General features: G+C 41.5%; 1 protein-coding gene across 1 annotated transcript; it reads left to right on the top strand.

Annotated features, from left to right (window-relative positions):
• Window positions 1-9610: 9610 nt before the first annotated feature.
• pdzd8 (PDZ domain containing 8) lies at window positions 9611-48680 on the top strand. Its single transcript, XM_044015153.1, has 5 exons — window positions 9611-10687; window positions 19654-19779; window positions 24980-25082; window positions 44884-45046; window positions 45149-48680. The coding sequence occupies exons 1-5, from the start codon at window positions 9777-9779 to the stop codon at window positions 47506-47508; spliced, it is 3663 nt and encodes a 1220-aa protein (XP_043871088.1). The 5' UTR covers window positions 9611-9776; the 3' UTR covers window positions 47509-48680.
• Window positions 48681-55932: the final 7252 nt, after the last annotated feature.

Raw genomic sequence — 55932 nt, 5'->3', positions numbered from 1 at the left:
AACAAGTTAATATATGTAAGTAGACCTCCATAACTAACATATATATGTGACCATGAAAACAAGTTAATATATGTAAGTAGACCTCCATAACTAACATATATGTGACCATGAAAACAAGTTAATATATGTAAGTAGACCTCCATAACTAACATATATGTGTGACCATGAAAACAAGTTAATATATGTAAGTAGACCTCCATATAACTAACATATATGTGTGATACAAGCATTCTATGTCACCTTTAAAAAAAAACATTACGGTTTTGTATACTGTCCAACAGTACTAAAATCTGTGTGTTAATATTTGTGATCTAAATATCACAAATATTAATGATAACTAGTATTGTCCCTCCAATCATGCATGAGTGGAAAAAAATGTATGACTTTTTTATAATTCTGTTCACATCCTTAAATCATGATGTTCTTCTTGGTGAAATTAATATGTTTGTTTGTTTCATTTGTCTCTGCACGATGGAGGTTTGGAGGGACCTTGTCCTTTTATACAGTGACTGTAATTTCTCTCTGCATCAGTGTATTTGTTATAAACGATTTACACATCTAATAATGCCCACAATACACCTTTTGTATACATTTTGTTCTGAACCATCTGCACAGCTTACAAATGTAGAAGTGGTCCACATCAATGTTGGTCTGACAGTTTATTCAGTAAATTCTACATTTATTTTTTTTAAATTGCATGATGCAGAGGAGTCTAATGGAGTGGAAGTGCCAGTTGTGCCAGTGTCCCTTGATACCCGTGCAAAATATTGAGGCATAATCAAATTATTCAAAAGTCAGTCATGTTCCTCGTCTCTACAAGAATTGTATTTGTAGACCTGCAGCTCGCTTCCAAGGAAGGATAAGCATAGGCTTTGAAAACTCCAGCAGACTGTTCTAATGCTGCTGGGTTTATTCTTTTTTTGTATGTCTTCATGGGGAGGGATATGGGGGGAAGTATGTTGGTCACCTTTGAATACAAATGTCATTAGTATCTATTGTTATATGCACAACTGGTTCATACTGGCTTTATCTGTTCATCTTTTTTTATAATTATTATTGTTATCATTATTATTTGTTTATCCCATACATTAATATACCTACATGAGTGAAATAAATAGTCATGGTGGGAGGGATAAGCTACAAGTCGAGTTAATTTCATGGAATGTGAGAGGATTAAATGGACCTGTTAAGAGGGCAAAAGTGTTTCAACACCTTAAACTACTTACGGCTGACATTGTCTTCCTTCAGGAGACCCATCTTAATATAAATGATCATACAAGGTTTAGACGTCCATGGGTAGGGCAAGTATTTCATTCATTAATTGATTCAAAAGCCAGAGGGGCTACCATTTTAATTTCTAAAAAAATCCAGTTTATATCAGCGAGCATAGTACCTGATTGTGATGGGCGCTTCATCATTGTTTCAGGCAGATTATTCCACTTACCTGTTACATTAGTGTGTGTTTATGCTCCCAACTTTGACGATGCTGAATTCATGGCTAAGCTCTTATCCACTATTCCAAATATGTGTACGCATCATTCATTTTTTGAGGAGACCTACAGTACATTGTGTAATGAACACTCAGCTGGATCGCTCAAGCCCTAGAGTGACCAATCTATCAAAATTGGCAACAACACTACAGTCATTCATGGAGGATTATGGAAGCTGTGATCCTTGGAGAGTCTTATATAACGACACCAGGGCCTACTCGTTCTGCTCACATGTACATCATGCCTATTCAAGGACAGATTATTTTTGCATTGATAAAGAGTTACTACCATCTGATACAACTATTGCCGAATATTCAGTGGAGTGAATACTCCATTGAATATTATACTGAATAAAGACTTTTTGTGTTTTAACTACTCTGAAGAAATTAATTCTTCATTAATTTGGGAAGCTCTAAAAGCTACCATCAGAGAGCAAATCATTTCATATTCCTTTTATTCTAAGAAACAATACAGGAAGACTCAAATTGAATTAACTGATAAAATATCTGAAATCGATAGGCAATATGCGATAACTCCTATACCAGAGCTGCATCAGCAAAAGGTTAATCTCCAAACTGAGTTTGATCTCATCTCTACAGAGAACACCGTGCAACTTATTTACAGTGGGGAAAAAAAGGAATCACTAGTAACTCAATGATACTGTAGACGACCGAAAAGTGACAACATGGGCCTTTACGGAACAACACTCTATTGGGTTTAGAGGCCAACTCTTCATTCTGCGTCCTCTCATCTCCCTCGCCCCCCCCCAGACTGAAGGAGCTGCCTCTCTTAATGCGCTTGGGTGATGCACCCGTAGTGGACCATACCACCTTACAGGTAAGTCTAGAGTAGACATTTTACTGGGAACACAAACACCTCACCCCTCCAACTGATGCACTTCAATTAAACCCCCAAAAATACATCAAAATACATCAAATGAAACAAATTATAAAGGACATACATGCAATACTGTGGTTAATTGGGACCGATTGGCCGCTACCATTGTGCACTTGGGGTTGACGGACGCTCACTTCCGGTAATACCGGCATAAAGCTCTACAGTCAGGGTGCGCGCTTTGCTGTTTGCCCTTGCTATCAAACCGTTTGCCATTCTGCTGAGAAAAACAACACATCTGCAGGGTATTAAACGGGAAAATATTGAGCATTGTGTCTCCCTGTATGCGGATGATCTACTCATTTATATAACAGATCCTGTCAACTGTGCTAATAAACACAGTTGACTGTATTAGAGGAATTTGTTAAATATTCAGGCTACAAAATTAATTTATAAAAGACAGTGTGTTTCCCAATAAACTCTAATGCCATATCACTCACACAAGGACAAATACCTCTCACCATTTCACCAGAAAATTTCCAGTATCTAGGGATTAACATTACCGATTCATTTCGGGGGTTACTCAGCTGGTGGTATGAAGGTGAGTTGGACTGGTGTAAAATGGAGACCCTCTCCTGTCGCACCTCCTCACTTGTAGCTCTGACATGCTCTCCTTTACCACTCTCAGCCACAAATTATACCTCAAACCCTGTTATCCTGTCGACCTTGAGAATATGGACACAGTTCTCAAAGCGTGACAAGAATGATGTCTAAATTATACACGTATATCCTTCAAGTCCACTCACTTATCATTACAGAGGAAGAGTAGTTGTGACTGAAGGAGCTCAGTCAGGGTCCCTCATTTGACTTCAAGCAGCCATTTTCTAAGCCAACACTGTGGGCTCGTTTGAGGAACCATTTAAGAAGTCATGAGATTGATTGGTTGTGTGCCCGTTTACAAACTGCACTTACAAAACAAATGCATACTCTTCATTTAATGAACACAAAAGTAGAAAACATGCATGGACTTCAGATGTTGCTGCTGATGTCATATCAACATCAAATGATGATACCCCATCCTCCTGAGGAAGAGCAGCTATGTGACACCGTCAGTCTAAAACCTGGCATTATTATTTGTAAAGATGCAAGCCATCCTTCATGTGTCTGATATAGTGTCTCAGGACATAGTGGACAATTTGAAGTATTGTCCTGGTCCTAGCCAGGATAGGTCCTAGCCAGGATAGACTATTAGAGATGTCTTAGAGAATCATGGGATCGGTGCAAGTGAAAACACTCTGGATGAGGTTGTCAGTGCGACAGCTCAGGGGGAGGAGTTATCTACTGTCAAAAGAAGGAAAAATTATCCTGTGGTCATGTCTGTACTATATGTGTTCCAGCCAGGACACACCCCTGTGCGTGTTCCCCTTCTTGAGATGATCCAAAACATTTTCAAACAAAAATGGTTCATAGAGGACGTCCTCTATGACGTTACATTCTTATAGCCATCAAGATGGCTCATACTATAAGGAGAATAAATTGCTGTCGTCATCAGACGGCTCAAATTACCACTCCTTCTGTCCATTGATGACCTGGAAATAGCAAATCCACTTGGAACATCACAGAAAATCCACAAACACTTGAGTGTACTGGGTAAGTACAGATCATTTGATTCCGCTTGCAGCGTTATGTAAAGTGTCTTTGGCTTTGAAAGAGCACCTGGTCGTCTGCTGCGAGACATTTCTACCCCAGAGCAAGACGGTGTATTTATTGAGTCCACTGGTGAAGTTGTGCAGGGAACAGTTTTGTGTGTCTGAAAACCTCATAGCTCATACATGAGCAGGCTTCACAAAATGTTTCAGCACTGAGTATTCTTGCAGATTTTGCTCAGCAACTCGAGACATAATTCAGTCTTGTGGAGAATTTAGTCTTAGAACAAAAGCAAGCCATGATATTGATGCTGTAATGCATGAAGATATTAACAGTCAAAGAGGTGTTCAGGGAGTTTGAAATATTTCCACACAGTTACTGGTTTCCTGTGTATGGTGAGATGATCTGTTGCAAATACTTTACCCTGGACTATTTAAACAACAGATCCTTCCCGTACTACAGGAATACACACATACCACCATTCATTCTGTCATTGTTATTGCACAGTCGGATAGAAACTGTTTTTAAGTCTGTTTGTTCTTGATTTGATTGTCCTGTATCACCTGCCTGATGGCAACAGTTCAAACAAGAGTGACCCGGATAGAAAGGGTCTTTTACAATGGTCTGTGCTCTTTTAGCACAGCGAGCACTGTGAAGGTCATCCAGTGAGGGGAGGAGGCAACCGACTATCCTCTGTGCTGTGTTGATGATCCGTTGCAAGGCCTTTTTCTGGGCTACTGTGCAGCTGCTAAACTACACACATAGACAGTATGTTAAGATGGATTCTATGGAGCACCTGTAGAAGGACACTAGCAGTCTCTGTGTGATGTCATTCCTCCTGAAGACGCTCAGGAAGTGCAGTCTCTGTTGGGCCTTTTTAAGCACCTTCATGCTGTTTACACGCCAGGTCAGGCCTTCCTCCACCTAGGAAGTCCGACACCTGCTCCACCTGATCCCGTTGATGGTGAGTGGTGGTTCCTCCTGTAATCAATCACCAGCTTGGTCTTTGCTGTATTGAGGAAAAGGTTATTCTCCCTGATACCCACTGCTAGATGTTCAACCTCATCTCTGTAGGCAGACTCATCTGCTCCAGAGATGAGCCCCACCACCGTAGTGTCGTCCGCAAACTTCACTATGATGTTGTTGTTGTGGTGGGTGGAGGTGCAGTCGTGCGTGTAGAGAGTGTACAGCAAGGGGCTCAACACGCAGCCCTGCAGGGAGCCTGTGCTGAGGCTGAGGGTCGTAGATGTGTGATGGCCCAGTCTCACCCTCTGGGTGCGACAAGTGAGGAAGCTGTTAATCTAAATACAGGTGGGGTGTGAAATGCCGAGGTCCATCAGTTTGTGAGGAAGGACGGTGTTGAAAGCAGAGCTATAGTCCACAAAGAGGACAAAGGTGGGACATTGCAGCATGGAGGGACATAGCGACGGCGTCTTCTGTGGATCTATTTGCCCTGTATGCAAACTGGTGTGGGTCCAGGCTTTTTGGCAGGAGTGATGTGATCCTGCACCAGCTTTTCAAAGCATTTCATCACCACTGGGGTGAGAGCGACTGGCCGGTAGTCGTTGAGGCAGGAGATATGAGGTTTCTTAGGCAGGGGGACGATGATGGAGGACTTCAGGCATGATGGGACGGTGAACTTGGCCAGGGACTGGTTGAAAATCCTCATGAAGGCTCCAGCCAGCTGATCCGCACAGTTTACTTTACTTTATACTTTTACTTTATAACACGCCTGGAGACGCCATCGGGCCCAGCAGCCTTCCTCGGGTCCACGGCCCACAGTGTGCGCCTCACCTGATGTTCCGTGAAGGGGAAGTTGCTGTGGACCTTGGGATGTGGTGTTGCTGCTTTGGGTGGTTCCACCTCAAAGCAAAGAAGGTGTTCAGCTCCTCTGCCAGAGATGCCTCACCCTCAGCAGCTCCCAAGGTGGACCTGTAGTTGGTGAGCTGTTGGACTAACTGCCACACCTGCCTGCTGTTGTTACTTTCCAGGTGTGCCTCAATCCTCCGCCGATAATCCAACTTGGCCCCTTTGATGCCTCTCTTCAGGTCAGCCCGGGCCACAGAGTAAAGGGCCTGGTCACCAGACCTAAAGGCGGTGTGCCTCTCCCTCAGCAGCCGCTGGACCTCCCGGGTCATCCAGGGCTTCTGATTGGGGTAGACCCGAATCATTTTTTTTACGGTAACAGTGTCTATGCACTATCATATGTAACACAGTACACTGTCTGTGAACATCTCCAGGTCTTGATGTGAAAACACATCCCAGTTGGTCCTGTCGAAGCAGTCCTGCAGTTGGTGAGGGGCTCCATCAGGCCAGGTTGTAGTATTTGTGATAGTGGGTCTACTTTTCCTGAGGGGAGCATATGCAGGAATTAGCAGCAGAGACAAATGGTCAGACTGACCCGGGTGAGGTAGTGGTTTAGCCCTGTAGCCAAGCTTGATGTTAGAGTAGACCTTGTCCAGAGTTTTATCTCCTCTAGTTGTGCATTTAACATGTTGAATGATTGAATGAACATGATTGAAGTCCCCTGCTATGATGTGTACACCATCAGGACATTTGCTCTGCTGGCTGCTAATGGTGCTATGCAAATGACTGCTAGCTGCTTTAGCATTTGCGTCTGGTGGTATGTAAACAACGGTTGTCATGACGACAGAAAACTCTCTCGGGAGGTAAATAGGTCTGCATTTCACAGACACATACTCCACACAAGTCCGGGGAGCAGTGGCTGTTTACAGTTACTGTGTTTGTACACCAGCTGTTATTCATGTACATACACGCCCCCCTCCTCTGCTCTCACCGGAGCTCTGTGTCCTGTCCTGTCGCTGCAAGGTGTTGCCTGTTAGCTCCGTTGCCGAGTTCGGGATGAACGGATGAAGCCAGGTCTCCGTGAAAAGCAGAATGCAGCTATCCTTCACGGTGTTGTTGGTTGCAATCTGTAGCCTCAGTTCCTCCATTTTCGAGGGATCGAGCGTTTGCGAGAAACAGGCTGGGAAGCAGAGGTTTGAGTGGCTACCTCCGTAGCCTGGCTAGTGGGCCAGCCCTGCAGCCCCGTTTTTGCCTCCTCTCTCTGTGCTGCCTTCGCCTCCTCCCAGTGGGGATTGTGGATCATGGAGAGCCGGGGCGCCGTGCTATATCCTTCGGTATCTTGTGTGTCTTGAGAAACTCGGCTGTGATACTTGTTTCATAACAAACTCCAAACTTAAGGAGATCGTGCCGGCCGTAGATGTTGTTCGCCTGACAAAAAACACTCAGGACACATATAAACACAAATCTAAAAAGCCATAGATAACACCAACCGAAAGAACACCGAGCAGCAGCAACTGTGTGCACCGCCATCTTGTTCCATGAGTGAACTGCACTCTTGGATTTAAAGCACACTTATGAATGCATCCATTATTTGAGGACAAAGATACTGGATCACAGGATGTTTTTCCTGATTTCAGCCTCAGACCCAAACATCACCACACTACCCTGACCTCATACACTGTTTCGTTGATGATACACAAAACTAATTAATTAATTAATTAATTAATTAATTAATAATTTGATTCTGTGATTTTTTGATTTTTTCACTTTGGTAATCCAAACTTGTTTCCTTTTCCTTGACAATTGTTAAACTTTTAAAAGACATGGTTTTATTATTGAATAAAAAGTTCAATTGTTACCGTAATGTTGTATTCACATTTTTGAACCAATCGAAAAAGAGGTGTCTTAACCAGTTTTAAGTAGTCAATGCATTTTCATGAGTTTTTAATTAATTATTATTGTTATTATTATTATTATCAGTATTATTATTATTATTATTGCTCTATGAGGTATGGCACATAATCTGTACCCCCCAACGTACGGTAGGTGCTAGGTCACAAACCAAATTCCCTTTTCGCTTGGCTATGAGCTGCCCAGGCATCATCCTCTTGTTTGTTTAAATTAAAAACAACTATTCAGTGTAGGACAGAAGAGACATATATGGATTGTTTTTCCTTCACATTAAAACATATGTTTCATTTAAATAGCTTGTTCCTTTCATTTCCCTGCTGTGAGTAGTTGATGTACTAGAATTCAGGTTATTGTTAAAAAGTAGCACATCTGTTCCTAAAGCTACGTCACCATCTAGAGGACACACCTGCAACTGTAGTCTCTTTTTTGTTGTTTTTTTCCTGTAAAAAAAACAAATGCTGAAGTTTTGTTTTTCTTATTTGTGTGAGCATTTTTCAACACTGTCATTCAACAGTGATTTTTTTCTATGCACAAAGTATCAATAAACATAGCTATTTAACTTAATTATAAAAATATGTGTGTGTGTAGAGCCAATGGTGCGAAGCTACCATCTGTGGGATTATGACTGAACGCCTCTAAGTCAGAATCCCGCCTAGACGTAACAATACCGTGTGTCCTATCAATTCTTTTCACTAGAAAGTCCATATTCTGAGTATTGTGGCCAACACTCTCAGATATTAGTTGTGTTGAAGGACTTTGAAATGTAGTTACTGTAAGAACCATGTTGGAGAACACAATAAGAATGAAGGACTCTGTTGAACTTTGAACAGTAGAGGCAGATCATTGCACCTGTCAGCCTGCAGCATGAAGAAGAGCACAAGCAGCTCACCTTCACACTTGTATTTGTTTCATATTGTCCCCCATGTATGAGATTTTTTTATTGCAAATAATAGCAAACTAAGAGCTCATTAGTCCACACCAGTGATTTTATTTCTGATGAGTCTGTGTAGATTCACATTCATCCAGGTCACACTGGGTTGGTATCAACTGGAAAATATCAGGTCCAGTTGTAACCTGAGGAAACACTTTTTAAAGACAACCAACCATCATGACCCAATTTAAAATAGACATCATGACCATGTGTGCATTTCTTCTTACTATTTATAATAATATATAATACCAAACATTTTGTTTGTTAAACGACAACTTAATTTTATGTGTGTGTCATTCTGGGATTTACGAGGAAACATCTTATTTATGACTATACTGCATTGGGCTTTTGTCACACTTTTCTCACATTTTAAAGAAGAAATTATCAATAATATAAAAAGCAGATAATCAATTACCATTTACCTATAAATGTTGTTAGTTATGCTAACTTAGCATACGGTGTACAATGTTTTTCTTTCCTGGAGCTACTGTACAGTAGACTTCAAGTCAAAGTTGTGCCAGCTGTTGTTCTAATAGTTGTTTGAATAAGCTGTTGTTCTAATAATACTGTTTTCTTCTTTTTTTACTGTTGGTTTCTTATTATTATAATATTGCAAAATATATGGAGGGGAATCCTGGTTGTATTCTGTTTTTTCATTGATTACGATTAAATTAAAATCAATTGATGACATGAATAAATGAAAAAGACAACACTATTTTCTCTTTCCTCCAAGACGAGTAAGTAGTAAATAAAAGGGAGGGCAAAGGATTTTTTTCTTAATTCATTATAAATAGATTAAATAAAGATGTAAATAAAAAATATGGTACATTAAAAACAAATGTCCATCATCTAAAATACATTTATAAGGAGAAACAGTCGTATAGTACAGATACTCCTTGAATCCACTTTATTTTCCTCCGACACGCCTTGAACGCATCACCAGGAACGTCTTCCGGTTACGTCATCACGCACGCAGACGCACACAGACGCAGTTCGTTGGTCCAATCGGGTGAAGCGTGTGAGGCTCAGGAAAGAAGCCGATGATATGGCAGCTTCGGGGGTGACCAGGTGGAACTCGCTTTGTTCACGCGACCAAAACACGAACACGCTGTGAGTGAGCGACGGTGTCCGCGCTGCTGCTGCTGTTCCCGCTCGAAATGATTTACCTCATTCTCGTTTCCGTGTTCTCCGGAGCTGCCGTGACGTTGTTATTACAGTTCCTGCTCATTTACCGGAGGAGCCCGGAGCCTGTCGGCAGGACGGTGCAGTACGTCAAAGTAGTGCCTGAAAACACGCTGAAGGATTACTTTAACAGTCAGCATGTCGATGCTGGACAGCAGCAGCTACAGCTGGAGAGCGCAGCAGCAGCAGCAGCAAAGCCGCATGAGGCGGCCTCAGCGCGGCAGCAGCAGCAGCAGCAGGAGGCGGCGGCTGTCAGCGGCGGCAGCCCCAAACAAGCGCCGCCACCTCCTCCTCCTCCTTACAGCGACTCCAGTGATGCGACCAAACCCGAAACGTGCAATTTCCTCAACGCTATATTCCTCTTCCTGTTCAGAGAGCTGCGGGACACTCCTGTGGTCAGACACTGGCTCACCAAGAAGATAAAGGTGGAGTTTGAGGAGCTGCTGCAGACCAAGACCGCAGGTCGCCTCCTGGAGGGACTGAGCCTCCGGGACATTTCCTTGGGAAACTCTCTGCCCGTGTTCAAAAGCGCCACGCTGATGAAGCCGGTGCACGTGAACGAGGACGGCATGCCCGAGGAGCTCAACTTCGAAGTGGACATCGAGTACAATGGCGGCTTCCACCTCGCCATCGACGTGGAGCTGGTGTTCGGCAAGTCCGCTTACCTGTTCGTGAAGATGCGGCGCGTGGTGGGCAGACTAAGGCTGCAGTTCACGCGCATGCCCTTCTCCCACTGGTCCTTCTCCTTCCTGGACGACCCACTGGTGGACTTTGAGGTGAAGTCTCAGTTTGAAGGCAGACCGCTGCCACAGCTCACTTCCATTATAGTCAACCAGCTGAAGCGGGTCATCAAGAAGAAACACACCTTACCCAACTATAAGATCAGGTGAGTCAACAACAACAACAACAACAACACCTGAGCAGTCATGGTTAGAAATACAAACCATTTACTTCAAACTCATGCAGCCCTATGTTTAACTCTAGTCTTACGTACTCTTGAGTGATGAGGAAACATCCTCCTAAATCATCCTCTCATCCCTGCAGCAGTTAGGAAGAAGCCTTTGAATCAAGTGTGAATCAGTCACGCGATTCTGTGTATTTCAAGTGTGAGGAAACTGCCACTGGTATTGATTGATTGAGTGTTTTTTAGAGGCCATTAGAGCTGAATATACTGGTCAAACTCAAGGGTGGATGACTGATCCAGGCGGTCGTCTTTTAACTGGAAAGTTGTGGGTTAAATTCCTGATGTGTCCTTGGGCAAAAGTGTATGGGTACTGAAGCGTTACACATGAAAGTTGTGTGATAGAACAATGATCTTTGAGAGTAGAAAAGCTCTCTATAAAACTGTACTTTGTTTCACTGTTGGTCTGATACTTGTCGGTCTGATACTTGTCACAGTTATTATGAGAGACCGTTAAAAGGGTTGGACTCTTCGTTCCATACCAAAGCTGTTTGAACAGTTTCATCCTCATCATCTTTTACTTTCCAATTTCTTTAGTTTTATTCTTATACTAATAACACTAATAATAATTTTTTTAGGTATTTCCACATTTGTGTTCCCACTGGCCGTGTAGCACACACACCTGAGTCAGAACACTGTGGTACTGAGTCTAGTTAGCTACTGTCCAAACATGGAGTAACACTGTTACTGTGGTCTAATGGAATCAGCTGTTTGGAGGGGCCCCCTACTCAGTTTGGGGCTCTAGGTCATTGGATACTCCAACGAATGGTTATTTTCATCATGGATTCATCTGTCGATGATGGTGTTCTCAAATGTCTTGTTTTGTCCTCAAACCAAAGTGATTCGGTTTGAATGATTTCTTTGTTTTATGGAGCAAAGAAACCACAAAATATTCACATATCCACAAACACTGATTCATTGATTGTCAAAATAGTTAATATTAGTAAATATACTCCATGATTTAACACTAGCCTCAAGTACTCTTGAAGAACCTCTGCCAGAGTTAAATATGAGGAAAATGCTTCAGTGAAAGAGTGGACTCTTTCTCCTGAATCATTTCCTCATTTGACTCTGTATATTTCCAGGTTTCTGTGTAAACGTGTGAGGGAACAGTCACTGGTATTGTTTGGTGCTGAATGTACCCTGCCCGGGACACACCTGCTGTCCACGTTACACTGGCATTTTCATTTTACACGCCCTCAGAATATAGAAGTTTGAAAAGGCTGCTGTCTTTGAAACAATGACTCTTAGTTTCACCGCGTCACTGCAGAGCAGACAATCTTCTTCTTGTTGACATCAACACACGAGATCGAATGCTTAACAAATGTGAAGTTTAAGCCACAGCTGCACTAAATTAACAAAACATCATGTCAAATTAGAGTTATTTTCTAACTTGCCTGAACAGAAAAGTGCATTTTAGTGATTGATTGATTAGTGACTTCTCAGAGAAGAAGCTCAGTGACCCACTTCACATTTGGTGAATTCACTTTGTTATTTGACAAATAGAGCTGCAACTAACTAACATTATTTTCATAATCGATGAATCTGTCAATTATTTTCTCGATTAATCGTTTGGTCCTGGAAAATGATGATGTTCTCAAATGTCTTGTTTTGTCCACAAACAAAAATGATTCACTTTTAATGATTTCTTTGTTATCAGAGCAAAGAAATGAAGAAAATATTCACATTTAAGAAACTGAAATAATCAGAAATCTTTTTTTAATCATGGAAAAAGCAAAACTGATTATCAAAATAGTTGTCGATTAATTTAGTTATCGATTAATTGTTTCAGCTCTATTGACAAACAAATAACGTTCAGAAATAGCTATAAAATAAATGTCTTTTATTTAATAACATTTTTAGTTTACATTTTAGTTGTGTTGTAGTAGTAGTTATGTATGTTTAGGTTATTTATTTATTCACATTACTGTCATTATTATTATTATTATAATAATATTCCATGTGCTGATATATCTGGGGTACTTGGACTAATTACAGATCCAATTTAAATACAGTTTCCCTGTGTCCAACTGCAAAGGTTATTTAGTCTCTTCTGTAAATCAATTATACATTTTCTTCATTGCACAAAATAAATAAATATAAATAAATTGAGCAATATCATTTGATATCTATATATATCATGATTAGGGATGTCCCGATACAACTTTTTCACTTATGATACAATACCGATCCGATATGATATCAGCATGAATCATACATACTTTAATTACTTATTTTGTAGTGTACAATGTTAGAATAGGCTTGATCAAGTGATATTACTTAAACAGAAAACAATAGTATGAGAAAAAAACTGACCCATTTATTATTAACCAATGGTTACATCAATTTTAACCTTCAACATAAGAATATTGGATTTTTTGCCATGTTTCTTTCATACAGTCTCTGGTTAATTTCATCAGGAAAGTACCAAGTGCTCATGGGGGTGTTTTCAGAGCAGCCGTGTTTCACAGGTAACAGCGTGTCTTCAGAGAACACCCCCCTTGTTTTCACTATTTTGGATTAGCCCAACCCACACAGGGTGACTGACTCGTCCCGCAGGTAAACCTGGAGCCTGGGGACCGACCCCGCAGACGTACTTGGCTCTGTGTGTGGAGTTTCAGGACACATTTAAAACACACAAAGCTCTTGGTATGGCTGCTTTTTGGGATATAATTAAAAAACGGAGGCTGTTGAAAGTCGACAGGTGGCGCTGGTTTATGAAATAATGTTGTTTTAGCAGCTTGCCCCAGGATGTGCTAGCGTGGTGCTAACGGCTAGCTCACACTCGCTGTGTGGCTTCATAGCCTCTAATTTCAGAGGTTAATGGAAAATGTTTAACCTCTGAAATATCAGTAGCACACTCACACGGTCGGTCAGTGTGTGTGAGCGAGGATAAGGACCAGGCTCATGAATTATTAGCAGCTAACATAAGTGTCATGGCAGTTAAAGATGGTCAGTTTTTGGTTAGTTTAACCCTGGAGCATCTGAGGTCATCTGCGGTCGTCTGAGGTCATCTGAAGACCTCTGAGGACCTCTTGCCCAGGATGGCTGAAGATGACACAGGACATTCACATTCACTCTGAACTGAATTTTATTATTGAATATCTCTTTTTTTCTCTCAGAGTATTTATCTACATCCCACATACTCAATTGCCATGGAAATGGTCCTTTTTTGGCTTAATTGTCATGACAACTAAGCAAACCTCCTAAAGACCGTAAGATACAGATAAAAAGATCATAATATTGTGTTTATTTTAAACTCTGACAAATAAAATCCAAGAAGTATGTATACACCTGTTATAAACCATTATTAGAGTCATGTTACTCTTTAAATGGCTGTGGGTTCACTCAGTGTAAGAGGAAATTATAACATTAAGTAACTATGCAGACATGTTTTCCTCAGTGCAGTTTGATCGACAATAGTAAAGCTGTACAAATAATAATAAGAAAGGTTTCTTGAAGCTGCTCCTTTAATCTGAACACGCCACAGATCCTGCATTACTTACTCTGACGCTGCTGGAGTGAAGAATATTTGACAAATACAGATAAAGTGGTAGAAAATGGATGGAACAGCATTTTCCTTATTACACACTTCATAATTCTTGAAAACTAAATGTGGCTTGAGAAAGCAACAAGCAAATACTCTCCACATGTACTTTTTGTTGCATTTCGTAAACTTTTCATTTCCCCTTTTTGTGGTAAATGTGTTGTTTCAGCTTTATTATGGTCTGCTGGTCAACGTTTGCCAAACACTGGTGAACAAGCTCCCGACAAAAACCAAAAACAGCCTTTCACAGTTTGACTAATGGCCTCATGTCATGTAAGCTTTCTTTCTTTCTTTCTTTCTCTCGCTTTCGCTCTCTCTCTCTCTGCCTACCTACTTACACACCACCCACAGAACAGTTGAACACTATGATGTAATGATGAGGAGATTTTCAGTTTGAATGTGTTCACAGAAACTGAATATAGTCAAAGTGATATATTATTTGGTATTTGTACACAAACAACAACAACTAAATACTATGGGATGGGCATTTAGTATATAACCACTTTAAACATGCTAACCTCCAGTTAGAAAGACCCTGGGACGTTTTGGTCACTTCTGCAGAATCTACAGCATGTTTAGTTTAGAGGAGCAGCTTCAAGATGCTTTCAAGAAATCCTGTAAATTCCATCACCTCTGCAAACACACGTGTGAAGCCCACTAACTAAATGCTTGCTGCTGCTGCCTTGTGATTGTAGATGAACCATAAATTACTTCAAGTAGTTAACAGAGTAGAAATATTTGATTGTAGGTGGACATCAATCAATCAGTGGCCGACAGTCTGATGATGTGAGATGAGTTGATGTAATGACAAGAAGCCTGAGAGGATGAAAGCTGAACTGTGGGATTTGCTGAATGACACAGATGGTAGTTCTGTGGAGGGCTGGAACCTCAGCACACTGGAGGTAATCCCGGCATTAGAGTATCTTTACTTCATTCATCATTCCAGCTTCTTGTTTTCATTTTTTTCTACATCCTGATGTTGTTGGTACACCCAACGCTCGTCGTGCCCTTGCTCAGAAAAAACATTTTGACTGCAGAAGAAGTAGTCGCCATGGATAGTCATCTGAGCCTGGACCTGGCAGACCCCCTGACCCCCCTGCCCGACGGACCATTCAGCTGCTGTCTCTAGTGCAGGTGTCCACAGTCTGGCCAATGTCAAATCAGTGTTTCTCCAGTTTTTGACAAAACATGTCATGGAAAACACTATTGATTATTTGAATCTATTCATCTGTAGATAGATGTCTTGTGATCATATTTTATTGCATACAGTCAGTGGAAGTAGAGTAAAAAAAAATCACAGACCTACAAAAAGCCTGGAAAAAATGAGGTGAGGGGGGGTGCAAACTGTCACCACCATCTTGTATCTGGGCACCCACATCTCCGCAGACCACTCCTGGATTTACAACATCAAGACTCTGGTGAAGGAGTCCACAGTTGAGGACAGGAAGGCGGCTGGTTGGCTGCCCACCCTGGAACACACATCCACATCCTGCTGCCATCACAGGGGACCCTTTACACCCTGTCCACCCTCTGTTTGACCTGTTGTCTTCTGAAAGGCACTTCAGGTCAATCAAGTCCCACATCACCAGACTGACTAAAGGCCCTGGTATACTTCTGCACACATGCCATGCCGCGTGTCGCCATCCAATCCAAATCAGTTCATCAAGCTATGTGTGCGTAAGTCAATAAAGTAGCTTTTATTACACTACTGAGTGGTCAGGTAGTGCAACAATAAAATAGTGTGAAGGGAGAAGCTATCTTTTAGTGCTCACGGTTGTGCCGCGGTTTTCAATATTGACATTTTCATAATTGTGTTGATCTGGACAGAGTCATGTCTTTATTGTGCTCAGTACAAGTCCTGTACTGCGATGCAGGATAGGTGACAATGCACCACAATCAAATGGGGGAGTGCTGGTCATTGCATTTGCATTGTGCTGACAGAGCCATACATTTTGTAATAAGCGCAGGTCATTATGGGCTGGCCAGCACACATGCCTGTATTAGCACATACATTCTCTTTTAACCACACGGTTCCAACACCGTCCTTGTACTACTGGAGGGTCAGCCGTACAGGTGGCGGTACCTCCATCCATAGCATCGTTTCCTTGGCGACGACTCCTTCTGTTGTTGAAATGTCTGTTCTATTCTATTTAGATGATAAAAACATCATGCCAAACAACCCCTCTCACTGCAGTATAAATAGTAATCTTGGAGTTGGACACAGCATACTGCTTTAGACCATTTAAATAGTTAATCTGTGTTCCTGATGGTATGGCTGGAGGACGTGCATGCATGTGATTTTTTGTTTTGGTCTGACACTGGTGCTGGTGCTTAGTTTTGCAATTTGTGCCTCAAAGAAATAGAAAAGGGGATTTGTGATGAATGAGATGATAAAATGTAAAGTACAAAGTTTATATCTAAGGACAGTTAGAAATGAAATGTCCTGCTTCTGTTTCCACTGGTAAGCTTCTAGCATGTGACCTACAGTATATCTCTGAGTGTCTCCTTGTCTTCAAGAACTCTGTAAAGCCAAAGCAAAACTATTTTAGTTTCCTGCTGAGCTTATTATCCCCTTATTGATCAATATAACTTTTGTAAATCCTCGAGCCAGCAGCGAAGGCAAACCAGGATCTCTTGTGTAAAGAAAAATGGCCAATGATGACATGAACATTGAGTCTATAAAACAAGGGATACTAGTCATATGCTAGTCATGAGTCCTTTATTATCAGCAATGTATGGAGAAGTGGAAACCACACTTGAGTAGGGGATTGAGTCTGTTTTTTTGATTGTATCAGGGTTTTAGTCACACGAAAACAGCATTTTGGTAAAAATTAAACGCAGATTTTTGACAACGGTTCCAAAAGTGGGAAAATGTCAAAATGTTTTTTCACGTAGGCAATCAATTCACTACTCTGGGAAAACAGTGACATCATAATCCCGCCTCTTTTGTGCTGCCATTCACTGTCACATCTTTCTTCTTGTCGTCGTTGTATCCTCCTTGTGTTTGGTTGCTTTATGATAACTTTTATTTTCTTTACTTAGTCACCATTTTGCACCTAAGAGTACAACATTGTCCGATGTGATGACCAACAATCCATTTCCCCACTGAGCCCAGAGCCATTAACCCTCAGTGTTATCTCCACTTACACCTTACACTTGGTTTTAGTTTATCTTGATAGGAAGTCCTCCAGACCAAAAGGATGTTGAGGTCACCACCTTTCCTGCTGTTGCAACTCAATAACCTGACCTGCACATGAAATAACTCTGAACATGCAGGAAGCCATTTTTATTGATTTGACTTTAATGTTGTTTATATTCTGACAGCTGTCATTGATCTCTCTGTATCTTTATCAGAACCCTACAACACTTCATCCAACAAAGAAGCAGCCCTGTCTGTGCATGAGCCTGTATTTCATTTCCAAATGTGTTGGAGGCTTCAGCTGAAGGCTGCTGGCAACAATAACTTTCTCGTTTATTAAACAATGATTTTTGACATTTTTTGACACAAAATTTTGTTGTCAACCTGTTCAATTACAACTCCGCATCTGACAGACCACAGTTCAATAACTGCAGTACCCTACTGGATGTACTGGGGGCAGTAGGCCCATTTCTCCCATTGTGACATCAATAAAGAAGAATGAGTGGAAAAAAAGGTCACATGCATGTTATTCTGCTTATTACATGGATTAAAAATGACGGACCAGTAAATGTAACACAATCAACTATTCAACCAAGTCATGTTAACTAATGTGCTTTGAATGACCTGATTAACTAAATTCAAAAGAAATAATCATGACTAATCAGAAACGATAAGATTCTTTGATTACCAAAATCATGTTAGCTGCACCCCCACCAGCATATGGAACTCAAACCTCTCTCTAAAGATGGCATACCATCGTGACCGCAGTCAGGCCTTCGACCAGGCCTTGGATCTGGATTGGCGACTCTCCGGTCACAAGCCCAATTCCCTTCCACTTGGCCAGGGGCTTCCAAGCACAAAATTGTGGATTCTTTTGTGGACCCAAAAGAAATCTCCTGTCACCCATCTGTGGGTCCTGACCCAGTGTTTGGGAATCGCTGCACTAAACAATGGCTTACAGAACAACAGCATCACTTCAGCAAATCTCGCTAGGTCTGTCATGACAAACCGTACCTCAAGTCTGACTACCATCAAGCTTTAAAATGATACAGTGGTGTTGTTATTATTGTTGATCAGATGATGAATAACACACAGTGATGTAGACGCTCTCTCACTGAGCTGCACAGTTTGGACACAGGTACTTGTGTGAGGCTGAAAGTAGCATCAGTTCCATCAGGACAGAGGAAGACTTGCCCGAAACAATTCCACTTATTTAGAGCAACAGGAGCCTCGGGCCAACAATGGTAACATCAGCTTAAAATAGCGAAACATGGGTGTGTTACATCACAATCACACTGGCTCACAGAGCAACACACCCAACAGTAGAAGCTTTTATAATTTGGCCGGACTTCGACTTACATTCCTCACATGTGTCAGATCAGATCTTGTAAAGCTGGTGTACAGGTTTTTCCAAACCTCAGTGACTCTTAGTTTGCCACAGTTACATGTTGTGTGTTTTCTGTCACAGCTGTGCACAGGCTTCAGGAACAATCACCTTCATTAAGGTCTGGAACTTGGTCGGTGCTGATGTTTGGCTCAAATAACCTGTTTGTGGCAGAGTTCCTTCTTTTATTTTCTCGTTTATATGTTTGGTTCAGAAACTGTCCCGAACCTAAAACCTCCAAAGTGAATCATGTTTTCATGATTTTTTTGTTACATACTGAAAATAATAGCTTTAATCATGTGTCAGCCAGCATCAACATTTGTGGAGATATGAGCACGGATCAGTGCGACAATGCTGTGAAACTCCCGCTGATCACATGACGTGAACAGAGGAGGCTGTCACATCCTGAGCTCAAGAACAGGCCTCATGCAGCCTCAAACCAGGTCTTAACAGGGTCATTGTCAGTATGGACTGCTGGGTTAGACCAGGTCCTCATGCATCCTCAAACCAGGTCTTAACAGGGTCATTGTCAGCATGGACTGCTGGGTTAGACCAGGTCCTCATGCATCCTCAAACCAGGTCTTAACAGGGTCATTGTCAGCATGGACTGCTGGGTTAGACCATGGCCTCATGCATCCTCAAACCAGGTCTTAACAGGGTCATTGTCAGCATGGACTGCTGGGTTTTAGCCACTTACCAAAAGACTCACCTTTTGAAAGATTATAGTTGCTGCTCAAGTACAAACAATGTGTTGATGTTTCCTCTCTCTCTCTGTCTGTCTCTCTCTCACTCTCTCTGTCCCTCTCTCTCTCTCTCTCCAGATATAAGCCCTTCTTCCCGTTCCAAGTGCAGCCACCCCTGGGCTCGTCGTGTGACGTGGACCTGTCGGTGCAGGAGAGCAGGCTGGTGGAGGGCCAACTCAGAGTCACACTCATTGAATGTAGCAGGTGAAACATTGACAATCCTTTAATACAAGGCTTTTGAAATGTTGTTTTGTCTAGGGATGTCCTGATCTGATATCAGCAAAAAAAACGAGTATGGGATTATATCGGACTGCTTCTAAAATCTCCGATACAACAGTCGATTCTGCTCCAGCTCTTCTATCCAGCAGCGTCCGTTGTGATCACGTGGGCTCTGCGTGTTGTATATGTATGAAATACATACATATTTCAGTGGTTAAACATTTTTCTTTAACCTCTGAAATCAGAGGCTACGAAGCTGCACAGCGAGTGTGAGCTAGCCGTTAGCACCACGCATCCTGAGGCGAGCTGCTAAAACAACATTATCGGGAAAATAATCGACAGATTAATCGATTATGAAAATAATGGTTAGTTGCAGCTCTACTCTGCTGGACAACTTGTTAAAGACTTTAAAATGTTATTTTTAACTTGAACTGGTTTGAATGATCCTCTTCAAATATACTGTACAATTACTCATATTAAATCGTGTATTCATGTAAAAACCTCTGGGAAAATGTTTTATGTGAACATGAATCTCGGGGTAGATTGACCCACATTTTATATAATCTGTGACAATCTCCTTCATAAACAAGCAAAATTGGTGTGGAAATTGAAATGTTTCTGAAAGAATCGATATGGAATTCTTTGTTTAAATGGATTCAAAGTGGAAAGCAAAGAAAGAAAACGGTAATAAATCCTTTAAAGTTGTTGTGTTTAGGTTTGCACATGTATTTGAGGCTCCTCACTGTTACTGTGCTTCAAGAAGAAGAATTAAATTATGGGCCCCTGGTCATGCCGACGCCCATCTCACTTCTTCTAGAAGCAGCTGCAAACTTTCTCCAGAGCTTATGAACAACAAACAGATGATTATTAAGAGAGAGGCAGGACATGAGAATAACTGGACATCTGAGGTGAACAGACACAGGAGTTACTTCTGAGACGAACCTCTTATTAACCGTCTATCTTCTTATGCATACTGTATACACTTAAATGTATTTTATTTTATTTGATGCTATCAATATGTATCTATCTTTGATTATTCTAATTCTTAAAGTATATTACCTTTCTTGTTTTTCATTTTTATGAAATTTATATTCCTATTTCATTTGATTTTTCTCTGGGAACCCCCTGGGACCTCTTCATAGAACCCTCGGGGTCCCTAGACCTGTTATTTATAAACATTGTTCAAATGACTACAATAGTTTCTGTCCTATGGACTGATAGATATCAGGGACAGTGGAGTGAGATGAGCCTCTCACTGTTCAGTTAGGATTTAGTGGAGGAGGTGTATGATGGTGTGTGAGAGGGTCCAGACCCCTGCTGTCTGCAGTGCTGCTCACCTCAAGTCATAAACAGCTGTCTTTGAAACAATCACATGACAAACAACTCTAACGACTCTACCTTGACTAAGACGACGACGACAAAAAAAACAACTTATACATCGCACTTATGACTAGCACTTCATAGTTTGGTCTACTTGAAGCTCATACTTACTTCTAGCGCTTATTTGTACCCAAATGTTTAAATGCACTTATTGTAAGTCGCTTTGGATAAAAGCGTCTGCTAAATGACATGTAATGTAATCAAACACATTTTATCTAGCGCAATACAATTTGTATTCATTATAAGAACACAAACTCTACCTTGACCACATCATGGTGTTGGAATATTCCTTACAACCTGAAAAAAAAAGAGGAAAAAATAATCTTGCAGCTAACAGTTATTATTGTTTTCTCAGTTAGTTGTTTGGTCTACATCATGTCAGAGACTGTTGAAAAATGTTGCTTAGTGTTTCTCGAACCTTGAAATTGTGATGTTCATAAATGTCTCATTTTGTCCATAAACCTAAATAATACACTTTTTATGATTTCTTTGTTATGTGAAGAAAAGAAACCAAAACAAAAATATTCACATAATACATATATGTATATATATGTTATGTATATGTACATACAGTGGGTACGGAAAGTATTCAGACCCCTTTAAATTTTTCACTCTTTGTTTCATTGCAGCCATTTTCTAAAATCAAAAAAGTTCATTTTATTTCTCATTAATGTACACTCAGCACCACATCTTGACAGAAAAAAACAGAAATGTAGAAATTTTTGCAAATTTATTAAAAAAGAAAAACTGAAATATCACATGGTCATAAGTATTCAGAGCCTTTGCTGTGACACTCATATTTAACTCACATGCTGTCTGTCCATTTCTTCTGATTGTCCTTGAGATGGTTCTGCTCCTTCATTGGAGTCCAGCTGTGTTTAATTAAACTGATTGGACTTGATTAGGAAAGGTACACACCTGTCTATATAAGACCTTACAGCTCGCAGTGCATGTCAGAAAAAATGAGAATCATGAGGTCGAAGGAACTACACAAGGAGCTCAGAGACAGAATTGTGGCAAGACACAGATCAGGCCAAGGTTACAAAAGAATTTCTGCAGCACTCAAGGTTCCTAAGAGCACAGTGGCCTCCATAATCCTTAAATGGAAGACGTTTGGGACGACCAGAACTCTTCCTAGACCTGGCCGTCCAGCCAAACTGAGCAATCGTGGGAGAAGAGCCTTGGTGAGAGAGGTAAAGAAGAACCCAAAGATCACAGTGGCTGAGTTCCAGAGATGCAGTAGGGAGATGGGAGAAAGTTCCACAAAGTCAACTATCACTGCAGCCCTCCACCAGTCAGGGCTTTATGGCAGAGTGGCCCCACAGAAGCCTTTCCTCAGTGTAAGACATATGAAAGCCCGCATAGAGTTTGCCAAAAAACACATGAAGGACTCCCAGACTATGAGAAATAAGATTCTCTGGTCTGATGAGACCAAGATTGAACTTTTTGGCGTTAATTCTAAGCGGTATGTGTGGAGAAAACCAGGCACTGCTCATCACCTGCCCAATACAATCCCAACAGTGAAACATGGTGGTGGCAGCATCATGCTATGGGGGTGTTTTTCAGCTGCAGGGACAGGACGACTGGTTGCAATTGAAGGAAAGATGAATGTGGCCAAGTACAGAGATATCCTGGAAGAAAACCTCTTCCAGAGTGCTCAGGACCTCAGACTGGGCCGAAGGTTCACCTTCCAACAAGACAATGACCCTAAGCACACAGCTAAAATAACGAAGGCGTGGCTTCAGAACAACTCTGTGACCATTCTTGACTGGCCCAGCCAGAGCCCTGACCTAAACCCAATTGAGCATCTCTGGAGAGACCTGAAAATGTCTGTCCACCAACGTTCACCATCCAACCTGACAGAACTGGAGAGGATCTGCAAGGAAGAATGGCAGAGGATCCTCAAATCCAGGTGTGAAAAACTTGTTGCATCATTCCCAAGAAGACTCATGGCTGTACTAGCTCAAAAGGAGCTTCTACTCAATACTGAGCAAAGGCTCTGAATACTTATGACCATGTGCTATTTCACTTTTTCTTTTTTAATAAATTTTTTTTCTGTCAAGATGTGGTGCTGAGTGTACATGAGAAATAAAATGAACTTTTTTGATTTTAGCTAATGGCTGCAATGAAACAAAGAGTGAAAATTTTAAAGGGGTCTGAATACTTTCCGTACCCACTGTATATATGTGTGGGTGTGTGTGTGTATATATGTATGTATGCGTATATATATACATATATACACACACACACACACACACACACACACACACACATACAGTGGGTACGGAAAGTATTCAGACCCCTTTAAATTTTTCACTCTTTGTTTCATTGCAGCCATATGTGTGTATATGTATATATATATATATACATATGTGTATACATATATATACAATCCTAGTACTAATTGATTTGAATCACATATATACACACATATATGTGATTCAAATCAATTAGTACTAGGATTGTCCCAACAGAGAGGGCCCCTCCCTCGTTGCCATGGAGACTAGTGGTGTGTTTTGGTCCTTGCTGCTTTGATGTGTACAGAGACCACAAGACGATCAGATCAGGCTCAGCCATGAATAATTCATTTCCTGCCCATTATAATCATAGACTCGTCTTTCTCTTTGTCCTCTTTACTTTCATTTCACATCATACTGAAAAAGTGGGTGATGTGGTGTTAGTGTCATTCATTCGTTCATTCATCTGATTCTGCTCACGTCTGAGTATTTTCCCTTTTTATTTATTTGATGGTCGTTTTTATGAGTTTAATTTACCTTCAGACAAAATCTGTCAGTTATTCTGCTTGATCTGAAGTCAGAGACATTTGAACTCATTTGTTTTACTTATCATTTTGTCTCGTTTTTATTCTGCTGTTTATTTCTGTTGTGCTGTTCTCCTTCATTTCATGCAGTTTTGCCCGTTTTATTTTTATTTTGCCGGTTTTTTTTAAAATAAAAGTCATCTAATGCGTTGATGACCTCAGGACAGCAGGGGGCAGTTGGAAAATGGTGACTGGTCATGTTTGTGAGTCAAGGGTTCAAAGGTTTGATCTGATTGTGTCATCATCATCATCATCGTCATGTATCTGGCAAACTATAAATATTTAATGTGAATGACTTGAAAATGCTGTCATTTGAAAAAGTACCACAAGGAGGAGCCAGCACACCATGACTCATAGTGAGCTCATTGATAGAATCACTGTTAAGTGTTCAATGACAAATTTCAAGTGAGTTTAATGTGTTTTAGAACCATTTAAAGAATTCAACGAAAAGTGCTTCACACAGGGCTGTAACCGTTCATTGATTGTTAATCGATTACTAAATTAATTGTCAACTAATTTTATAATCGACTATTCTGTGTTTTTTAATAATTAATTATTTAATTGTATAATTTTTTATATATATATATATATATAATTATATAACAATAACAATAATTAGGCTGGTTGGGTTTCTTTGCTGAATCAGTTTGGTTTATGGACAAAAACACGACATTTGACAAACACTGATCAGTATTTTATCAACCAAACAAGTACTTTATTCATTAAGGAAATAATTGACGGATACATTGATTATGAAAATATTAAAACATCCTCACTCGGATGCATTCACACACCTTTAGAAATAAAGACGAGACCAAGTAGTTAAAAGACTGTGATCAATGATACAAAAGTAAAGAAATAAACATAATGTAGACATAAAATAAATGCAAAAATCATTAAATATATAAAAAAATAGATGAAACAATCCATAAATGAGCATTATAATAGTAACACGTGTGATTGTGATGTTTTGTTGTTGTGCAGATTGTTCATCCTCGGCTCCTACGACAGAGAAACTTGTGTTCACTGCACGCTGGAGCTGAGCAGCCACCAGTGGAAGGAGAAGACGCGCTCCTCCATCAAAAAGGTCAGACAACCTCTCTGTCTCTCTTCATCCATCCATCCATGGATCCAGTCGTGCATGTCACGTGTGTTTTTTAAAGAAATAAAATCACTTTCTTCGATTTTTCAACTTAAATGTGAATATCTGAATATCTATCTTTGCTTCATAAAACAAAGAAATCATTTTGTGTTTGTTTTGGTTTTGAATGATTTTCTGACATTTTGACCCAAACGATGACTCGATTAATGGTGAGAATAAGTGTCAGATTATTGGATTATGAAAATAATGGTTAGTTGCAGCGTGTTTACGGCGGGAACTGTCTGTATGGGAATATGTGTACAGTGAATGTGAGGAGAGGTTTCAACATCGCACAAGCTTCATGACAAAGAGACGACGAGATTTAGATTTCCTGTTTGCACTAAACATTTATATACAAAAGTCACAACTAAAGTTATTTAGTTAAGATATCAGTTTCACCTGCTTACATTTTATTTAGTTTGTTCACAAATAAGTTTGATACCTGTTTATTTTGGATGTTGTCTAAGTTGCTGCTGGTGCACAATGATTTCTTTTAATAAGGAACATGTCAGTCCATTTATATGAATGTGTTTATTTGTTACATTTTGTTTTCGAAACGTAACAAAGTAACGTTAAAGTGGAGCCTCTTCCACGTGGTGAGGTTCAGGACTGAAACAGTAGGAGTGGTTTCTAAACAATGATGAAGACAATGATCTATACATTACATCACAATATCTGTCCAACTTAAGAAAATGATTCTAAACACAGACAACGAGAACTGTTTACATTTATAAAATATCAATATTATATTGACCTCTGATGTTACTCAATATTAACTGGCTCTGATGTTTTCAATAAAAGGCCACTAAAATGAATGGTCCCTTACCTTGAATAAAATGTGAACAAAACTCATTATTATTATTATTGTTATTATTATTATTATTATTATTGTTGTTGTATTATATATTTTTTTAATTAGTGTTATCATTATCATTATTATTATTATTATTATCGTTATCATTATCATTATTATCGTTATTATTATCAGTATTATTGTTGTTATTATTATTATTATCATTAACATTATTATTGTTATTATTATTATTATCATTATTATTATTATTGTTATTATTATTATTATTATTATTATTATTATTATTATTATTATTTTATTATTATTATGAGGACCACAAATGGCGGGGGCTGAAACAGCTCCTGGCACAGATTCCTGTGAGGAACCTATAAAACAGACGCAAAGTTGAGTTCCACAGAATTTCCCCAAACTTGGTGAAAAGATGTTATCGACCAAGACGAACAAAAAAGTTGACCGTAACCATGGCCTCAACTCAACAGGAAGTCGGCCATTTTGAATGTTGTCGTCCATTTTGAATTTTGGTGTCCATTTTGGTGATTTACACCCTACGTGAATGAGTGAGACACATCAAGGACGTGTTGTCAAACGTGAGTTCAGTTAACTGCTGCACTCCCTGACTCTGTCCTGACTGCATACAGTCGTAGTTCTTCTTCTTCTTATTATTGTTGTTTTTAGACGTTTTAATGCAGAAATGTCACATATCGTTATCTTAATCAGATGAATACTTTTAAATGATGCATTATGTTATTGCATCTGTTTAATTATTCACATGATAAAACAAAATGGACATAAATGTTAACAATGAGAAATCCATCCCATCTCTGACCTTTGGTTCATGTTAATATTATAACTTCAATTTGGATCATTTTGCAGACCAGGGAATCCAATCACACACCATTACTGTCACATCTCACACTCATATTACAACAATGCTGCTCATGTGTTCATCAGTGTTAAATCTAAAGTCAAATTAGATTTAATTGGCATTTACTGTGATAATGTGAAAAAGGGTGGATACAGCCACAGACTGCATGGAATCAGATTAAATATGCATTTAAATGTAGATGGAAGCTGCTGCAACACCCACAGCTGCAGCGAGAAGTGGATTAAAATAGATGTGTGGATTAGTCGTGCCACTTAAACTTCACAAATATATTTGTTTTAATCACAGAAATGAAACTTTGTCTGCAGCTGCTCACATGAAGCTCGAAGCTTATTCTCCTCTGTCTTGCACAGATTTCCCCGTCGCTGACATTTTGAGCGGCAAAGACATTCTTCAGGCCGTCGGCAAAACCTTCTCTAATCGCTGCAATTTAAAGATATTACAGTGATCACATCAGGCTTGTTTGGAAGTGACTAATGTGCGTTTTTAGAGTGAAATGTCAGCTCTAATCACTGGCTCTCACTCTGACAGAGCCTCACCATCCTTTACGTGTATATACACACACACACACACACTCTCACACACAGACACAAACACACCGACAGACAGACGCATACACACACACACACACACACACAAATCTGAATGACATTTGCACAGTCTCACAGAATCCTGTTCAACACTCACTGTTTAATGACTGGACGAGCAGAGTCCTCCACCAGCAGGGGGCAGTGAAATATCACGTCTCAGTGACCTTTGTCCTCCAGGGTTATGTTCTGTGATGTGACACACAGACAGACAGACAGACACACACACACACACACGCAGACACACACACACAGACAGACAGACACAAACACACACGCACAGACAGACAGACATACACAAGCACACAAACACACACAGACACAAACACACACAAACACACACACAGACAGACACAAACACGCACACACACACCGACAGAAAGACACATACAGACGCAGACACACACAGACACGTGATTGCAGCATTAGTCTGTGTGTCTGCGTGTGTGTGTGTGCCCACGCTTTGGGTGCGTGTGTGTAAGCGTATATGTATATATACATATATGTGTACACATACATATATATGTATATATATATATATATATATATATATATATACATATATATGTATACACACACACATATTGTTTGAGTGTCCACATTCAGTGCTGGTATGGAATTACGTATAAAAGAAAAAGTAAAAATAAAATGTAAAAGACATATAAATATAAATACAAATACAATACTATAACCTACTATGCGATACAGTAAGAATGAAATGGATGAATGAATGTAAGAGAATATTGCACATTATTATATTGCACTGTCGTGTACTGAATTATTGCACATGTTTATTTAGCAGCATTTAGTAGAGATATTTACATTTAGTAAATTTACTAAATGTATTATATATACATATTTATATTCATATATATGTATATATATACATATATGTGTATATATACACATATGTATATGTATGTATATGTATGTATATATGTATGAGCTTTGACTGCTCTGAGTTTGTGAGGTTAATGTAATTATATTTGTGTATCCCAATTAGACAATCAACTGGATAATTAGAAGGTTTGTGTCCAGGTTTGTCCTGGACACAAGCAAGGAGGGCTTCAAGGAAAAAAGGTTGGAAAGCACTGCTTTAAAGAACCTTTTTTTGAGTGTTTCGAGATCCCTGAAAGCTATTTGTTTAAAACAGGCCCCAGAGTTTGAAAATCTCCAAACTTGTTTTCCTCTTCCTGTGTTTGGAGTATGTTTGCTTTGTTGAGCTTCATCCTCAGTCCGTCTCTGTGATGAGAGTGAGTTCGTTATTAGTTATTCACATGTCGCTGTGTGTCTGTACAGGTATGGCGTATGATTGACAGGGCTATCGTGTTGAGCAAGACATTTTCTATGTTTGTGGAAAACATTGAAAGTGATAAAGGAAAAGCTGGTTTTACTCATCATATATTCAGTAGATATTTGTTTGTGAGGCAGAATGCTCCTCCTTAAAGGTGAGACATGAATGTGTGAGCAGTGGACTCTCAGTGGAGCCATAAAGCTCATAAAAGCACAGAAGTGCAGATTGTCGGTGGCATTTGAGTGTGATTTATCAGACTTGTGCAGTGTGCATGTTCTCAGCAGGACCGTCGTCAGGATTAAAGGCTGTACCATCTGCTGAAGGTCATTTACCGTCTCCCCTGATGACTGTGAGATAGAAGTTTCCTTTATGGACACGGACACTCTCGTGCATGTGAATGGTCGAATGTGAGCTGCGTCCCTCATCAGGAAGTTTGTGTTAAGTGTGGATCAGTTGATATCAGCTGTGAATGGACCTGAGACACACTCACAGCCTTGTTGTTTGCAGTGTCAACCACCTTATTAACTGCTGTGACTTCACCTCTGTGCTTCTCATTGCTTTATCACAGAGGTGTGCAACATATATATATCATCTACGATTGTATCTTAGTTGTTGTTTTAAGCCTCATGGGACAGGCTGATGTAGCTGCTCCATCAGGAGATGATGCTGCAGCTTTATTGCTGAATTCAACAGTCACTTCGATTTGTGTCCATTGAATCGTTCAGAAATATTGTGTTTCATTGTTTGAACGTACGCTTGTTCTTGTTCCTGATTTGTTCTTTACGCCGTGGTTTTTTGTTTGTGGGCGGGCCTTAGGAAGCTGCCTGCTGATTGGCTGGAGTTTTGACAGCTCAATGGTCGCTGTCCGTCTGGAACTCGTTAGATACTTACAATTATTAACAAGTGAGGGAGCGCAAACAACAGTGAAATTGATAGTTTTCATTAATTTTTCACTTCTTAAAAAGTGTTGTTTGAAAATATTGACACAAATCTAATTCCATACTACCACAGCCACCACCCAAGAGAACACTCATGTGTTCACCACATGGTGATGGATGATGCAGTTTAGGGGGAGACAAGCTTGGCATGTTGAATTTGTATGGCGCTGATTCATAACATAAGTGATCTGAAGGCTGTAGAGTGGGCGGGGCTATGGTGTGTGAGGCAGTACATGTCACTCTGTCAGGCGTGTTTGCACATCTGTCCTGTCAATTCCATCATCTGCCCTGAGTGCTGATGCTCACTGACAGCTTGACTCTTTAGTCAAGCTGTCAGTGGGTGTGTGTGTGTGTGTGTGTGTGTGTGTGCGTGCGTGCATGTCTGTGTGTGCATGTGTGTTTGTGTCTCTGTGTGTGTGTGCGTGTCTGTCTGTGTGTGTGTGTGTGTGCGCATGTCTGTGTGCATTTTTGTTTGTGTCTCTGTGTGTGTGCGCAAATGAGTGTGTGATTAAATGAAGATTTCTGATTTTTGTGAATATTTTTCTTCATTTCTTTGCTCCATAAAAACAAAGAAGTCATTTAAAGTGAGTCATTTAGGTTTGAGAACATCATCATTTCATGGACCAAACCATTACTCCCATTTTTTATTTTTAGTGGTGAAAATAATCCACAGATGAATTGATTCTGCTGCAGCTCTGGTGTTGTCATTCACCATTATCTGTACATGGAGGTTAATTCACTGAAATGAAGGTTGTGTTCCAGGCACACGTGGTCTGACGCTCAAAGTTGGCTTGTAAATAGGTTGCCTAGCGACCATGGTCTCTTTTAAATTGCCACGTGGTGTTACGTGGTGATGGTTACACTCAGTTTTTTCCAGCTTTTTTGAGCCTCCTGAAGAACGAGGGCTGGGCGATATACCGGGAGTAAGAGTTACGTCGGTGTATTTTTGAAAGAGATATGTAGTTGAGACAATATCGTCATATCAGTATATTATTTTTATGTTGCCTTGTGAACGCTATTTAATAATGCTGACCACTTTTCTCTGAGCCTACAAGCTTAGTTCAGCTGCTCAGCCACGCCCCTTACATGAACGTACTACATAGTGTTGTCCCGCCCACCCATCACAACAGACATTTGAATGAAAACATGTCTGACATGTCTGCAGGTGAAGAGTGAGAGAAAGAATAACGGAGCTGATATTTTCCTAAATAAAATGTGTACTTTTACTCCGAGACATTTTTCTTAACCATCTTCGTAACAGCTGTTAGCCACTCAGCTGTTAGCCGCAGATTTCGGCTCCATGTGGACTTAAAACACACCAGCGGCTCGTTGTTTACTGTGTCTTCGGCCAAGTTTTTGTTCAAGAACACAAGCATGTGCACGTGTTTGACTCTGTTCTCCCTAACCCTTTATGATGTTTATTTGAACAGGCAACGTAAGAACTGGAAAGACTAAATGCAATTCACAAAGACACATGAAAATCTCACAAGCCCCGCCCCCCAACATTTCAATGCTCTATTTTTTTGTCAAGGTGAGTCTGTGTTGATTGTCTCACACACACACATATAACACTCATCATGGAATCATGAAGAGCCACATGTCTGTCTTCTGTCCTTGTTTTATATTAACGTTAATTCCCATTGAAGGTACAGTTATTTTCTGTTACCACCAGGAGGCGCTGCTCAAAATTTTTGCATAGACGTCTTTAGCCATGGTCCATCATCAACCCTAGCAAATTTGGTTGGCATGGGACCTTCTATCGCAAAGTTATAAGAGTTGTGTTGCCTGTGACATTAAAAAAACCTTTGATCAGTTTAGATCCTCAACTTGTCCACAGTGACCTCACCAAGTTTGAAGGTGTTCCCATGAAAGCTCTAGGACAAGTTCTTTCACATACCATTGGTGCAAAATCATGGTCGCACACACACACACACACTCACACGCACACACACAGATGTGCCTTCCAAGCTGTCAGAAAACAAACGTACCTCTGTAATGTCGTGCTGATGTCCTGACATCACATTAGCACGACCTGGACTCCAGACTGTGACCAAAACATGGCAGCGGTCTGAGCCAGTCCTGAACCTGTGTAGTTCCTCCCTTAGTCTATGGTTTGCTGCTGTATGGCGACCTTGTGCTGCTCAGGTCTGATAAACTGAAGCTTTTCTTCTATGAAACGTGCGAGCGGAGACGTTTCTCAGGTCATGTCCGCTCACCTGCAGGACGTCTTCGGGCGTGAGATTTTTCTCTTTTGCACTGTGAGGGCTTCTCTGTGGGCGTGTCTCACTCTGAGTGAAAGTTTACAGACAGACCGTAAATACCTCACTACATTTTATATGGTTAGAAATTGTAATTAACGTGAAGTGCTTTCAAGCATATTATGGTGTGCTTCAACACACTGGTGAGTTTGTCTGTGGCGACGTTCATGTTCAGGCCACACCCTCTCCCTGTCTGCAGGAAACACAGCTGTAGCTTCTTTGGAGCATGTTGCCACAAAGTCCTGGACAAATTCTTGTCTTGACTTCTGAGCTTTAGAAGCTCCACTCTGAGTTTAGGAGTTACCTTTGAATGAGTTTGTCTCAGACAGCAGCTTAAACACTGTTGACCCACACACATACATGGGCTTTCCCCTCGACTGCTCAGTCAAATATGGCCAAATTCACAACATTCCATGTTTAACAGTTTATTCAACATTGTTTCCATTGGTTTGACTTGTAAAGCAGTTGATGGTATGTTCTCCTCACTACATGACTGACCACACACACTCACCAGTGATTAGTGAACTCATTCTTATTACACACCAGTACTACACACTCAAGCTGAGTGGATTAGGTGACTTGCTCAGGGGAACTCCAGCCCTGGACCCGTCCTGGGATGTGGACCACACCTCTGGTTACAAGCCCAATTCCTTACTCTTGTTCACAGACCGCCCATAAAAACTATTGCAAGGAAATTCCTAAAGCCAGTTCTACCACAAACCTGCTCCTAACTGGACAACCAAGCCATGAAGTGTCCTCACAGCCGTGGACACACACACGTATGCAGCAGCAGCAGCAGCAGAACCCCCCCCAGGACCAGTCAAAACCTGGTCCTGAAAATGTTGGTGTACATACCAGCAAAGGTCTGGCACACACACACGTGGTGTTGCTGGAAGCACAGAGATAAGCCACACTGCTTCTGTCATGGAAACTTAGTATTAAGTCATCAGTTGTGTGTGTGTGTGGCTTTGAACCACTTTAAAAACATTTGTTTCTAAATACATACCAAATTCCAAAAGTGATGATGTAAACAAAGCATTGATCCTGTGTGTAGCTCTTTACAATCAAACAGAAGACGCTACAACAGCAGTGAACACAGAATCAAATGATCACCTTTGTCATTTCCTCTCACGCATACATTGACTGAGACGCAGCGACACATTCATCATCTCTTTCAGCCTCGCTGTGTCAATTAAACGGCTGCTTGTAATTCCGCCTGACGACGGCCAGCTGACTGCAGATTAAAGTCATGAGAGGTTTCTGCTACAAGCGGTTTGTTTCTAATCGCTTCTTCCACTGATCAATTCAATCAATACACAGGAAGCCATGTGCATGACGGACAGAGCCATGGACACATTACACACTTCTGCCTGTTTCATTTCAAATTTCACTTCCTATGAGCCTGGCTCTGTCATTAGAGAAGACACTCACGCACACACTCACACAATCACACACTCACACACTCAAACACTCACACACTCACACTCAAACACTCACACACGCACTCACACATTCATACACTCAAGCACTCACGCACTCACACACTCATGCACTCACGCACTCAAACACTCACGCACTCACACACGCACGCACTCAGACACTCATGCACTCACACACTCAAACACTCACAAACTCAAAACATGTAAGCGTTGCAATCTTTGGTTAAGTTCTAATATGACAGAGTTGCAATATTTCCAAAGTTGTCGTGTTATTTTCCAGCAAAGCCTGCGACAAGATGAGTAACATGGAGTATTACTTACGTCACAGATAAGGATCTATTCCTGTGATGGTCGTGAGTGTACAGCTGTCACTGGTGGCATCAAAGATATTTTAGACTTTCATTAAGATTGTGGATTCTCAGAAGTTTTATGGTCTGGCAGTAGAGCTGAAACGATTAATTGATTAATCGATTATTAATCGATTACTAAATTAATCGACAACTATTTTGATAATCGATAATCAGTTTGAAGTTTTTTAATGATTAAAACAAGATTTCTGATGGCTTAAGCTTCTTAAATGTGAGTATTTTCTTCAACTCTTTGCTCTGGGTAACAAAGAAATCATTAAAAGTGAATCATTTTGGTTTGTGGACAAAACAATACATTTGAGAACATCATCATTTCCAGGTTTGATGAACACAGATACACAGATGAACACTTTAGACCAAACGATTAATCGAGAAAATAATCGACAGATTAATCGATTATGGAAATAATCGGTAGTTGCAGCTCTATCTGGCATATTGATTGAGTCAGTACCTCATACAAGCACAAACATGATATATTCTATTTTATTAGACTCCCCTTGTAAACCTAAGTAATTATTAATTCCATATTTTCTTCATTTAAAATGTAGTCTCTGTTTATGTTAAACTGTTACAGTTTACACAAAACAAATGTGCCATATTTTCAGTTCGACCATTTATTAGACTTTGACTTTACGTTTGATGGTGTTCTTCAGTGACGTCATGTTGTCTTCTGAGACGATGCAGACTTTAAAATGATGAAATTACTGTGAATGTTCTTTCCTTCCATCTATGATAGATCTGACAGCTGACATGTCTGCTTTTCCTCTGCTTTGTCACTTATTTACACTGATGCTAACCATGGCTAACATGTTATTATATAGAATGTACTGTGCATTCAGCAGCAGCAGTGACAGCAGTAAACAGCAGCAGCAGCAGGGTTAATGAAATCAAGCCCTTATTTTCTGCTTTCTTTTTCTCAGACTCAGTAGTTGAAGGAGCAGCAGAGCTGTAGTCTGTTGTTGTGAGAGTGGAAATAAGTGAGAAAGCAGCAGAATGTGAAGTCAGTGACAAGTAAATGTGAAACGGTCAAGTGGTCAAATCAGGTTTAATTACAGAATGACACTTTGTGTATGTGTGTGCGTGCGTGTGTGGTGTTCAAAGGAGAGGGTAAACTGAAATGCCAGCTTGATAACAGGGGAGACGGTGTGTGTGCTTCTGAAGCAGTGGTAGATGATGCAACAGTCATGACAGATCATTGTTCTTCAATGGCACGAGAACTAAAGTGCTACAAAAAATAAAAAAAGGAACTTGTGGGCGGACGAACAAACCACCGCTGCAATCGCCTCGAGTGCAAATGAGGCAGAACACCTTTTTGTTTGTCCTCGTCTCCATAACGACTGCTTTGTTGTGGATGTTTTTGAAACCTGCCTTGCTCCTATGATGAAAACAGAACAGCTTGAAAATGCAGATTGAGCGGCAACACCGCGTACAAGTAGAAAGCTGAACACTGTTACTGTGCTGATGATCGATGTATGAAGAGAAACGACCACAATATCATGGCAGAACCAACAGAAGGGAGTTGAACTCTGCATCAGCATGGTCTGCTTCTGTGCTTCAGATTAACAAAGACATTATCAGATGAAGAATTCTGGTCTGAGAACCAGAATCATTGAGGTGAGGTTTGAACAACACTGGTCCACAATTTATGGACCAAACTATTACTCAGCGAATGGAGAAAACAATTGACAGATGAGTCGTTTGTTACCATGCAGATTTCATACTGAACCTGTTCAATAACAACCTGCTTAATGTGAAACTACATAAACACCCGAGCAGTCACTGGCCATGCGCACTGCCCCCCCCATCACTACTGGGGCTGCTAATTGAATGTGGCAGGAAATTGTGGAGCGCTTGCCTCGCAGCGACGTGTACCCTATAACCATACACAAATCCATCTGACATGTGGGATTAGATTAAATTACCAAGCAGTGCAGTGACAAGGAAAAGGATTTGCCCACAACCCTCACCTCTCATCTCATGCACTCCCGCTCAGACTTTGCTGCAGAGCAGATGGATGTTCAGCCGAGCAATAGGAGATGCTGCACCATCCAAACCATTACGGTGGTTCAGTGCGCCCTGCAGCGGCCTCCTCTGCCCTGCAGCGGCCTTCTCCGCCCTGCAGGCATCTGTCCACATACATGTAACCTCCCGCTGACTTCTCCAGTGGAGACTCAAATGTGCATGTATACTCGTTTGTCTGCTTCTGTGGTGAGATCTAAGAAAATCAAGCAAACACAGACCCTCTGTTTGCTTTAGGGACTGTCCTCCCATTACATTACATGTCATTTAGCAGGCGCTTTCATCCAAAGCGACTTGCATTTAAACATTTGGGTTCAAACAAGAGCTAGAAGTAAGTGCTTCAAGTAAGCCGTCATCTTAGTTGAGGTAGAGTCGAAAGAAATTTTAGTTTTTAGTCGGCGCCGGAAGATGTGGAGGCTTTCTGCTGTCCAGATGTGGATGGGGAGCTCGTTCCACCATTTGGGATCTAGGACAGCGAACGGTCTTGAGTTCTGTGAATGCCTCTGTGATCCTCTCAGTGAGTGGGCAGCAAGCCGGTTTGCTGATGCATAGTGGAGTGGGCGGGCTGGGGTGTAGATTTTGATCATGTCCTGGATGTAGGCTGGACTGGATCCGTTTGTAGCATGGAACGCAAGCACTAGAGTCTTGAAGCGGATGCGAGCAGCTACAGGAAGCCAGTGAAGGGAGCGGAGGAGCGGTGTAGTATGGGAGAATTTTGGTAAGTTGAAGACCAGTCGAGCTGCTGCATTCTGGATGAGTTGCAGAGGTCGTACGGCACACGCAGTGAGACCAGCCAGGAGGGAGTTGTAGTAATCCAAGCGTGAAATGACAAGAGCCTGGACCAGAACCTGTGCCGCCTTCTGGGTTAGAAGGGGCCGTATCCTTCGGATGTTGTGCAACATGTATCTGCAAGATGGAGCTGCTGCAGCAATGTTGGCAGTGAGGGAGAGATGGTCATCAAGTGTCACACCCAGGTTCCTTGCGGTATGAGAATGAGCTACCACAGAGATGTGGAGGTTGATGGTCAGATCTGTGGTGGGAGAAAAAGAAACTCAGTCTTGTCCAGATTGAGTTTCAGGTGATGGTCATTATTACATTGCATTACATGTCATTTAGCAGACGCTTTTATCCAAAGCGACTCACAAAAGTGCATTTAAACATTTGGGTACAAATAAGAGCTAGAATTAAGTAAGAGCTTCAAGTAGATCAAACTATGAAGTGCTAGTCATAAGTGCGATGTACAAGTTTTTTGTTTTTTTTCTTCTTGTTTTTTTTTTTGTCGTCTTAGGTAGAGTCGGAAGAAATGTGTTTTTAGTCAGCGGCAGAAGATGTGGAGGCTTTCAGCTGTCCGGATGTCGAAGGGGAGATCGTTCCACCATTTGGGAGCGAGGACAGTGAACAGTCTCAAGTTCTGCGAATGCCTCTGCGATCCTCTCAGTGAGGGGGCAGCGAGCCGGTTTGCCGATGCAGAGTGGAGTGGGCGGGCTGGGGTGTAGGTTTTGATCATATCCTGGATGATCAGACATCCACTGAGAGATGTCGGTCAGACAAGCGGAGATCCGTTCTGCTACATGTGTGTCGGAGCTGGGAAAAGAGATAATGAGTTGGGTGTCATCGGCTTAGCTTTGATAGGAAAACCCATGAGAGTGAATAACAGAACCAAGAGAGTTGGTGTATAGAGAGAAGAGGAGAGGGCCCAAGACAGAACTCTGAGGGTAGCTAGAGGACAGGGTTCCGACACAGATCCTCTCCAGGTTACTCTGTATGTTCGGTTTTGAAGATAGGAAGAGAGTAGGGTAAGTGCAGAGCCTGAGACACCTAGTTCTTGAAGGGAGGAAGTAAGGATCTGGTGGTTAACTGTGTCAAACGCTGCAGAATTGTCCAAGAGGATGAGCACAGACGAGAGAGAGGCAGCCCTGGCAGTGTGGAGTTGCTCAGTGATAGCAAGAAGTGCAGTTTCGGTCGAGTGACCTGCTTTAAAACCAGACTGAAGAGGATCAAGAAGGTTGTTCCGGTGAAGGAAGGATGAGAGTTGATTAGCGCTCCAGAGTTTTGGAGAGAAAAGGAAGAAGAGAGACAGGTCTGTAGTTATTTACTTCAGACGGGTCAAGGGTGGGTATTTTAAGGAGGGGGTTCACTCTTGCCTCTTTAAGAGAGTCCGGAAAGCAACCAGATGATAGAGATGTGTTAATGAGGTGGGTGAGGAAAGGAAGAAGATCAGAAGCAATTGACTGAAGAAGGTGAGAAGGGATAGGGTCAAGGGGGCAGGAGGTGGGGCGGGTAGAGGTTATTAGGGAAAGAACTTGATCATGAGATAGAGGGGAGAAAGAGGATAGAGAAGGAGTGGTTGGTAGAGTGGTGAGATCAGGAGGTGGAGTTGAGAAATAAGAGCGAATGTCATCTACTTTTTTTGTGAAGTAGTTGACAAAGTGAATTGCTGGAAGAGAGGAAGGAGGGGGGTGGGGGGGGTCAATGAGGTTAGAGAAGATCGAGTAAAGTTTTTTGGGGTTAGAGAAGGAGGATTGAATTTAAATCTGATAGAAAGATTGTTTGGCTGCAGAGATATAGGCAGTGAAGGTGGAGAGAAGAGAATATATTCATACCCTGAGTGTGAGAGAGTGAATGTGTATGTACCACAGGAAAATCCCCCTAACTATAAGCTTTATCAAAAAGAAAAGTTTGAAGTCTAACTTTAAATACAGAGAGAGGCTCCGCCTCCCGAACTGTCATTGGAGCTGGAGAGGAGGAGCCTGGTAACTGAAGGTTCTGCCTCCCATTGTGCTCTTACAGACTCTGGGAACCACAAGTAAACCTCTCTTTTGTGACCTAAGTGGTCTATTAGGGTGATAAGGTAAGACTAGGTCTTTCAGGTAGGAAATCTTTCCCAACCTTTGGTCACAATGAAAAGACGTAGCTGCTTCAGATGCACGGTCACTCTATGTTTAGACTTTATACTATAGAGTCTATACTATAGATTATATGCTATAGTACATCTCCATGTTTGGCTGACAGCTGACCACAAATAGACTGACTGGCTTATTGAACACCAGGAAGTGACTGTGCATAATAGATGCTTACAGTCCAATTAGAGGGCTTAGACGAGCGTTAAAACATACTGAGCATCTCCATGGTGACACTTTGCTGTCCCTTCAGCAACTCAAATCAAATTAACTTTATTTGTACAGCCCTAATTTACAATTGTACATGATGTGATTAAAAAAAACTAACAAGGAATACAATGGAAATGTGGATCTCGTTTGTGCAGAGACACGTTCTAACTGTTCAGTCCAGAGACACATTATCAATGATAAACAGCTACATCTAATGCACAGTCTTGTGTTGGTTTAGATTTAGATTTTAATATATAAATGAAGGTAGTTTCATTTGGTTGAACTCACTTTCATGAGGACAAGTAGAAGAAAACACATCCTCATTGTCATGAAGGTTATTAGTGTGTGGGAGTGTAAGCAAAAGTAATAGCAGTTGAAGTGTTTTATTCCTGGGATCAAAGGCAAACGTGTCTTTCCTGGAGCTCCATATTAACCTTTCATTTGTTCCCAGTGGAAGTGCAGATAAAAGTGAGACTGGATTTGTCGAAATAGATGGTAAATTGCTCCATTTACATCTGGCTGTTTGCAGGTTGCAATGTCCTTTGTTTGTCTTTCCCTGCTCAGAGACAGAAGCCGAGAGCAGCTCGCTCTCTTAGTCGATGCTAACGAGGTTAGTGCAGTCAGTGCTGCTCAGCCCCGAGAGTCAGCGCCACTGCAACAACAATTAAACTTTACCGTTACACCACAGCTTCTCTGAAGGAAGAGATGAGTCGTATCTTACTTTTCCTTTGGTGTAATAATATTATAATAATGACAGAATAATTGTGCAGTGACCCTGTCATGTGACACACAGCATGTTGACGCGGTTATTACAAACAGGATCATTGAACCTCGACTTCCAAAGATTATTTCACAAATTGCAATATAAGGCTGAAAAAGCGCTGCGTTTTTAGAGAGTTTTCATTACAAATATACAGCATCAATTTGACATGTAACTCATGGTCTTAAACCCAATATCAGCCAATTCCCATGTTGTGCCCATAATATAAAGAGTTCCTGACATGTCAGAGACATTTTCCTTCCATTGTTTTAAACAGTTTAACTACAAATATACAGTGGACATTTTACATGTAGCTTGTGGCCTTAACAACAATTTGATTTGATGAAATCTGGACTTTGGTTCTTTTGTCTGCATTTAATTCAGTTTAATAGAGCACACGGAGAACACAGTTAAACACTCTGTCACTGTGTTTTGTATACTTATATACAGAACACTCTGTCACTGTGTTTTGTATACTTATATACAGTTTGATCCATTTTCTGAATCTGTGCACAACTAATAGCTATCACTATATTATATAAGCGTGACAAGACTAACCCTGATGTGTTACAATGTCTCTGAGATACACACATGTCAATTTGGATGAACAAATCTATAAAACACAGTTTTTGTGTTGCACAGTTGTGCTTGACAATTATTTCTCATGCTGTGATCCAGGGGAGGGTGTTAGGATTGACAACACTCATGAACACATGGAAGTAGATTCAAAGCTCATGCCAGTGCTGCTGCTGCTGCTGGTGGTGGAGAGCACTAGTCTTATTACTGGGGTTGTGTGTGTTTGCAGCTGTATAATGAGGTCCAAATGAGGTTGTGTGACTGAGCATATATTGGCTGTGTAAGTGTGTGCGTGTGTAAAAGAGAGATTGCAGCTATTTGCACTTGAGCAGAATGGACTTGTGTGCTCTCCTTTGTAAACCTGTTGAAAGCAACAATGCTGGTGCAGCTGCACACACACAACCACACGGCTGCTTTAATTAGTGATATTCAGCACCTTCATTCACCTTTCAGCAGTTCTTACTCTTCAAGTACTAATCCCGTGACACTGTGGCCGCTTTACATCTGACATTCAACCACTCTGTGACAAGAACCTGAACACAACAACACTAACCTGAACACACAACACTGACCTGAATGAACACAACTGACCTGTACACTCTGACACTTGAACATCTGACTTTGAACACAACAGCACTGACCTGTGAACACACAACAATAACCTGAACACACAACACTAACCTGAACATACGACACTGACCTGAACACAACAGCACTGACCTGAACACAACAGCACTGACCTGAACACTCAACACTGACCTGAACACACAACAATAACCTGAACACACAACACTAACCTGAACACACAACACTAACCTGAACACACAACAGCACTGACCTGAACACAACAGCACTGACCTGAACACACAACAATAACCTGAACACACAACACCAACCTGAACATACAACACTGACCTGAACACACAATAACCTCAACACACAGCACTGACCTGAACACACAGCACTGACCTGAACACACAACACTAACCTGAACACACAACATTAACCTGAACACAACAACATTAATTGTGTGATTGTGATTTTCATATCATCCCACGTCTAAAGGTTGCACAATCAAATGTCAGATTATGGAAAAAGAGGGAAAATAATTGAAAATCTTAATTTCACAATGTGTAGTGTCACAACTGAAGGATTCATGTGTTCACCACTTCCATGACTCTCAGTGTGCACAACCTTCAGAGTCAAACACACACAACCCACCTGAGTCCGCTTTCTCCCTACAGCTACCGGTGGTTTGTACAATGTTGTTAGTCTTTGTGGAAGAGCTGTAACATGGCCTAATCTGATTAACACACACACACTCACTCAAAGATGTGGACTTCTATTTCAGTAAAGATGCTAATTTATAATATAATTTAATATAACGCTGAATGTAATCCAAACTCACATCACTTAGTCCTTCCTAGTTTCAGGGATGATGCATTTTATTGAAAAACCATTTCTTTCTTTCATTTTTAATGACACATTCAAATCTCTCAAGGATCACTGAATTCACACTTTTTGATAAAAATAGCGCACTTAAATGTCTTGAATTAAGGTGTCCATCAGTTGCACGATATCAGACTTTGTGCCGATGACTGATACCGATACAGATTTATGTACATTTTCCCCGCGCCCTACAGGAGAGGTCATTTAGTTTTTTTCTGTAGTGAAATTAACTATGTTTCACACTCATGTCGTAGTAGATCTACATTTTCTTCATTGTGCCAAACAAATAAACATTAAATAAACAATAGTTGGTGCAGTGAAGGAGGCAGCAGCCTGCAGTATTCTAACCTACTGTCATTAGTCATACCTTTGATGATATCCGATAATATCCAATATTTGCAGTTTCCGATATTGTGCCAATAATATCACGCATTCCCCCCATGACCCTCTTATTTACTGGTGAGTGAACATGAACGTAACCCTGAGATAAGAGAATCCTTTATTAGTCCCACAGTGGAGACATTTATGAAGCACAAACACAAAGTAAGAAAATAAAGTCAGGTCAGAAGAAGCTGCTGCAAGCGGCTGCTGCTCTAGACCAAACATGACTTTAAACACTGGAAGATTGTCATGTTAATATGAAAGACAATGATGTTGATGAAATATTACAGCAAGAATTACTCAAGCAAGCAGATAATCTGATGTTATGTTTCTTATATTGTCACCCTGTTAAAATAATCGCCTAAGTAATTTTTTCAAGTTTTTCAGGAAACACAAGAAACGTCAACGCTTAAGATAAGATAAGATTGTCCTTTATTTGTCCTACAGTGGGGAAATTGACATAGGCCATTATCTTAAAGGGGTAAAATCACATGATCTGATCAACTGAGGATGTAGGTGATTTAGGCAAAAAAAAACAATTTTGACAAAAATGACTTTGGCGATTATTTTAACAGTGTGACAATATGTGGAATGTTTCTTCACAGGAAGAAAGAACTCACCTTTTGCTTATGAATCTGAATCATTTCTGACGGCACCAGGGTTTAAAACACAGCAGAGCACAGTTTGAGTGTGTGAGTTATGCTGGCGATCAGGCGTTTCCAGCTGTACAGATGATCAGTTTATTCAGGCCCAGCTCTAACTCAATCACTGCCCTCCACTAGAACTCCTAACAAATGACAGGCAGGGGAAATTACAGTCATTTATCCACGTCAAGCCACATTGGGTCGGCCCTTCTTCTCTCTCTTGTAAGTCAGGATGCTCGTAGCAGCTCGGTCACTTCTCCTCCTCCACCTCCTTTAGCCGTTTCCCTAACGATGGGAAGATTCCACCATGTGTCTCTGCACCGAGCTGACAGTGTTCACTGTGGATCGTCAGGTATGACGTCTGTCACCTCCGCATTACAACAGGTGTGACTGGGACCATGTGCACTGACTGTTATTAAGGCAGCCGGGGGTTTAATTACAGCTCTCTCTCTTTCTCCCACAGAATTGCCGCTTTCAGTTTGAGTCCCTCAAAATGTTGAAGGCAGATGTCAGTGAAGCTTTTGAAGCTTTTCGTTGTCTCACACTTAAGACGCATCATTAGTCTTCTGCATCTACAGCAGTCCATGTTCAACTCATAGATGTCCATCATTAAATTAATGTACACTGATGATTTATTGTTAATCTGCAATAAACATCAAGTGCATGCTGTGTGTATCAAGTGACCTAAAGGTGCCATATCGAGGGTTATGATTTTATTTAGAGGATAAATGGAAATTCAGCCACTTTTAACACCGAGACAACACGACTGAGACAGGACGCTGTCTGTTCCCGCAGAGAGGCAGAGTCAGCCACGCAGTGTAGGTGTCCAAACGTCACCGCAGTTTCATGGAGCTATGCATGCAGTGATGACTCCGCACACGTTGAGTAGGTACTTTTTTGTAGGGGAAATGCAAACCAAACCTAAACCATACCATGGTGAGGCGAGTTAGTGTGTTACAGTGTTCTTGTAGTGCTGTGTTGGTATTGAGGATTTGTTGGATTGCAGTATTACATAACATGTGCATATCACCGTTGTGTTGACTTGACATGAGGCCTGATTCATTTCAGTGAAGCTGATAACACAGTGTCATCTGGCCACTACAATGGGACATGATGCAATTTTCAAGTTTATAATTGTGTATCTTCAATTTGATGTTACAATTTCATCTACAAATTAAGTCTGATTTAAATCAATATTCGGCAGACAGCTGTTGGAGGTGTTGGCTGTTTTGTCAGATGACTTTGGGATCAGTCAGTATCAGTCCTGTCAGTCCTGTCAGTCTAACCTCAGCCGGTCTGTGAAAACATTCACAGTGAGTGAGCTCACATGAATGCATTGTTTATATAAAAGCTTCTAATATGTACTGAATGTGAACTGCGGCTGAACCCCAGTATGCTGCTGTTCTTCACTTGCAAGTAATGGTGGAACTTTTTTTCCCCAGTCTCGCTCTCGATCTTGGTCTTGACTTGGTCTTGGTGTTATAAAAGTGAACTATTTACCCTTCTTAACCATGCATCAATAGTAGGGGAAGAGGGACCATTTATATCTCTTATAGCTGGTAGGGCTGTCAATTTTCCTCTATAATCTCATTCAAATTCCAGCGTTAGTATAATTAGCCCCTTGTTTAATTTCCACGTTGCATATTCTGCACATGACAACATCTTTATTTGTAATTTTTCACACATGTTTTTTAGATGGTCAGGTGACCTCTGTGGGTGTTTCTGACTGACGGGAGATTGTTGTGACTCAGAAAACTTTATTGTTCTGCGAGTGTCGAACGTGACCAAAGCTTTTGGTTTAAGGCGGAGGAAAGAGGGCGGGGCTTGAGTAGCCACGTTTTAACACATGTATAAAAAAAAAACACATTTGAACAGTAATTACAACATTTGATTATTTTTGATTTTTTTTTTCGTTCCAGCCCTAACAGCCAGAAGGACCAGACTGTTACACTGTTACAAAATAAGATATACTTTTATTTTATTGTATAACTTTGTTTTTAGCCACAAAACACAAAGCATGTCAATGTTATTGTATTTTGTACCCTTAAAAAAATGTGTATTGTATTTCTCAATGTATCAGTTCTGTGGTCCACAAAATGTCAGAAAATGTTCATATTTGTTTCCCAAACCTTGAGATGATGATTTTCTCACAAGTCTTGTTTTGTCTACAAACCAAAATGATAAAATTGACATTTTCTTTGTGTTCTTTGCTTGTGTTGTGCTTCAGACAGAGGTTATCAAGGGGCCATGTGGCAGCGTGGGAATGACCTTCAGGCATGTTCCTGCCACTGAGGGGGATGCTGTGCACGTCAGCATCGAGACGGTCATGCCTAACTCCCCTGCAGCGCTGGCAGATCTGCAGAGAGGTGATCGCCTCATTGATATTGGAGGTCTGACATTTCACTACACTCAAAATATTCTGAAGACCACATCTGCCACTCAGTTTGTGCTATTGTGTGAAACATCCTTCACGTTGTTGTTTGTGTTGACAGGTGTTAAAGTGACATCCTCAGTTCAAGTGCCCAAACTGTTGAAGCAGGCCGGAGACAGGGTGGTGGTGCGATATGAGCGACCAGTCCGTCACCAGACTTCTTCTTTAGGAAGCTTGGGAACTCACCAGGAAGGCTTTGGACAGCTGGAAGAAACCGGGTTTGTCCCACAGCCAGGTGGCTATGAGGAAGACCCAGCCCCAATCACCACCCTTTCTGATATATCTGACAGCAAAGACATGGACTCTGAGTTTGAAGAGTTGGTTGTGGACTCCAAACCAAGCCAGACTGTTGGCCCTAACAACAGTACCACAAATACCAGTGAAACAAAGGACGATTTGTTACTTACAGTTAACCAAAGCCCCAAAAGGACTGTGGCCAACTTGGCCTCCAAGCCCCTTGGTACCATATCACCCATTCTTAACCGCAAGTTAAACCTGGTGGGTCTCCAGTCACCACTAAAGCCTCAGCCCAAAGAATCACCAAAGCCCTCAGCACATAAGACTGGTAGTGATCCAGGGGAGGGTCTGCAGCGCCCCACTGTTCCTCCTCCGCCCCCTCCCTCTCGCCCCCCAGTGCCGCCAAGACCTCAGATACGGTTGACTTCAGCCTCCTCAGAAACCAGTCTTTTGGAAGGTCTTGATTCTGTTACTAGTACCAGTGCTACTATTACTTCTGTTATGACAACCACCACCAGTTGTTCTGAAAAATCTCCAGAAAAGGCTCCTCTTATTGGTGCCAATGAGGACAAGGCTGGCCCTGAGAAGATGTTTGTCAAACAGGCAGAGGCAAAGCAGACTACCAAGCTCACTGAGTCCAGTGATGAGCTGCCAGTCCCTTCAACTGCACCCAGTAGTACCAAGGCTGATCAAGCAAAGGACAAAGCTTCAGAGAACTTGTGCAGCACACGGGACAGTCTAGAGGACCACACCATCTGGGAATCCCCAGAAACTATGTTTCGCAACCAGACAGCTCAATGGGGCAAAGCCTCTATGGTGTTTGATGTTGAGAGCAACCACAAGTACCTTAATGTGGCCCTGTGGTGCAAAGATCCCTTTAAGCTGGGTAGTTTGCTGTGCCTGGGTCATGTGAGCCTCCAGCTGGAACATGTAGCCCTGGAATGTATGGCTACATCTTCAGCAGAGTACCAGAGCACCTTTAGGCTGGGTCCTCCAGAACCCAAAGCCAATGTCAGCCGCACTGCACTACGCAGTCTCAGCACTCACAAGGGTTTCAATGAGAAGCTGTGTTATGGGGACATTACTCTGAACTTCTGCTACTTGGCCGAGGTTGACTCTGAGTGTCCAGTCGGGCTGGTTGAAAGGGAGCAAGAGCGGAGTCTACATGATGAAGATCTAAAGGAGAGGGAAAGGGAGCAAATCCCTTCAGCAGCACGCGATGACTTGACCTACGGCGCCATACAGTTGGTGGAGGTTCGCCACAACTTCCAAGACACACAGTTCCAGAACCCCACCTGGTGTGAATACTGCAAGAAGAAAGTTTGGACCAAGGCAGCCTCTCAGTGTATGGTATGCGCCTATGTTTGCCACAAGAAGTGCCAGGACAAATGCCTCTCTGAGAGTCCCTTCTGTTTGGCAGCAACTGAACGTCGTGGAGCTGACCCTGAAGCCAAATCCACCATTAACCGAGCTACCACTGGCCTAACACGCCATATCATCAACACCAGCTCCCGCCTGCTTAACCTCCGCCAGGTACCCAAGACTAGGCTAGTTGAGCAGGTGGTAGATGTGCCTGGAACGGTGGAACCCTCACCCAAGCATACACCCAACACTTCAGACAATGAGAGCAGCGACACTGAGACCTACACCAGCGGCGCAAGCCCCTCAAAACAGCCCGTCAGTAGTGGTGGCAGCAGTAAACTGGTACGCAAGGAAGGTGGGTTGGATGACAGCGTGTTCATTGCTGTGAAGGAGATTGGGCGTGACCTGTACAGGGGTCTGCCCACAGACGAGCGCTCTCAGAAGCTCGAATTGATGCTGGATAAACTGCAGCAGGAAATCGACCAGGAGCTCGAGCATAATAACGCCCTTCTGCTGGAGGAAAGGGAGGCCACCGATGCCCGGCGCAAGGCCCTAATCAGTACTGCCTTGGCCAAATCTGGCGAGAGGCTGCAGGCCCTCACTTTGCTAATGATCCACTACAGGGCAGGTATTGAGGACCTGGAGTCGGTGGAGAGCACCTCTCCTTCAGAGCAGCAAGGCTTTAAAGGAAAAGGAGAAGGCCTGGAGGACGAGGCTCTGATGGGTACTGAGGTCTATGACAGTGACATCTGCAGTCCTGGGGAGCCGCCACTGCTGGATGACATCAGTGAAGAACAGATCTGTGTGGAGGCTCTCCACTAAAGACGACTGTACGAAAAAAACAAGGACAAGGACTGTGCCCACGTTGTGTTCTTTGAGAGACGGCCATTTTAAATGTTGGGGGTTGTTGAGACTCCAGTGTTTGATTTGAGACGTGAGTTAAAGTCATGTTCATTTTTGATGCGTTTCTGTGTTTTTAAAGGGAAATGTAAAAACTGTACTCTTACTGCACATCTGTCCAGTTTTGTTTCCCCGTGGCTTCTAAAGGTCATTGTGAGCGTTTCTGTCTGTAACTGCTTTGACACATGGACTTTTCAGCATGTGCAGACTTTTGTCATCTGCTCGTCCGAATCGTCTTCATTTTGGATAACGAGTCAATATGAAGGTCATTAGAGTCACTTAGCATACGCACAGCAGGTTCACACATGCACCTCATGTTTAAGCATCACTCACACACATCTTTTTGCTTTAATATATTTAGATTTTCACACTCATTTGGTATTTCAGGATAATTATCTGTGGAACCTGATGTAAATTTGCCTCTTTGTATTCGTCCGGCCAAACATAACGGTGAAAACCGTGGTTTCCGTCCTGTGTTCTTTTCCTTTTTTAAATGATGTTACTGTGAGTTACGTTCCCTTTACGACCACACTGAACATGTAAGAATCGGCGAAGGCTAATAACTTGTGAGTGAAGAGTGAGAAGGCACGTGATTCACTCTGATTGATTTTTATTTTATTGTTAATGAGGAGCTCTCACGACGTTACTCAAGCATTTATTTATTTGATCGCTTTAATGTGTGTTTTTCTTTGGATTTGTGGACAAATTTTGGGCTTGAGGACATTTTTGATGGGTCATCACAATCTCAAAGGTGTGGTTGAGGGTAAACACAATTTCAGTCAATTTTGGATCAGAGTGAGGCTACTGGTCCTGAGTGTCCTCAGAGCTGTGATGTTATTATGCCTCTGTCAAATGTTTTCATACCCAAATGAATGTAAGTTGAGTTCGATCTGTGTTTTGTGTACATAATGTGTTTGGCACCACATTCACTGGTTTCCTTACATCAAGCATCTATGTAGCCTGATTCTGTTGTGACTATCTACTGCTCCCACAATGCTTTGCTGTTCATCCCTCTTTTAGAAATCAAATGCTTGTCAAACAGGTGTATCTTGCGTTTGTGTAGCTCGTGGGAAAAGAACATTGAAATTGCTAAATCTGTGACGTCCTTGTCTTTCTTTGTTCAGATGGTTTTAATCTAGTTTACCACTGTCGCATCAAACACTGGACCAAACTTTAGTGAGGATGCATTTGGTATTCAGCACGCCAACAGGAAGAACGTGGTGAGATTAGACGTTCACGTGTTGATGTTGCTGTTGAGATTCAAAACAAAGACATTCCTGCTTTTAAAAGATAAGGTGATGAAGAAAGTCGTTGCAGTCACAGTAAATATAAGAAAGAATAACAGTTTATCATGGCTACGTACCAAGAATGTGTACTTGCAAGTGATTGATGAACATAAATTACTTTCTTAATGCCTGCTTTGTTAGATATATACAACAGAGGTGGCATCACATCACACATTTGCCTTTCTCTCGGGAAAGTCAAGTCACACTGATTTACATTAAATTGATTGGACAAATATAAAGATCCCCTGCAGGAATCAGATCTAAATATCCGATTAACGGTTGCCAATGACAATAAAACTTATCAGATGACCCTCTCAGAAAAGTTTAGTGAACATCTATTATATTTATCCTCGACTGTGTCTGAGTACATTTTGGCAAGTTTGGCTTTAGCAATTCATTCCATTTTAAAACAAGTTCTACTTCATTTACTTTAATGTTTTAAGTCATATTTACTGCTTTACTGCATATAAAAACATTCTTGAGTACATACGCACGCAAAGAAATTGTCAGATTTTTTAAAAGCAGGCGTGCAAGAGTCCTGCGCATCTTTTTTTGTACATTGATGCAGCTGCATCTTCTGACACAATGATGGCTTCAAAGGAAAAACACTTCACCCTCTGTGAGCTCAAGGTGCTGGTTTCGTTTGGTGGTTTATCATCAAGTATAAGCAACAAGAGGAAACAGTAGTGTTGCAGTACTTGAGATCGATCTTGGTCTTTTGAAGAACACTTTGAAGGTCTCGGTCTCAATCTCAGAATTGACTGCATTTTTACTCGGTCTCGGACAAAGCGGACTCGGGAATTTATTTCAAGACCGGTCAAGACCACAACTGTGGGGATATCAATAAATTGCCTGTGCATTTTTGGATTAACTTGTTAATATCATTACTGTGATTTTGCGTTAATCGTATTGCTTCGGGTACAACCAATAACTTGACTCGTTTATCATTTGAAATTGTTGTCACCGTTAACGGCTGTCACCCCTCCCGCCCCCTTTCACACGCCCCCCACAAAAGTGCATGTGAGTGACAGGAGAAAAGGCCGTGAGAAGATGTCAGCCCACTCATCTAGAATAAAATTTACCTGAACCACAAAGACTTTTTGTCCATAAGAAAACGGCTGGGACAACGTCCAACTTTTACTGCCTCTGTCTTGGTCTTGTCTCGGTCTCGAACCCCTTGACCCCTCAAAGTCTTGGTCTTGTCTTGGTCTCGATGCACTGTGGTCTTGGTCTCGACTTGGTCTCGGTTTAGGTGGTCTTGACTACAACACTAGGAAACGGCGTCACAATCGCGTGAATGCAGTTGGTTCAGAGGCGCGCGCTGCGGCAGCAGTCTGACGTGAAGCCGTGTGTCACTGCTCACAGGCGGAGGAGGTCCAGGCAAGAACCCAGAGCTGAAGCCACATGAGGAGAGATGAAGGAGACTCTGACGCGTGTGTTACCACGGTGAGCTGAATGCATAGAGAAGTGTGTTAAATGTCACTTCACACATTTCCACACAGATTGTTGGTGTGTTCTCTCCATATTTAATTTTTAATACTTTCAGTCATTGTTGAAGTGTCCTTTAATCTCTACATAGTTTTGCTTTAATCTGCATAATGAAGCATTAGTTTTAAAACTAAAAACAAATCTGTGAATGATTAACGTTACACAGTTTTACACAGGAGCAGACACACAAAGTAACGGTGAAATCTATTTGATTTTCACAGTGAGCGACGTGGACGTGGACAAGCTGCTGTTTCTGCTGCTGTTTGGATGTGCTCATTTTTTTAACAAGTGGTTTTGGAGACCAGTGATTCAAGAAGAGGCAGAAGCTCTGCTTTAGCTCCTCCTGCTGCTGCTGCTCTCTGTCTGCCTGTCTGTCTCTGTCTGCCTGTCTGTCTGTCTGTCTCTGTCTGTCTGTCTCTCTGTGTGTCTGTCTGTCTCTCTGTCTGTCTCTTGGTTGCCAGGTCTGTCTCTCTGTCTCTCTCTCTCTCTGTCTGTATGTCTCTCTCTCTCTCTCTCTCTGTCTGTCTGTCTGTGTGTTTGCCTGTCTGTCTGCAGGAAAGTGTTTCACACAGATCATTTCCAGCTTTCATGTCACACATTCACAAGAAGTAAACTAATTTGCGTTAAATGATTTTATGGCGTTAATCCCAGCTGTGTTAATCTTGTGCTTCCTTAGTAAGTCAACCATCTGTGGAAATACATTTATATGAAACCAGCGTTACACATCGGAGGATCATGTTGCTTTTAATCCCTTTAGAGCAGTGGTGTCAAACTGGCGATTACATAATAATCACATCTAAATTACAGTTTTTATTGACTTCATTTTAGATTCATCTCTCTGTGTTTGATATTCACGGCTTTATTTTGCATCATTGTACAAAAGTAGACATTGGAATATTTTTAAATAACTTACCATTTTCATCCTTTTTTTGTGATATTACCATGAAATAAACCGTGTTTGCGTTGACGTTGCTGTTTCCAGGGGTTTGAGTAAAGAAGGAAAAGAGGGGAAGATATTTTGTGATCATCCACAAAGTAATTGAAGGCCATTGTTGAGATGGACACACTGATTACAGAGAGTCTGCTTCCACACACACGTATGAAAGATGTGCTGCACATAGACGTGTGTGTGTGTGTGTGTGTGTGTGTGTGTTGTACTGCTCTGTTCATAACAACACCAACAACGTCCCTTTGCTTTAAAATGCACTCAAAGTTAATGGTCCTGAAAATCCATCCGTCTCCTTTTTTTAAAAGACGAACAAGAAGATGCTTTTTCAGAACAGAACACATTTAATGCAACATTCTCACAAGAACAAGAAAAACAACATCCAGCTCATGACACACACTTCTCACAGTCCATCACAGTCCAGACAATACACCTAAACACTGCAGCAAGAGCCAACTTAGCTGCTGCTCATCACCAGCAGTTTAACACCATCTTAATCTTTCACTTTAGTTTTTCACTTTTCATTCAACTGCTTTACTTGTTTAAAGCCCACATAGACCGGAAGCTCCAATTAACGCTGCGTTTGTGTGTGTATCTGCGTCATGACCTCGTTTATGAAACCCGAAAGTTTCAGAACAACAGTTCAGCCACTGCTGAGAAAATAGTGTTGTATTGTTTTCCTGGGCTCTGCGAAGCGGATCGGCACTTCCTTAATTTGATGTCGTCATCAGAAATCCTCACCACTCCTCTCACCACCGTAGTGCCTCCTGGTGCGGGCACTAGTCCGGGCACATCCGGTTGCGTACATTCAACCGCAGAAGAAGAAGAACTACTCTCGTTGTAGCTGCTGAGATGCAGAGCATCCACCGTGCCAGAGGGGGAGCTGTGTATCTGAGAGCTGGCCTATCTATTACGTCACTTCCAGGTACCTGGCCAATCACAGGACAGTGGGAAAGCTCTTGTTGGCTGGCCAATCACAACACAGTCCACGTTCTGGGGGTGTGGTTTTGGTCTGAAACAGCGCGGCTGACGAGAGCGTCAGTGAGGAGATATTTTGATCGGCTCGTTTGCAGCGATTAGGAGGTTTTTAACCATGAAAACAAGTTAATATATGTAAGTAGACCTCCATAACTAACATATATGTGACCATGAAAACAAGTTAATATATGTAAGTAGACCTCCATAACTAACATATATATGTGACCATGAAAACAAGTTAATATATGTAAGTAGACCTCCATAACTAACATATATGTGACCATGAAAACAAGTTAATATATGTAAGTAGACCTCCATAACTAATATATATGTGACCATGAAAACAAGTTAATATATGTAAGTAGACCTCCATAACTAACATATATGTGACCATGAAAACAAGTTAATATATGTAAGTAGACCTCCATAACTAACATATATGTGACCATGAAAACAAGTTATATATGTGTAAGTAGACCTCCATAACTAACATATATATGTGACCATGAAAACAAGTTAATATATGTAAGTAGACCTCCTAACTAACATATATGACCATGACAACAGTATATATGTGACCATGAAAACAAGTTAATATATGTAAGTAGACCTCCATAACTAACATATATATGTGACCATGAAAACAAGTTAATATATGTAAGTAGACCTCCATAACTAACATATATGTGACCATGAAAACAAGTGAAGGGGTTGCAGAATCATCACTCTAATAATAACAACAATAATGAACAGAAATTTAAAAAGTCAGTGAGAAACAATGTCATTGGTGAGTTAATACAATGGGAGCTGAATAAACATTGTTAAAATGTTTGGAAATGGAAAGTGCTTCTTTAACATGAAACTGTCTGTTTGTCTGTGACTTAACTAAACCTAGCTTGCTAGTCTCAGGCTTGAACCAGGTTAGTCTCAGGTTAGGTTAGATGCAGATTAGTCTCAGGTTAGATAGAGGGTTATAAACGCAGGTTAGTTTCAGGTTAGATGCAGTTTAGTCTCAGGTTTGTGGGTTAGTCTCAAGTTAGTCTCGGATTAGTCTCAGGTTAGACGCAGGTTAGTCTCCGATTAGTCTCAGGTTAGATGCAGATTAGTCTCAGGTTAGACACAGGTTAGTCTCAGGTTCATCGTGGCTTAATCTAAGGTTAGGCAGGTTAGTGTCAGTTTTAGTCTCAGGCAGGTTAGACGATTGCAGGTTAGTCTCAGGTTAGATGAAGGTTAGTCTCAGATTAGATGCAGGTTAGTCTAGAAGGTTAGTCTCAGGTTGGTTTCAGGTTAGTCCTAGGGTAGTCCCAGGTTAGCGAGGTTAGTCTTGGGTTGGATGCAGGTTAGACGAGGTTAGATGCAGGTTAGTTTCAGGTTAGATGCAGGTTAGTCTCAAGTTAGATGCAGGTTAGTCTCAGGTTTGGTTAGTCTCAGGTTAGATGCAGGTTTGACAAAGGTTAGATGCAGATGAGATGCAGGTTGAGGTTAGTCTCAGGTTAGATGCAGGTTAATCAGGTTAGTACAGGTTAGTCTCAAGTAGATGCAGGTTAGTGCAGGTTAGTCTCAGGTTAGATGAAGGTTAGCAGGTTAGATGCAGGATAGTCGCAGGTTAGTCCCCACAGGTTCAGGTTAGTCTCAGGTTAGATGCAGGTTAGACAGTCCCAGGTTAGATGCAGGTTAAGGTTAGATGCAGGTTAGTCTCAGGGTTAGGTCTCAGGTTAGATGCAGGTGAGATGCAGGTTAGGGCTCCCAGGTTAGGTTAGTCTCAGGTTAGATGCAGGTTAGGTTAGTCAGGTCTCAGGTTAGATCAGGTTAGTCTCAGGTTAGATGCAGGATAGTCCAGGTTAGATGCAGGTTAATCAGGTTAGTCCCAGGTTAGACAGGTTAGTTAGATACAGGTTAGTCTCAGGTTAGAAGATGCAGGTTAGTTCAGTCCCAGGTTAGCGCAGGTTAGCAGGTTACATGCAGGTTACAGGTTAGTCTCAGGTTAGATGCAGGTTAGTCTCAGGTTAGTCCCAGGTTAGCGCAGGTTAGTCTCAGTTACATGCAGGTTGCAGGTTAGTTCAGGTTAGACACAGGTTAGATGCAGAGGTTAGGCAGGTTAGTCTTGGGTTAGATGCAGGTTAGAGACCAGGTTAGATGCAGGTTAGTCTCAAGTTGGTCTCAGGAGGTTAGTCTCAGGTTAGCAGCTTAGTCTCAGGTTCAGGTTCAGGATCAGGTTTTAGTAGGTTCAGGTTAGGCGGGCAGGTTAGTCTCAGGTTACATGCACAGGTTAGATGCAGGTTAGTTGCAGGTTAGGTTAGATGCAGGTTAGTCTCAGGTTAGGCGAGGTTAGTCTTGGGTTAGATGCAGGTTAGACTCAGGTTAGATGCAGGTTAGACACAGGTTAGATGGGTTAGTCTCAGGTTAGACAGGTTAGTTGGGTTAGATGCAGGTTAGTCTCAGGTTAGAGCTTAGTCTCAGGTTATACAGGTTAGTCTCAGGTTAGATGCAGGTTAGTCTCAGGTTGGTCTCAGGTTAAGCAGGTTAGTCTCAGGTTAGACGCAGCTTAGTCTCAGGTTATACACAGGTTAGTCTCAGGTTAGGAGGTTATGGGTTAGACACAGGATAGTCTCAGGTTAGATGCAGGATAGTCTCAGGTTAGACGAGGTTAGGTTAGTCCCAGGTTAGGATGCAGGTTGCAGGTTAGTCTCAGGTTAGACAAGGTTGAGGTTAGATGCAGGTTAGTCTTGGGTTAGATGCAGGTTAGACTCAGGTTAGATGCAGGTTAGTTGCAGGTTAGACACAGGTTAGATGCATTAGTCTTAGGTTAGGTTAGTAGGTTAGGGTTAGATGCAGGTTAGGTTTCAGGGTTAGTCAGGTTAGTCTCAGGTTAGATGCAGGTTAGTCTCAGGTTAGACGGAGGTTAGTCTCAGGTTAGACGCAGGTTAGTCTCAGTGGGGTCATCAGTGGAGGGTCATCAGTGGATGGTTCTTTCTGCGGAAAAGATGCTTACTCTCAAAGTCCTGATACTTATGACAATGTGATGCTGATGTGCCAAAAGATGAAGTATCTACTTGCTTGTGAAACCTTTTCTAAAACAACAGGTTAGAATATATATTTACCACTTTATTCTCGTAAATTTACCACTCAATTCTTGAAGTCTGTGATTTTCTTTTCCGAAACGTGGCCCTAATACACCGTCGTAAATTTGACTTTATACTAATAAATATTCTTTTGCTTTTATTGCTATCATATTGTACAACAGTAAGGGATTGATTAAAGCATTTAAAACAACTAAACGTCTAAAAACTAAATTAAAATATAAGCTTCTATTTTAGGTTCACTGTACATCCAACAGTCATTAACCTCACCACACGTCACTGATGAAGTAATTGTCGCCTCATTAATAAATAGGAAATATTAACCGGTGTCAAATGTTGAAATGCATCTGTGGTCATGTTCAGAACATACGTGACTTTTGATAACAGACATTTGTTTGTGGGGTAATAAAGGAGTATGTGCTGAAAAGTCTGAAAGCAGCAACAGTGGTGCAGTGAGTTGCCTTTTAACTGGAGGATTGTAGTTCGATTCCTGGCTCCACGAGTCTACACATCAGTGAGAATGTGTATGAAAATGTACTGTATGAATGTGTGAGTGTTCTACATATAC

The sequence above is a fragment of the Solea senegalensis genome, unplaced genomic scaffold (assembly GCF_019176455.1).
Source record: "Solea senegalensis isolate Sse05_10M unplaced genomic scaffold, IFAPA_SoseM_1 scf7180000012943, whole genome shotgun sequence".
In the NCBI taxonomy this organism is placed as follows: domain Eukaryota; kingdom Metazoa; phylum Chordata; class Actinopteri; order Pleuronectiformes; family Soleidae; genus Solea; species Solea senegalensis.
The sequence above is the reverse complement of the archived record's forward strand: the minus strand, read 5'-3'. Positions and strand labels throughout refer to the sequence as shown.

What these genes read in the sequence shown, in the direction of transcription:
- pdzd8 (XM_044015153.1), top strand. Translation starts at nt 9,777, where the DNA reads ATGATTTACCTCATTCTCGTTTCCGTGTTCTCCGGAGCTGCCGTGACG. An exon ending in ACACTCATTGAATGTAGCAG is followed by an intron (nt 19,780 to 24,979) that starts GTGAAACATTGA and finishes GTTGTTGTGCAG; the next exon opens with ATTGTTCATCCTCGGCTCCT. An exon ending in CGCGCTCCTCCATCAAAAAG is followed by an intron (nt 25,083 to 44,883) that starts GTCAGACAACCT and finishes GTTGTGCTTCAG; the next exon opens with ACAGAGGTTATCAAGGGGCC.